General features: G+C 36.7%; 4 protein-coding genes and 1 non-coding gene across 7 annotated transcripts; 2 read left to right on the forward strand and 3 right to left on the reverse strand.

Moving 5' to 3' along the window:
- Nucleotides 1-16810: 16810 nt before the first annotated feature.
- Nucleotides 16811-16881, forward strand: TRNAG-CCC. Its single transcript has one exon. It is a non-coding gene; the product is annotated as a tRNA-Gly (tRNA).
- Nucleotides 16882-17497: 616 nt separating this feature from the next.
- On the forward strand, nucleotides 17498-18425 carry LOC113308314 (transcription factor DYT1-like). The gene is made up of 4 exons (XM_026556793.1): nucleotides 17498-17708; nucleotides 17787-17969; nucleotides 18065-18241; nucleotides 18336-18425. The coding sequence occupies exons 1-4, from the start codon at nucleotides 17547-17549 to the stop codon at nucleotides 18423-18425; spliced, it is 612 nt and encodes a 203-aa protein (XP_026412578.1). The 5' UTR covers nucleotides 17498-17546.
- Nucleotides 18426-18596: 171 nt separating this feature from the next.
- LOC113308312 lies at nucleotides 18597-25749 on the reverse strand. 3 transcript variants are annotated; one of them, XM_026556791.1, is made up of 9 exons: nucleotides 25611-25749; nucleotides 25421-25511; nucleotides 23809-23894; nucleotides 22105-22901; nucleotides 21638-21998; nucleotides 21244-21474; nucleotides 21019-21143; nucleotides 19276-20513; nucleotides 18597-18845 (listed from the first exon to the last, which is right to left on the reverse strand). In XM_026556791.1, exons 2-9 carry the CDS (start codon nucleotides 25460-25462, stop codon nucleotides 18633-18635), a joined length of 3093 nt encoding a protein of 1030 aa, XP_026412576.1. In that variant the 5' UTR covers nucleotides 25463-25511; nucleotides 25611-25749; the 3' UTR covers nucleotides 18597-18632. The 3 variants fall into 3 exon arrangements, with proteins under 3 accessions (XP_026412576.1, XP_026412575.1, XP_026412577.1); XM_026556790.1 differs by having other exon boundaries at nucleotides 18597-18848; XM_026556792.1 differs by lacking the exons at nucleotides 25421-25511; nucleotides 25611-25749 and adding an exon at nucleotides 24096-24361 and having other exon boundaries at nucleotides 18597-18848.
- Nucleotides 25750-36290: 10541 nt separating this feature from the next.
- LOC113312070 (ribonuclease H-like) lies at nucleotides 36291-36866 on the reverse strand. Its single transcript, XM_026560838.1, has one exon. It carries the CDS (start codon nucleotides 36864-36866, stop codon nucleotides 36291-36293), a length of 576 nt encoding a protein of 191 aa, XP_026416623.1.
- Nucleotides 36867-38428: 1562 nt separating this feature from the next.
- Nucleotides 38429-46388, reverse strand: LOC113312071. Its single transcript, XM_026560839.1, has 3 exons — nucleotides 46379-46388; nucleotides 40423-40949; nucleotides 38429-39940 (listed from the first exon to the last, which is right to left on the reverse strand). Exons 1-3 carry the CDS (start codon nucleotides 46386-46388, stop codon nucleotides 38429-38431), a joined length of 2049 nt encoding a protein of 682 aa, XP_026416624.1.
- Nucleotides 46389-72089: the final 25701 nt, after the last annotated feature.

Genomic DNA, 72089 nt, shown 5'->3' on the forward strand with positions numbered 1-72089 from the left:
CCTAGGGTTAAAATCGTAAAACCGCACATCTGACACGACGTCATTATGATCACTAGCATATTTATTGAATCGGTCAGCATGCTTACGTCAGAATTACCAGGGTATCTTTTTTCTTTCTATGTGTCATGTTCCACGGCAGGACCCTTAACCTTGGTTGACGTCACCTGTACAAAACCCTAATTCTCATGCCAGTCGCACCACGGTGCCAATAGAAAACAGTGACAGCCACACCTCCGTGCCAATGACAAACCGTGCCAGCCACACCTCCGTGCCAAGGCATGCCAACCATGCCAGCCACACCACTGTGCCAATGGAAAACCGTGCCATCCACACCTCTGTGCCAAGGCATGCCAACCATGCCAGCCGCACCACCGTGCCAATGGCAGACCGTGCCAGCCACACCTCCGCGCCAAGGCATGTCAACCTTGCCAGCCACACCATTGTGCCAATGGAAAACCGTGCCATCCACACCTCCGCGCCAAGGCATTCCAACCATGCCAGCCGCACCACTGTGCCAATGGAAAACCTTCCAGCCACACCTCCGCGCCAAGGCATGCCAACCATGCCACCCGCATCACTGTGCCAATGGCAAACCGTGCCAGCCACACCTCCGCGCCAAGGCATGTCATCCATGCTAGCCGCACCATGTTCCAAACGACATGCCAATCCCTTGGTCCCGCCGTGCCAAGCCAACAGCACCTAGCCATGCTAGCCACACCATGTGCCAAACGGCATGCCAATCCCTTGGATCCGCCGTTCCAAGCCAACCGCACCTAGCCATGCTAGCTACACCATGTGCAAAACGGCATGCCAAGCCCTTGGCCACGCAGTGCCAAGCCAACCACACCTAGCCATGATAGCCGCACCATGTGCCAAATGGCATGCCAAGCCCTTGGCCCCGCAGTCCCAAGCCAACCGCACCTAGCCATGCTAGCCGCACCATGTGCCAAACGGCATGCCAAACCCTTGGCCCCGCCGTGCCAAGCCAACCGCTCCTAGCCATGCTAGCCGCACCATTTACCAAACGGCATGCCAAGCCCTTGGCCCCGCCATGCCAAGCCAACCGCACCCCACTATGCCAAACGCACCATGCCAATGGCATGCCAAACTAGCTGCGCCACCATGCTGGTCGTCCCTATGCGGCTACTAAAACAAAGGCGTGCGACAATCAATTGTCGCCCTTCAATCCCAGGATCGAATCCTAGCCATCCAAGGTTACTAGAGAACGCATGGTAACCTTTGTCCTGAAACCCTAGTTTGGCCACGCCCAAACCGAGCCAAGGCATGCCATGCCAATGGCATGCCAACCTAGCCGTGCCACCATGCTGGTCGTCCCTATGCAGCCACTAAAACGAAGGCGTGCGACAATCAACGGTCGGCCTTCAATCCCAGGATCAAATCCTAGCCATCCAAGGTTACCAGACAACGCATGGTAACCTTTGGCCCGAAACCCTAGTTTGGCCACGCCCAAACCGCGCCAAGGCATGCCAACCTAGCCGCGCCGCCATGCTGGTCGTCCCTATGCGGCTACTAAAAGGAAGGCGTGCGACAATCAACGGTCGCCCTTTAATCCCAGGATCGAATCCTAGCCATCCAAGGTTACCAGACAACGCATGGTAACCTTTGGCCCGAAACCCTAGTTTGGCCACGCCCAAACCGCGCCAAGCCATGCCATGTCAATGGCATGACAACCTAGCCGCGCCACCATGCTGGCCTTCCCTATTCGGCTACTAAAACGAAGGTGTGCGACAATCAACGGTCGCCCTTCAATCCCAGGATCGAATCCGAGCCATCCAAGGTTACCAAACAATGCATGGTAACCTTTGGCCCGAAAGCCTAGTTTGTCCACGCACAAACTGCGCCAATGGCATGCCAACCTAGCCGCGCCACCATGTTTGACTTCCCTATGCGGCCACCAAAAATGAAAGCATGCGACGATCAACGACTACCTTTCTTCCTGAGATGCAAAATCTCGACCGTTGAAGGTCACCAAGCCAGCAAGTGTCCCAAGCTCGACTTGCCAGGCAACAACAATATGTTACATGTTTTCCACGAAAAAAATTCGAGACATCAACATATATCACAAACTCGGGGATCCTCTTTGGGTATTGGTTTGGCGGTTTACAGCGTGCGGCGTACACTACGCCCGTCATAAGGAAGTGTCATAAGGATGAGGCGGTTAGTAAATACAGGGAGTAATGGTGAAACACTCCTTTTTATGGAACATCAATTCCATACGTTAACGGTTACCACCTCCTCCCATTTACTCACCCATTTACCATTCCTTAATGAGACCAGAGTACGTTTCACTTCGACTTATATAAATAGGTCTTACCTATTTCCACCGAACAACAAGTTCAGTTAGGAGCATACAACACTCAGAAAACATTTGCTAGCTTTCCATCTATTAGCTTCCCACTTTCTGATACAAGTCGTAGAAAACAACTACTCTTACAGAAATCAACTATCCTGGTCTCATCACTTTCCTTGCTTCCCTCCCCAAAACCAACCCATTCCCCTTCACTTTGTGACCGAAGCAAGTCTGGAACGTCCATTTCTTGGTTTAGGCCGGACTTGTACATATTGATATCTCGAATCTAAAGTACTCACGTGCAGTACATTGTGTAGGGTTTAAACTCGTTTCTCACCCACACATCCGAAATTACCGAAATCAGCAGAAACCATTTTCATCCTCAAACACCGGGTTTTTGCACAATTTAAAATGTACCCTTGAACCAGACCAGATTCACCTTTTCCATGTATCTGGATGTTGTTATGTCTTCTTTATTCCTATTGTAGAGATTGATTTTCTTAAAATGTTTTGTAAAGTCTTTTTCATATCATGATTTCTATTTTCAAGTTATTTTTTTATTGTTGGTTTAAATAATATGCTAATGATTTGTGAAAATGAGTAGTGGTATTTTAATGTGAATATGTCACAACTTTGAGCATTTAATATAAGAGTAGATAGCATGTATCAATTAATTATTAGATAAGAAAGCAAAGGTGAAGTGTGGAATTTTGAGTGAGTTATCACTATCAAACAAATTTGAAGGTTCTATAGAGAAGTCAACGTAGAGTGTTTTTACACTTTTTCTCTGCAAATGTGGGACATTTATGGATATACGTAGAGATAGAAATAGAGAAGCCACTATATTTTTTTTGCCGATCAATCAAAATGCCTCAACAATGATTTTTTTTTTGTTTTTCGATAAGATGAACTAGATTTACAAGAGTTAAAACTAAGGTACAAAAGAACTCGTCAATACACAGAAGCGGACGGACCACACTCTTATCAAAAACCGTTAATCCTTACATATAATCTACTATTACAAGCTACGTCTCTTAATTGTCTCCTAATTGTCTCCTACGTTCTATCTTCCAATCAGATGTTGTGGATAAAAAGTGCAAGATCAATGTAAAGGTTTTTAACACAGGAACAACCAATAAGTATATTTTTCTATAGGGCTATTGGACCAAATCTTATCGGATATGCTCTCTCAGTTTCCTCTGACATCTAATTGCTTTTCTTACTCGATAAAAACTTCTACCATGTTTAGTAACATTAGAAATTGTGCCATCATATTTCTAAAAGAATCTCTTCAAGTAGTAGCATTTAGTTGTCTCTTTCTTGATTCATATATTATTATTATTATCTCTAATATATTGCCGATACCTATATAGATTTTGATCGCAGATTAAGAGATCTCCTCCTCGTTCATAAATTTCCCAAGATCATGCATTTTAACTCAACATGTAAATTCCGAGATGAAAGAACTATTTGGATTTATCTTGGCATATCCATTAACGTTGCATGAGCCTTTAGCTCAATGGTTTGCATGAACCTATCCCTTTGTCTACTTTGGCTAAAAAAAATTGTCACCCCAAAGAGTTATCTTAATGTTTATCCTCAAGATACAAGAGAGTATGGGAAATGCTTATAATAGATGATAAACTGATGTAAGGGTCGATGTCATTATAGTTCAGTAGTAAATTAATGGATAATGATATCAATGGCCTAAGCTCGAAGTTTGTCAGTTATAAGGGTGTATTCAATTAATATTTTTTTTATTCATAATAATGTATAAAATCTAAAGTATTGATTAGGATTTATATGGATTAAACAATATCGTAGAGTGGGTAGTGTGTTCTAGTGAGTATCTGAATTGTGAGGTGTTGATGGTGGATTTTCAACAAAGGTCAAAATCGTAAAATCATGATACTGCATGTTCCTGACACGGCTTCAGGCATGTGACGATTCATATTTTACGATCCATGATGAATATGTTTCCCGAAAGGCCTCCACTAGCTGAGCGTTCGGTGCCACGCATTTCATCATGACCTCTATGTAGAATAACATAATTGGGCGGTTCTCCGTAAGATTGAGAGCATTAACTCCTTCAGGACGTCGGTGATACTCGATGTTCCCTGACTACATGAGAGAGACCCACCTCTACATAGAAGAACGATTGGGAGGTTCTCCGTAAGATTGAGAGCAATAAAGCCTTCAGGACGTCGGTGACACTCACTGTTCCCTGACTATGTAGAGAGACTGTGTATAGATACAAGCGGTTCTCCGTAAGATTGAGAGCATTAACGTCTTCAGGACTTCAGCAACACTCGTTGTTTCCTGACTATGCAACTTCAGAACGGGTATGACGCTTTAACTGGATAATATCCCTACTGCAATAGATTAATTCTACCGTGACATTCACCACTGAATTCCTAGAAGATAATCTATTTTATCTCATTACTCCGATTTCATGATCGAATCCACGGCTGATCTCATAGAATGGTAATAGATAATCTCATTACTCCGATTTCATGATCGAATCCACGGCTGATCTCATGGAATGTTAATAGTTAATTACTCCGATTTTATGGTCGAATCCACGATCCCATAGGATGGTAATGCTCGTTTTATTATTCTGAATCCATGGTCGAATCCACGACTAATCCTATGGATTGATAATAAACAACTACTCACTTTTATTACTCAGGTTCATGAATCATTCTCCACTGAATTTCATGAATTAGTAATAAATACTCAACAATCGGGCATCTGGAATATCACTGAGTAAGCCCCATAAAATGGTGCAAGTGTACTCAACAATGATGCACGAAAGAGCAACCAAATGCACGAACGAGCATTCGAAATATGGACAAACGAGGAATCCTACACAAAATAGGAGAGAGGAAATAATATTAAAATAATAAAAGTGGCGCCTAGGGGCCGGGCCCACCGGCCTGCCAGAGAATTGGGAGTTCCTATTGTAATGCATGACTACTTAACGGGTGGATTCACTGCAAATACTAGCTTGGCTCATTATTTCCGAGATAATGGCTTACTTCTTCACATCCACCGCGCAATGCATGCAGTTATTGATAGACAGAAGAATCATGGTATCCACTTCCGTGTACTAGCGAAAGCATTACGTATGTCTGGTGGAGATCATATTCACTCTGGTACCGTAGTAGGTAAACTGGAAGGGGAAAGGGAAATAACCTTGGGATTTGTTGATTTACTACGTGATGATTATATTGAAAAAGACCGAAGTCGTGGTATTTATTTCACTTAAGATTGGGTATCTCTAACGGGTGTTTTGCCTGTGGCTTCAGGTGGTATTCACGTTTGGCATATGCCTGCTCTGACTGAGATCTTTGGAGATGACTCTGTACTACAGTTCGGTGGAGGAACTTTAGGACACCCTTGGGGTAATGCACCGGGTGTTGTAGCAAATCGAGTAGCCCTAGAAGCGTGTATACAAGCGCATAATGAGGGACGTGATCTTTCTCGTCAAGGTAATGACATTATCCGTGAAGCTTGCAAATGGAGCCCTGAGCTAGCAGCTGCTTGTGAAGTATGGAAGGAAATCAAATTCGAATTTGAAGCAATGAATACTTTGTAATCCAGTAATTACCATTCGTTCCTTTAATTGAATTGCAATTAAACTCAGCCCAATCTTTTACTAAAAAAGGATTGAGCTGAATAATGAATAAGGTTCCTATTTCATTTTCCAGGCATATATACATACTGGATTTCGGTATACAAAATATTAAATACAAGACCTAAGACTCAACAATTCAAATCCTTCTGTTGTTGGATCCATAATTAATCCTATGGATCCTTGAGATGGGATTAGTAGAATATTTTCTATACCCCTTAATCCGGACTATGGTCGAATCGAGCCAATGGTCACAACGCTTTATCCCCGTCCCGTATATTGTCCTTTTCCTTCCGCATTGCAATAGAAACTTATTATTCTCCAAAAAAGAATTCTTCCTAGGAGAGAACAAATCTTTTCGATTAGAATTTGTACACGGCACGGGATAACCCTCACTTTCTATTCTAATTGAAGAAAGGGTTCCATCATATAGATTGATAGTGAAGTGATATCCAGATTCCCACGAAAAAAGAATACTTTTTTTCAAGACTCGTCCGTGTTTAGTTAATTATTCTATTGGATCTATATGCTTATTCCGAGAGGATATATTCAAATGATTATTTATCGAATGACTATTCATCTATTGTATTTACATTCTAATAGGGGGGCAGACAAGCTCTATGGAAAAAAGGTGGTTCCATTCGATGTTGTTTAACGAGGAATTAAAACATAGGTCTGGGCTAAGTAAATCAATGGATAGTCTTGGTCCTATTGAAAATACCAGTGGAAGTGAAGATCCCGTTATATATGATAGGGATAAAAATATTGATAGTGGGGATGATAGTGATAATTGCAGTGCTAATAATATGGATACTTTTTTCGATGTCAGGGAAATTCGAAGTTTGATCTCTGTTGACATCTTTTTAGTTAGGGATCGTAATGGTAACAATTATTCGATATATTTTAATATTGAAAATTTGATTTTCGAGATTGACAACGATCGCTCTTTTATGAATGAACTAGAAAGATCCTTTTATAGTTATCTGAATAATGGTTCTCAAAGCGACAATCACTACTACGATCGTTATATGTATGATACTCAATATAGTTGGAATAATCACATTTTTAATTGCATTGATAGTTATCTTCGTTCTGAAATCAGTATTGATAATTACATTTCAGGCGATAGTTACAATTATAGCGACAGTTACATGTATAGTTACATTTGTAATGAAAGTGTAAATAGTAGTGACAACGAGAGTTTCAGTATACGAATTAGCACAAATAGAAGTGATTTCAATATGAGAAGAAGATATAATGATCTCGATATAAATAAAAAATACAGACATTTATGGGTTCAATGCGAGAGTTGTTATGGGTTAAATTATAAGAAATTTTTTAAGTCAAAACTCAATGTTTGTGAACAATGCGGATATCATTTGAAAATGAGCAGTTCAAATAGAATCGAGCTTTCGGTTGATCAGGGAACTTGAGATCCTATGAATGAAGACATGGTTTCTATGGACCCCATTGAATTTCATTCAGAAGAGGAACCTTATAAAGATCGTATCGATTCTTATCAAATAAAAACAGGGTTAACCAAGGCTATTCAACCAGGCATAGGTCAACTAAGTGGTATTCCCATATCTATTGGGGTTATGGATTTTCAGTTCATGGGGGGCAGTATGGGATCCGTAGTTGGCGAGAAAATTACCCGTTTGATCGAGCATGCGACCCGTAAAACTCTGCCTCTTATTATATTTTGTGCTTCGGGAGGAGCGCGCATGCAAGAAGGAAGTTTGAGCTTGATGCAAATTGATAAAATATCTTCCGCTTCATATAATAATCAATCAAATAAAAAGTTATTCTATGTATCAATCCTTACATCTCCTACAACCGGTGGGGTGACTGCAAGTTTTGGTATGTTGGGAGATATCATTATTACCGAGCCTAATGCCTACATTGCATTTGCGGGTAAAAGAATAATTGAACAAACATTGAATAAGACAGTACCTGATGGTTCCCAGGCAGCTGAGTATTTATTCCACAAGGGCTTATTGGACTCAATCGTACCACGTAATCCTTTAAAAAGTGTTCTGGGTGAGTTATTTCAGCTTCACGGTTTCTTTCCCTTAAATCAAAATTCAATCAAGTAGAGCATTCAATTCAGTTATTTTATTTACGGCAAAGAAGTTTTTTAGTTATTGGTAAAGAAAAAAAGAAGAGTTCGTTTTCATTACGGGCATAACATCTATTTATATTGTAAAAAGAATCAGAAGTTTCGGATACTTACTTTTTCCATTTTGCCTCCAGATATGTATTTTATACCTATAATTGGTGCTATATTACTGATTAGTAATCAGGAAGTTTCGATCAACAGGATAAAATAATACATTCTTCTTTTGTTTTAGAAAAATTTTATGAAGAAAAAGAATTTCATCTTATCCTCTTACATATTATAGATATAGAAAAATTCAAATATATAAAATAATAGAATAGAAATCGTGCATATTTCAATATTTCCCGTGAGAACTCATATTTAGTTCTACATTCCTTGCACTTATTATTCTATACTTAATAAATAGATATACTTATCATAAGATATCTTTATAACATGTACAAATTTTAAATCGAGGTATCCATTCTATGGCAACTTTTGATTTACCCTCTATTTTTGTTCCTTTAGTGGGCCTAGTTTTCCCGGAAATTGCAATGGCTTCTTTATTTCTTCATGTTCAAAAAAATAAGATTGTCTAGACTCCTATGAAGCAGACGCTTTTATATTTAACCAATTTGATGAATTATTTCTAATGGTTCACATCATAATAGTGCTAGTTGATGAGAGTTACTTCGGGGGAAAAAAAAGTAAAGTAAAATTCATTTGGGTTATTCTCTCAATTCCAATATAATGCAACTGGATCTAGTATGAACTGGCGCTCAGAACGTATATGGATAGAACTTATAACGGGGTCTCGAAAAACAAGTAATTTCTGCTGGGCCTGTATCCTTCTTTTAGGTTCACTAGGGTTCTTATTGGTTGGAACTTCAAGTTATCTTGGTAGGAATCTGATATCCTTATTCCCGTCTCAGGAAATCCTCTTTTTTCCACAAGGCATCGTTATGTCTTTCTGTGGAATCGTGGGTCTGTTCATTAGCTCCTATTTATGGTGCACAATTTCGTGGAATGTAGGTAGTGGTTATGACCGATTTGATCGAAAAGAAGGAATAGTGTGTATTTTTCGTTGGGGATTTCCTGGAATAAATCGTCGTATCTTCCTTTGATTCCTTATGAGAGATGTCCAGTCGATTAGAATCGAAATTAAAGAGGGTTTTTTTCCTCTTCGTGTCCTTTATATGGAAATCAGAGGCCAGGGAGCCATTCCCTTGACTCGTACTGATGAGAATCTGACTCCACGAGAAATTGAACAAAAAGCGGTGGCATTGGCCTATTTCTTGCGCGTACCAATTGAAGTATTTTGAAATGAACGGTCATGCCGCCGTGCACCCCACCCCACCCCCCACACCCACGCCCTTTTCCTTTATTTTAATTATTTTATTTCTTTCATGAATTCATGAAAACTCCTTTATTCTAGCAATTTTCCTTGGTTGAGCAAAACTCGTGGTTTTTCCATATTTTCAAGGATTCATGAAAAATAATAAGAAATAAGGAAAGGTGTTGCGGGATCAGGCTACCTAGCCGGTCGTCCATGCCCTAGCCATGGCCGGTCCCACACCTTACAATCCCTAGTCCTTCATAATTATTATTTCCCTCATCTCATGAAACTCCTCCATTTGAGCAAAAATCATGGTTTCTTCATATTTTCTCAAATATTGCTCAAACCATGAAAAAGCCAAAAACTCAAATGGTCACATGACCGACTGGGCTACCCACACCAAATATTAAAATATCATTATTTTAATAGTTTCCAAATTTTGATCAAACGAGCAAAGTTCTACTTGCTCATTCGAACAAAATCGAGAATTTCATTCAAAGATCAAACTCTTCTGAATATTCAAGATATTGCTCAAACGCACATCATAAAATACCGAAGCTCTCAGGACTGAGACACGGGCATTATGGTGACACGAGCATGCTTCTTTGACTAACCAAGGATGGCTCTAAGGCTTACACTAATCCGGTCCCACACATATTCACAATTTTGACCTAATTTGCTCAATTGCTCATATTGGGTCCAAACTCTTTCCAACCAACTTGGAATTTTCTCAATCGTCCATCAGCCGATCCCACACCCATAAGGGTCGGTTTCATGCCTTCTAAGATGGTCCCTCACTTCTCCATAAATTAGGTTTTGTTACCTAATGCTCAATCGAGCAACTATTTTAATAAATGATGAAACCGACACATAATCATCATTCTGTCACCAACCGGTTAACTGAGGACCCTGGTACACGCTCACTCGAGCATTCGAGCACCACATGGTCATCCGTCATCCCATGTGATCGGTCCCTCCTTCACTCATGACCAATTTTCAGCAATTCACCAATTGACGAACAATTGATCAAAAATTAGGGTTTCGAACAAAACGCTCCACAAATCATCATTCTGAGCAAGTTCAAACACTAATAAATTTATGTTGATCCATCAATCAACATATGGATTGATTATATAATATTCGATAGTCTATCAATATTTTAATTAATATTTTATTGGGTCACGTCACCAATAAATAATTCGTCGAACTGAGCAATACTTGCTCAGTTGCTCGAATATTGATCCAACTATCAATATTCAGTAATTCATCAGTAGTTCGTGGAAATCGCTCAGTTGCTCGAATATTGACCCAACTGTCAATATTCAGTAATTTATTAGTAATTCATCGAATTGAACAATACTTGCTCAATTGCTCGAATATTGATCCAACTATCAATATTCAGTAACTCGCCGAATTGGGCAACTCGAGTACTATCGCAGCTCCATATTCAACAACTCATCGAATTTACAATATTTGCTCGGACGAGCAATATTAACATTCATGAATCACTGAGCGTTCGTAAATCATGCTCAATTCAACAAAACCTAGACTCATTGTCTAATCAGTCAACAACTGACTAACTAAATACACGTCTGCCTTGCAGACTCCACGATTCGTGAGACATCAATCACGTCACATGAGGGGATATCACTTAGGGTTTTGTTCTGGCGGCCTACGACACGTGTCTTCATCCACGACGAGAAATGTGAGTAAGTCGTGCAAACGGTTGAAGGAGTTAGCAAAGTTGTGGGTGCACGATCAGTCAAGTCTCCACACGATACGGAACTGACTTTACCACGATCTCCCACTTTCCCACTCTTTCACTCAAGAAACTGTCACACTTACAGGGATCAATGTGTTCACTACTCTGACAATACAAATAAGTCCTCGAATTCATGATTGAGACAACGAGAATAACACACAAAAAATCCACGGGATATTGAACAGACAATCCATCGTATAACCAAGAATCATAGTGTGAGCAACACTATCTCAATCATTCGAAACTTATTTACACACATTTGGCGAAACCTTCAACACATCCACAATCCTTGATAAATCATTGATCCCACAATTCTCAGCTTCCCTCCTACAGATCAACCCATCTCCCTCTTTGCGACCGAATTGACTCTGGAACGGCCATTGACTTGGTTTAGGCCGGAGTCCTACAGATTGATCTCTCGAATCCAAGCACTCCCTTTGCAGTGCATCTGTGTGAGGTTGAGCAGTTTTCTCGGTTGAGGAGTCTCGACAACACGTCCGTCTCTTCACTTCCCTAAAAAACCAGCAAATCGTTTTTTCCCATCTACATGAGGGTGCAAGTCATGTACATTGTATGAGTGTAAGAGAGAATACAATGTCGAGAGAAGAGAGTTCTAAATATACTCAAGTTTGTCCGATAATCACATTATGTTTTCTAATATCAATCAATTGATTAGATCGTCAGTGATGCAGATATCTAATATCTATCATGGTATCAAACCTGGGATTTTTTTCTCAAGGGTAATCGATCCTTTAATATCTAATTGTTTGTCTGACTTAGTAAAATGTTGAGTGACATTAGAAACTCTGCCATCATAATTCTAAAAGTAGTTCTTCAAGTATCTTGTCTCTTTCGTCATTCATATATTATTATTAGGGTCTCTAATATTTTTCCGAAACCTATATAGATTTTGACGGTAGATTAATGGATGTCATTCGCATTCATAAATTTCCCAAAATCATGCATTCTGATTTAACATGTAAACATCGAGAAGAAAATTTATTTGGTTTTGTCTTAGCTTATCCATTAGTGTTGCATGAGCCATCAGCTCAATGGTTTGTATGAATCTATCCCTTTGTCTATTTTGGGTGACTTTTTGTGACCCCCAAAAATTATTGTAAAGCGTAAAAAATGCGGATTATAATAGAAAAAAAACACGTATAGCATGGTCGATGTTACTGTAGTTCAGTGGTTAAATTATTATGCAGTGATACTAATGATCACCATAGATCAAAAATCGTCAAAATAATTTTCATTTATCAATTATCTTAAAGAAAAACTCGTCGGCGCTGTTTTTTTTTTTAATTATAATTTTTTATTACCAATTAAAAACTTGTATTAAATTCTTTATCAAATTAAAAAGACTCGGTTCCAGAGCCAGATGGATTCTGTTAGAGCATCACTCGGTCGAGCTTGCAAGTTTTGTTATCTCAAGCTTGATGTCAATGTTAGATGTACAAAACTATATCTTGATTTTTACTCTACTAAAGTCAAGTCTCGGACTAGGATTAGAGCATGGTAGTTGAGTATTATAGATCACTGAATGACCCTTGAAAATTGAAGACTGGAGAACAAATAAAGATATTTGCGAGAACTTCATCAACAATGAGGTATCTGAAGACTGACATATCCTATTTACTGATGGCATATACCATTCTATCTTATGAGACTATGTCATATAATTTTTGTAGATTTAATATTACAAATAAGAAATTTAAAGTTCAAGATTGTCTTGGTTAAAATCTCGAGATATGATTCAAGCAATGGATGTTCATAAATCTTAAGCATTCTTAGTTGGAACAATTTACTTTTAACAAACTATTTTTGTTTCAATTTGATCATTTGGAAATTTCCCAGGCCACAATGCATACTGTCTATGGATATTAGGAATGTTTCAAATTGAATTACGAGCAATTTAGAACTTCTTGGCACAAGGCACACATACTTGTATGATTACCTAGTCAGTTTAATTACGCGAATTGTATATATTTGCAAACCCCTTACATCTGAAGTTCGGGAATGGGTGTTGATGGTGGATTTTCGACAAAGGTCAAAATCGTAAAATCATGATATTGCATGTTTCTGGCACGGCTTCCGGCATGTGACAATTCATATTTTACGAGACATGATGAATATGTTTCTCGAAAGGCCTCCACTAGCTGAGCGTTCTATACCTCGCATTTCATCATGACCTCTATGTATAATAACGTAATTGGGCGGTTTTCCGTAAAATTGAGAGCAACAACGCCTTCAGGACGTCGGTGACTCGCTGTTCCCTGACTCAATAGAGAGACCCACCTTTACATGGAAGAACGATTGGGCGGTTCTCCGTAAGATTGAGAGCAACAACGCCTTCAGGACGTCGGTGACACTCACTGTTCCCTGACTATGCAGAGAGACCGTGTATAGATCCAGACGGTTCTCCGCAAGATTGAGAGAAATAACGCCTTCAGGACTTCGGCAACGCTCGCTGTTTCCTCACTATGCACCTTTCAGAACGGATATGACGCTTTAACTGGCTAATATCTCTTCTGTAATAGATTAATTCTACTGTGACATTCACCACTGAATTCCTAGAAAATAATCTATTTTATCTCATTACTCTGATTCTATGGTCGAATCCACGGCTAATCTCATGGAATGGTAATAGATAATCTTGTTACTCTGATTCTATGGTCGAATCCACGATCCCATGGGATGGTAATGCTCAATTTATTATTCTGAATTCATGGACGAATCCACTGCTGATCCTATGGATTGGAAATCATTATTTGCTCAAAGAAATTATTAATTTTCTTTGTACATGAATTTAGTCTTTGCATTAATCCTAAAATAGCCAAAATCCTAAAATATCCTAAAATATTAATCCTAAAGAAATTAATATATTGTTAGTGAACATTTCAACTTTGAAATCTTAGATAAAATGGAACAAAAACAATTTAAATCCTCTCCAACAATTTATCTTTCTTCACGAGAGGATTTTCTTTAGCAACCATCTAACTCCCCAATTTTTTGTAGTCATGTGTACAACCATGTGTCTCTGGGAGCCGGTGCGTCGAACAATAGAAATTTCCGCAACGACACTTAAACCCCAAATGTCGAACCCTCTTTTTACAATTCCAGCACCGATATGTGTCTGCAGAACAATCCGCTGGTGACACATCCATTATGATCTTCTTCTTAACATGATCATCATCAGTAGCAGTTGAAACTCGTCCGAACTTATAAATACAAAAATCCGGATCTTTCTTCGTGGGAACAGATTGATCTGGAAGACACTCTTCAGCAGTCAAACTAGGTCTAAAATTACTAGTATAACACTTCGAACATAAGTTCCTAGTAGATTCACTCCCATAAAATCCACAACCCTTCTCACATAATCGAGGAGTTGATAATGCCGAACAGCCATCGTCGTTCTTTGCAAAATACATAATTCTCTAGTGAAATAACTCAGGATAATTTTTACGCTGCCTCTAAGATTTGGTTTTGTAGTAATAGAAAAACAACAACCAAAGTTTTGTATTTATGCAAGGCTGGTCGGCTATTCTAGGAGTCGGAAATACAATGAGTAGCTTGAGTATAATACATAATCACGAGTACATGGGATTCTTGAACTTCTATGAAAACTGAAATCATTCATGGAATTTGTTGACGCTGAAGCTAGAGAAGTCATCACAATAGATAGGTCGCGTTATTCAATTCTAGGGAAAGCGGTACAATGAAAGGTGTTGGGCAATACCTTATTGACTAACCCCATGGATACACTGCTAAGAAGGTAATAACAAATTAGTATTGATGTTAAATGGTGATTTTTTTTTGGGTGTCTGCTAATTGATGCAGCCTCGCCTTTATTATTGTCCGTCTGGATCTTAATTTATTAGACTTGTACACATCGTCCAAAATGTAAGCATTTATGTTTTTTTTATGAATGATAAATATATATATATATATATATGGAGAAACCACGAAAAGAAAAATTGGTTGGATATATGGCCTGGCCTTGTGTCTCTTATTTCTCAAATCAAGATCATTTCTTTTTTATGTGTCTCTTATTTCTTAAATCAAATCTTCTTCCGCAACTTTATTAATTTTGAAGCTAAAAGATTTGCTGAATATATCCAGGATCACTGTATTTTTTTATCAATAATTTTGTTTCATTAAACAGTGAAGACTCCACCAAATACAAAGTTTATCATGTAACCAGGATTATTTGGCTTTTCATTATAGATAGTTACATTATTTCTATCCAGTTGCACACCTTTCTTTGCAAGCTTATCTGCAGAGTAAACCGTCTCGCTAAGGTGGTGATTAGAATCTGTACAACGCATGCTAATCAGTTCTAAGACACCTAAACATACAACATCCCATTCTCCCAGTATCATTCCACAAACTTTCAAAACAAATAACCTCTACTTTGCAGTGTTTCGTGACGCCAGTTTCCTCAAGCATCTCAATATAACAAATTTGTCGATCATTGTTCGAAATTTTGAAACTTTTTTTCTTGAATAAAGAAGACAATCAAGTAGCCTCAAGTTGGTACAAAAAGATTGATGTTTGGCACATACATATGCATGTTTACCTTATGCCCATGGCAATTCCTCTATATCCCATCTCTCAAAACATCTGTTTTGTATGTGGTTATCCACGGTTTCTTTGTTCTTATGACACAATTAATTTGCGAGGTTACCTTTAACATATCGTGGCTAACTCTCACTTTGAAATAATTATATGTGGTTATCCACGGTTTCCAAACTCGCCTAATTTTGGCTTCCAATTGCAATGGTAAAATCTGAAATTCTTCCCGGGTTTTTGCACACTTTGAAATATACCCTTGCACCAGACTAGATTCACCTTTTTTAATGTATTTGAATGTTGTTATGTATTCTCTATTTCTATATTGATTTTCTTAAAAAATGTTTTGTAAAGTCTTTTTCAAGTTATTTTTTTATACCATGATTTCTATTTTCAAGTTATTTTTTATTTGGTCTCATCTGCATGGTTTAAATACCATACCAATTAGTTTATATTTTTTTATTTGGTCTCATCCGCATGGTTAAGAAGAAGGATCGGTACTGGATTGGTCCTTCTGTTATCCAATGAGTAAGGAATTTACTACTATGCTTTCTTTTTTGTGAAATTTGATTGATTATCAATTATGGACCTGATTTGATTTGTGATTTTTAGGCGAGGAGACGATTTTTTTTTTTTAACAGGTAAACATATTAGAAATCATTTCTTGGATTTTCTTAATTTTAATAGATTACGATGTCTTAACCAAACTTGTTTATTCGCGGATTATTTTTTTCTCTTTAAGCATGTTCTTTTACGAAGAAGGAAGTTTTTTACCAAATTAATTTTGAGTGTTAGTAAATACTTGAATTATGAAATACTGATGCTATTTCCTCTGCAATTTTCAATTCTTGAAAGATAAATATGTGAAATTTTCTCGTACTCCTAAAATTATTCCCCCCACCCAAAAAAAGATAAAGATTCCTACCAAAACTTTAGCTCATGCCATAATATTAATCCATAAAATCTTTGAGTTCAGGTTTGACAAAAAAAATTTGAGAAACCGAACGGACACCGGCTTCTCGCCCGGGAATCAAAAGTCCAATGGTGTATAATTCACAATCTAGGTCAAAGTCTTTGCATGAAATTGAACGCCAAGAGCGCATCTGGTGTAGTGGTATCATAGTACCCTCCCACGGTACTGACCAGGGTTCGATTCCCTGGATGCGCACTTTTTTCCATTTTGCCCAACACAAGAAAAATGAGTGCTGACCCTGACCAGGGTGCACTGACTCTTTGTGCCAGAGCTGTGTGGTTTGGGAAATTTCCACAAGTTTACTAATTTTTCCCTCAAATATCACTCAGTTCAACTGGAACCTTGGTCTTGGTTCAGAATTCACATGATCTCAGCAACTCATGGTGAAAAACAAACTGTTACTTTCCCTGATCAAAATATCTCTGCACCGACTTGGTTTCTTAGGGTGGAGAGTGAAGTGTCTGAAGACCACGGCATGTCAAGGACAATAATGTTTTTGATTAGGTTACCTACCTTCTGAAATGAGGGTACTTTACTTGACAATTGTGACACGCAATAATAACTAGCAACTGCATGAGGTAGTTGTCAGAGTTACTTTCAATTTTCACAATCAAAAGTACATTTTCAGTTAGGATATTTATAACCGTAACTAATTCATCTCCATGGAATGGTCTCCCTACACCAACAAAATTATTGTACGGTCCTAACAAACGTACCCCACCAACCATCCTAAACAAACATATTTCCCCTCTTCCTTCACTTTCTCTCATGACTAGCAGCAGTTAGCTAGAATGCTCTTGCTCTCTCAAATATATATAATTTCCTTCTTTCTCAACCTCTAAGCCTTCCACAGTTTAGAAATGAAGTTCGCAGGTTGCGGCAGCGGACGAGGTAGAGGAAAACTTGATGAACATGGGATCATGGAATTCAAGTCTAAAAACTTGGATGCTGAGAGAAGAAGAAGAGGAAAACTTAACCAAAGAATCAAGGATTTACGTGCGGCAGTTCCTATTATCAGTAATGTAATCATTTTCTAACTATGTTCAGGAAACATAAAATAATCCAATATCGTTAGCTAATTTATGTTTTTTTGAATTCAGATGACTAAAGCGGCCACTCTTGACGATGCAATAACATACATTAACGCGTTAAAACAACAAGTAGACGGTCTCAGTGATTGTCTTGAACAAATGGATACTACAGTACTTCCTCGAGCAGTAGAAGAAGAGGAGACTCAGGTCCAAGTTGAACTGGATCAAGATGTTGAGAAATGCAGTATAGATGTAATGCAACTGTTCTTTTTCGCTAATTAAACAGTTAGGACTACTTTCAGCTGCTCTTTGTTTGAGTTTGACACTAATAATCTGAGTTATTGCAGGAGGAAGTTAAGGTAAGCTATTTAGAAGAAAATAAATTGTGCATCAAGATAATATGCTATTCAAGAAGAGGTATTTTCACCACATTACTGGAGCTAATGACGACTCTGGGGTTTGAAATTATGGACAACAATTTTAGCTCCTTCAAAGGTGTTTGTCTGACTACCTTATCTGTCAAGGTAAAATTTGCAAATTTCTTTAACTTCTGCTGATTAAAATTAAAAAAGGAAGACTAAATTGCATTCGTTCTTATTTCTTTGGTGAGATCTACAGGGGAGCAAGGTGGAAGTGACTGAACTGGAGAAACTTGAAGAATATCTGCTACAAGCTGTTACAAGTTTGAACAACAACTTCAAACTCTAACTGATCCAGTATCTCAAAAACATTTGGATCAGAGCTAGTACAAAATAACTGTCTGCATTATTCTGAAAAGTTTCTTCAATCACTTTCCCCTTGCATATTGACAAAATTTCTCTAAACACTACATCTAAAAGGATTTACATGGCAGTATGAATATTGGTATTTCTTTCTATCTGTACCTGGCTCTCTGTGTTTTACTTATTTTACTTATCAATGTGCTTGCCATCCCCCTACTTCATCATCGAACCGGAGAGTCAGCATCAAACTATCAGAACAGTCATCTTCTTTTTTGGGGACTTTGTTCAAGATTCCGTTGATCCTACTAGGTGACCCATCTATCTTGCATTCAGAACTCTTCTCCTTTTCTGCAGCTGGCTTATGATCTATGCTGGCCGATTGCGTTTCAAGGCAATGATCGATGACCTGCTGAAGGCATTTTATATTATCAAATTCAGTTCTACCTGATAATTTGTACTAATGGTAATAAATATTTATCATCAAATGTTTTGATAATCTAAGACTAGTTCGGATAGAGCAGAGATCAACTTGTGTAGGTCCAAAACTGCAGATAGCCACAAAGTTGCTTTTTAATCTTCTGCTTTTGCTGAATGGGCATGATAATGGTAGAAGTAACCCATTTTAGACCATTTAGCAAAAAAAAATGAAAAGAAATTTGTCCTGCCATTTGGACTGACATAGTTATGCCCACAAAGAGTGCGTCAAACTAGTGACGGACAGAAACAGGTGGATATATGTGTAGGCATTTGTTAAGGACTATTTGGAATTTGTCTAAAACAAAATGAGTCTTCAGCCGCACAAAAGAACACTTCATTTGAAGGGTTTAGTACCATACCTGATGATTTTGTGAGTAAAACTCTTGAGAATCTGAAACTTGTATGTGTTTCTGACGCTGAACAGGGGAGACTTGAAAGTAGTCGCTTGTCGAAGCGTCCAAACTAATCCGCTTTCTTTTCAAGGAGCTTAAATCATTGGCAGGCTTGGTGAAACCAAAAGGAGGTTCCAACAAAGCTGCCTGTATAGCTTGTCTCGAGAATGCAGGAGGAGTTTCCGACATAGCAGCATCAGCGGTAGTTGGTCTCGAGAACCCAGGAGGAGGTTCCAAGACAGCAGCATCAGCAGTAGTTGGTCTCGAGAACCCAGGAGGAGGTTCCAAGATAGCAGCATCAGCAGTAGCTGGTCTCGAGAACCCAGGAGGAGGTTCCAAGATAGCAGCGTCAGCAGTAGCTGGTCTCGAGAATCCAGGAGGAGGTTTTAGGATAGCAGCATCAGCAGTAGTTGGTCTTGAGAATCCAGGAGGTTCCAGGATAGCAGCATCAGCAGTAGCTGAACTCGCGAATCCAGGAGGAGCATCACATTGAGGTTGCTCTTTTTTGATTGTTGATATAGGCTGTTTTGCTGAATTGTCAGACCTCTTGGATGCATTTATTACATTCGAACACACTTTTTTCGTACTTTCTACATCAAACTGCACCCTTTTCTCCACACAATTTGATTTCAGGACGACTTCGTCTGTTTTCCCGACATCTTTTCCTCCCACCATGTCGATGTCCATATCGGTTCCCATTGAGTCTCTTCTGATGATACTCAGTATGTCAACATCAGTATCGTGGTTCTTGTCTTTCAACCGACTCTTTTCTGATGGTTTGGTGGAAGGATGGTGCTTCTCTCGGTCAGCATCAAAGTCGTTGTTGTTGCACGGGGAGTAGTCTTTGTCTCTGTGCTGACACTTCTCTGAAGGTTTTGTGGAAGGATGGTGTTTCACTCTGTCAGCATTAGAGTCATAGTTGTTGCACGGGGAATAGTCTTTGTCTTCCTGCTGACGTTTCTCTGAAGCTTTTGAAGAAGGATGGTGCTTCACTCGGTCAGCATCAGAGTCATAGTTGTTGCATTGGGAATAGTTTTTCCCTTTGTGCTGACGCATCTCTGAAGGCTTGCTAGAAGGACGGTGCTTCGGTTGGTCAACATCAGAATCATAGTTGTTTGGGAGACTCTTTGCTGAAGGTTCTGGAGAAGGACGGTGCTTCTTCACAGATCGAAAAACTCCACATAGATAGAACTTCGAATTAATTTCTGTTCAGGGTAGAAAACATCAATATCTTTTCTTCAGGCAAAAACTCTTTACAAGAGACATACACCCTAAACAAAAAGAAACTAAAACACAATTAAAAAAACTTCATACATAAGCGCCATCGATCCACGGTGAGTCACCATTTGTAGGCTTTCAATATCTTTGAATAGCATACCCCTAAGGCCTTAACTCATGCGGAGTATTATAAATATGACATCCTCTCGAAAAGAAAGACAAAAAGCTTACTGATCCAAACTCTACAGATTTGTCACGTCCTCACCAACTAAATTATAATCTCATTTTCAAAAGGTAAGGAATATTGTAATAGAGAGGAGGGCAGTGAAAGTAAATGAAATGTACTCCTTTTAAATACTTTACACTATTTTCGTGTGGTTAGCTGTTATTCGTTATTAGACTTTCCCTCTTAAAGCAATAATGTTTTTTACCGTCCTCGTATATTGATTAATTTAATAAAATCTATAGTACCAATGAAACTGAATAACTCACTCTGACAATCCGCAGGCAACTTTTTTGAGGTAAATATCAGCAACTCGACATCATTCAAGCAGCTCCGCATGGTCAAATCCCTCGATACGATAAAATCAGAAAGGATATGATAGTTCTTTGTGGATCTGCAGCACAAATAGAACAGCACAATACAACAGATTATTCTTTTACCCTCACCAAGAACAAAATTACAGATGGAAACTGACAAAAAGATAAATATCAAACCTCTCATCATCTCCAGGGAGAAAATAAAGGGCAATATCATCCTTAGTAGGACATAATCTATTAAAATTCTCAACACAAACATCGCTACGAGGATGCAGCTTAAATTGCAGCAGTCTAGGTATTTCCTTAAAAACCTTGGCTGCTTTTACATGAACCTTTCGAGGGGGATGGGCCTGTAATCCTTCGTATGACCCATCCATAAGAGTTGTGCCCATGATCTCAAAGCTTCCCCTGGAGAAGAACAATTTAAACTTAAGTAAAGCATGGACAAACAATTGTTTATATGCACAGAAATTTTGAGAAGGATGTACATCCCATGGAACGGGCACATTGTACAGAAGCAGTAACTTCTTCAGTATTATTTAAATAGAGAGAAAAGGCAGAAGTTACTCACTTCCATGTGGCACTTATAGAAAGATGGTCCGGAAGCCCCTTCTCAAACATCTCATATTCCTTAGATGAAGATCCATCCTTTGAACATTCAACTTCTTTGGCAGGTGGAGAAGAAACGTGAACTGATTCCTGTTCAGGTAGATCAAACTCTCCAACTGGTGACTCAACATGCTTTGAGCTTCCAACTGGTTTAGCAGGTGGGAGAGATACGTGAAATGGTTCCTCTTCCCGTAGAACAAACTCTTGAGATGGTGAATTTACATGCTTTGAGCTTCCAACTGGTTTAGCAGGTGGGGGAGATGCGTGAAATTCCTCTTCCCATAGAACATGCTTTTTAACTGGTGGCTTAACAACCTCAGTGCCTGAAAAAAAAAGCTTCACAATTAACAACTGGTATATAACTCGATGTAACCGAAATTCCAAATAACAGGTAATAAGGAAGCTCATGCAGGCTCAAAAAAAGTTTACCTGGCTTGTTTTTTCTTAACAATTCTGTCACTTTATGCTTATCTTTTGCAACACTTTCGATAGGTCGGGACCAATTTGATGGAAAATGCTGTGTTTCGGCATCAGAATCTCTAATTTTAGGTTTCCCCGCATGTGAGTGTAGAGAAGTCTTGATAACTTGTGGCTGTGTAATGCGAGGTTGTCCCCTAGTAGGTACTGAAAAACTAAAATACCCAGGAGGTGATGTATGTTGTGAGGGTAACGTACTTGTGGAAAACCTCTTCAACGTTTCAGACTCGGCATCAGAATCTCTTATTTTCGGTTTCCCCGCATGTGAGTGTAGAGAAGACTTAATAACTTGTGGGTGTTTAGTGCTAGGTTGTCCCCTAGTAGGTACTGAAAAACTAAAATATCCAGGAGGTGATGCATGTTGTGAGGGTAACGGACTTGTGGAAAACCTCTTTGACGCTTCAGACACAGAAGCAGGATATTTTCTTGAGGTTATATGATTCAGGTTTCTAGAAGAACCAGTCTGTGAGCCCATCCTGGCCGTAGCAGCTGCCTCTCCGCTTGATAGCTTAACGGCATCTGCAACATCAAGGTATTTTACCTTTCCTGTCTGAACCTCCTTTATATAATCTCTTGATGAACGCGATGAACGTGCAGCAGAAATGAGACGTGAACCTAACTTCGTTTGAAGATTTTCAGATGTTTTACGCGGAAGTTGCACACTGGTCATGATTTCACTCTTAGAACATGCTGCACAAGACCATTTTTCTGGACGTTCAGGCATCTTCCTTCCAAAGCCCATGCAATAGCTGAAAATAGGAAGACAAAAGACATTCAACTATCTCCAGTATTATTTCAATGATCGAAAGAATTATATGGAAAAACGCCTGGCCCAGTTTAACATGGTTTATGCATTCCAGATGTGATTATATCACTGTTCAACATTTTACTAATCTCCTTCTTCCACTGCGACCCTCATTACCACAGTTACATCTCTACATTCTTACAGTAAAGGAACCCCGCTATTTGCATCCAATTTACTACATGTCTAAGATGTAAAACCTAACAAGAGTGCAGATTCTGACGAGCAAAATTAGAATACCTTTGGGAGCTTGATCTCGACTGCTACCAATCTTGTGGAATGACACAATAGTGTGTGCACGTATGTACTGTGTACTTAAAAACTCTGGTGTGGTACACTGGTACTATTTAAATCACCTCAAAGACAATCATTTTGCACTCAAACCATAGTTAAAAAAAGAAAATGTCTGGAAGAGACAGAGATCATGCATCAAATTCGAAAAGAAAATCTTAAATGTGACTGAATCAGTTTTCAACTCCAATTACTGCTTAACAGTGAACATCCCATGCTATAATAATTGATGCTCAATACATAGTCATTGACTCTTATAGGTCTTATAACACACGTTTTGGCAGTTTCTTAATTAATCACACAGTAGAAAAATGCAGAAATGCAATATAATCATATAGCATTGAGCGTCTAACTAGGATACACTCGTCATGTTAAGTATGCAACCTTGCTATGGAAGAGATATGGAACTACTGATAAGCAAAATCTAATCAATTTACACCCGTAAGAGGACCTACTCCATTACCCAACAAAATGAAAAAAACACAAAAGATGGCAAAAGATATCTTGGAGTACTCAGCAAAATGAAACACATGCACTAGCAGAAGAGATAAAGGAGTACATACATATGCTCTTTAGAAACCTTGCAAATGAAACAAGTTTCTAGAAGGCTTGCATTGCGAGCATCCCCACAAGTATCACATGGTCGATTCTGCACAATGAAAAGAATATATCGAAGTATGAGATTGACGGCGCGCAAGATCCAAATTTTAGGAATTACTCCAGCGGACAAAAGCTTATGATATACTCCTATAACATCAACACAAAAGTGTTTATAATTAGACAAAAACTGAGAATAATAACATAATTAACTGATGATATAGGTAGTGTTCTGGCACAATCAAACTAATACCTCTCTTGGAATCTTGCCATGATGTTTAAGATCACAATTTGAAAAACTAGTATCAGTATCACCACAACTTCTAATAGAACCCCTTTTCTGCTTTCCTCTTTTCTAATTTTTATACATAAAATTCTAATTAATCACTCAACTTTCACTTGCTAAACAACTACTGTCACTCTTTAAAGTTCTTAACAATCAAACTTTACACATTGAAGAGTGATCACTCAACCTACAGTGACATGCACTAGATCACAAGAGATAAGAGTTGCAGGAGAAAAAATACTAGCAAAATCAAAGACGAAATTAACAATAAAAGAAATTGGGTTTTGTCTCTCTATATACCTTTAAACTTGGGAAACCAAACATTTTTTATTAATTTTTCTTGCATGCAGTAATTACTAGACACTTGGAAATGAAAGAGTACCTATTGCCTTTGACTTGTCTAATCAGTTTTTGTGAAAAATCAATTTCCAATACAATATAACAAAAATAATCAATTTTGAATGTCGTAAAAATTAAAATTTATTCAAAATTACATTAATAATTTTGTTTTGGAAATTATAAAACCATTGAACCTCGCAGAGTTCGTGATACATCTCAAATAAGTGCATAGGACGCTTAGTAATATCAAAAGTCTGATAATAAATGCCATACTTAAAAAGTAAAACCTGCTGCATTGATATTGACATGCCAAGATGTATCTTTACAATTAATAACATGATTTAGACAAGTAAACAAGAATACAAGCTATATATAGGCTATCATCATTATATGCTTTTCCTCAGAATATGTACTAAAATGTGTCAAAGTGGACTGTGTTTGAAAAATGTTAAAGTTAACTGGGCCCTTCATACTGAAGGAATGAATTTGGGCTCATGGATCCATACCCAAAGCATGAATCTTCCTAAAAGACCCTAAAAGTTTGATTTTGGTCTCCCCATTTCTCTCTGCTCTCAGACCTAGAATGAAAACACCATTCCTTCATGATCAAGTAATCAATAGTGACTTTGTAGGTCAACAACTCACTAACTGAGCCATTAGAGTAAAAGGGTTTCTCCCAAAATGGGTTTTCATGGAAGATGAAGTTGAAAAAACCAGTAAAATCAGTAAATCCCCCATCACAGAAACAGAGAAACTGAACTCTAGTAACAAAACTGTAATGGAAAATCCAAAAAAAGAAAAAAAAAATCAAGGTAAAATCAACTTGAACAAAACCCCCTTTTGCTTAGAATCAAGATAAAAATCAAGAAAAAAAATTCTAAGAATAATCAAAAAAATCCAAACCCCATTCCATGTATGAAACAGAGAGAGAGGAAGCAGCAACATAAACCTACCGGGTTTGGTCCTTGGATATTCCTGTGACCCTCTTCTTCCATTTTTCAGTTTTTCTTGAAACTTCTCTCCCTCTCTGATAATAACAAATTTCTGCAAAATAAAGAAAAATATACTAAAAATAAGGAAAAAATCAAAACAAACCAAAAAAAAATAAAAACACAAATATTCTGCTTCCTTGAAACCACCTACATTATCTAATTTCTCAACCAAACCTCCAGTTTCTCAGTTCAAATAAAACCTATCTCCTATCCATTCAAACCCTTCTCTTACTTTTCTTCTGTATTCACAACTCTGCTGCAGACCTTCATGTGCTCTCTGTGGTTAAAGCTATTTTTATAAATATGAATACAGACAACAATAGCAAAAGCAGAACAGGGGAGGTGAAGGCAATTCTGTTTTTTGAAAAGACTGGGAGGTTGATGTTTTGATGCGACGATAATGACATTTCACTCACTGTAGACCGTCTGATGGTTTTTTTTTATAGTGTTCTGATTTCATAGTGCCATTTTGGTGAAAGAATTGGGTTTTGTTCAACAGAGGAGAGAAATTCTGCTTTTGAGGGTGTTTTGGTAATTGTGTATGTGTGTGGGTAGGAAAGTACTGGTGAACGTGGTTAGTGTACACCTGACCTGACTGAGTACTGGTTAGACTAGTGTGCACCTGATGGAATATGCGTCTACCTCCTCCGTAGTAGTCCGTACTATTTGATTTAGACAGACAGACAGCTGCCGGGAAGATTATTTGATTTTGATTTCAAAGATATACGAGTATTATTTTCTGCATAAAGTCAAATATTTTAGAGATATCTATTTCTTTTTAGTTTTATTTTTGTCACTAAAAAATTGCTTTTATGATGGACCGCCTATTCATTTTTCCTAGTTGTATAGCATTCAGCTAGACCAATATCCTGTTCTATCACGACTCTTTAAGCAAAATTTGCACGGAATTACTTATTGACAATTGAAGCATGTGAATCCAAGCTTTTAAGTTTTTTTAACGACAATAAGAATGGAACGAAGATTTGCAAAATTATTACGAGGGAGTACCAAACTCTTGGGTGTGTATCAAATTTCAAAAATAAAAAAAAAATCTTGAACCTTTAGGGTAATTCATGTGATATGGAGGTAAAAACATCCATAACTTAAGGCTAATTCCTATGGGCTAGATATCTAGCAGTTAGATTGGTCATTCACGTCAGCTAGGGCAACCTCTAAGTCCTATGGGCTAGATATCTAACAGCTAGATTGGTCATCCACGTCATCTGGGACCACTATAGAACGTTGTTTGGTTCAGCGTTTTAAATCTCAGTTGTTAGATCATAAAATTTATCTCCCAGCGCTGAACCGTTCAGCGTTAAAAACACTTTTTGAGCGCTGAATCATTCAGCTTTTCAATCTCGCTGCTAGTTGAACTGCGAGCACTTGATAGGAGAGAGAACTATCCAATGCTAGTGTTAACTTTTTTTCCACACTTTTTTCATGATTTGCAACACTTTTTGGCCAATTTAGCAGTTATATCTAGCCCATAGGGTTAGCCTAATGAGTATCCACATATATATGGACCCTCGGCAACTAGCGGAGTTAAAACCCACCGTGGGAAAAAAAGTTGGTCCATCTGGTAGTTCGTAGTCGGGATTTTAAAAAAAATGAAAAACAAAAGCGAATTTTAGGCGCAGGCCCAAAAAAAATTATTTTCTTACCGTCAGGCCCATAATTAACTTTGGATATGCTCGCACCCAAGGTTTTTTTTATAAATATGTTTTTACTCTATTACCCTCGGCAGTTTCGAACTAAAGCGGTTTTTCTTTTCTCCTGAGAAGTTATTACCCTAAGCGGTTTAAAAACTTTCAGCAGTTTCTTTTCTCCTCCACCAAAAACTCTGTAACTGATTTGAGGAGTTAATTTCTTCTCCATTTAAACCCTAAAAAATCAATTTCATACTCTATAAAACCAACCTAGAAACTAGTTAAGTTGAAATTACAAACCCTAGAAAGAACATTTCGACAAAAATGAACGAAACAGAAGCACAATCAGGTTAACAACATCATTTTATTTTAATTTCTTCTCCATTTATCACTTTCTTTTTCTTTGATTTTAACATCATTTTTACTTGTTGATGTTGAATTTGAAAATGGAGAAACAGATAGTGAAAGACCACTGATTGAGTTTACAATGAAGGCAAAGGAAGATTATGTTAAAGAGAAAAATGAATTTTCTGGTATGCATCTATAATAAGTCATTTGTTTTACTTTTAAATAACATATGTTACGCAGGAAACATAATGTGCATAACTTGTTATGCAGTAAAAATAACTATGCATAACTGCGTAGCTTATTATGCATAACTGGTTATGCAGTAAAAGCAACTATGCATAACTGCATAGCTTATTATGCATAACTTGTTATGCAGTAAAATCAAACATGCTGAACTGCGTAGCTTATTATGCATAACTGCTTATGCAGTAAAATCAAACATGCTGAACTGCATAGCTTATTTGCATAACTTGTTATGCAGAAAAACCAACTATGCATAACTGCGTAACTTATTATGCATAACTTGTTATGTAGTAAAAACAACTATGCTGAACCGCATAACTTGTTCTGCAGTAAAAACAACTATGCTGAACTGCATAACTTGTTATGCAGTAAAAGCAAACATGCTGAACTGCGTAGCTTAGTATGCATAACTGGTTATGCAGTAAAAACAACTATGTGCATAACTAGTTATGCAGGTACATAACTTGCATGATGCATAAGGCATGATGATTTAACCCCTTTCTTACTTTTAAGTACTTATTATATTGTATCTTTTGTGTTGAATTTGTCTGTTTCAGCCAAGCAAGTTGTTGATAATAGGAAGAAAAGAAAAAGACGTGAACCCCAACAAACAGAAAAACTTAAAAAGAAGAAGAACCAAGGTGAAAATGAAGAAGAAGAAGAAGAACCTGCCCCCTTATGCATCAATTATTATACAGAAGGTGCGTTAACCTGGCAATCATTAATAACATGTTATCCCCATATAATTTCTTATGTTCAAAAAATAAATGCATAACAGGTTATATACTATGCATAATAGGTTATGCACACAACTGTCTGTTTAACAAATCTGCATAACAATTTATGCATAAGCCTGGATAAAAGTATTTCTAGTAAAATACTTTTTTATTTTGTTATTTTGTTTGTGCAGTTAAAGCTAAGACCAAGCCTGCAACTCAAGGAGGTACTTATAGAGCAGGTTTTCTAAGGATACTTGCATTGTTCAATAGGATATGGGAAAGAGGTGGTTTTAGTCCGTTGCTGGCTAATATGATCAATGTGTCTCCATTTGGGAAATTCTATAACTGGTTAAATGCTGCGAACATTTCATACTTGGATGGTAAGAGCATCCAGCTGATGGATGAGGTCCTTCTATCATATGACCATGATGATTTGAGTCAGCATTCGTTCAAGGTGTCAGAAAACAAGTCTATACAGTCAACGGCTAGTGAACTTGCTGTTATTTTTCAGATGCCAAGAGTTAAAGGAAACAGAGAAAGAGATATTATGACCTCAAAAGAAGAGATAGGGATGACTCGGTCACTTGCCCTCGTCAAGCAATTCCCATGCAAAACAAGAGCAGGTGCTGTGAATAAAACTCCCAAATCACAAGTAACAAAGGTGTGGATAGATGATATTGAAAGGTTGCTAATGGAAAAACTTGATCAGAAAGGTCATGAAGAGGAAGTTGTTTCCCTTGCATGCCTTTACGTGCTAGTGGTTCTGTTTTTTTGTCGATCAATGAGAGACTCATTGGACGTCTCGTATGTTGGTTTGGTGAAGGATTTGGAAACCATGGATTCTGTATCTTTTCCTGATCTAATTCACCAACACCTGATGGATGGCATCAAGACTGTCAAAAGAGACAATCTTCTTATCAGGAATTGCGGTGGTTGCACTGTATATTCTCTTGTGAGTTTTTTTTTCTTTTTTAAACTTTCTTAAAAAATATCTGCATAAAAAGTCTGCATAACTAGATATGCAGTACCATAAAAATCTGCATAACTAGTTATGCAGTATAATTTTTATACTGCATAACTAGCTATGCAGTACAAATAAAATGTGCAGAACATGTTATGCAGTACAAAAACAAGTTATGCAGTACAAAATGTGCATAGCAAAATATGCATTACAAATAAAATAAATGTACATAATATCTTTTTTTTTTCATCTTTAGTTGGCTGAGAACTCTAACATAGCTGAGATATCATCATCAGACATTGTCAAGGTCAATCCCAATGGTACACCAAGAGCTGCAAGGTGGGACTTTGCAGCAATGAAGAAAGCAATGCTCAAGAAGCATATTTCAAGCTTAGAGGTACTTGTTTATGAACCTTAAGAATGAATGTATATTTCAAGCATATGAAAGCAAACATGCAGAACTGCATAACTTATTATGCATAACTTGTTTAACTGCATAAAATACGAACATTGTTTAACTGCATAACATCTTATTCAGATCCAAAAATAACTGCATGACATGTTATGCATTGTTTAGAGTATCTGCATAACTTGTTATGCATATAAGAAGTGTTATTGTTTTTGTTAAGCATTCCCTGCATCACTTATTGTTTTAATGCATAACATCTTATGCAGATCCAACATTGACAGCATTACAAGTTATGCATTGTTTAGGTTATCTGCATAAGTAGTTATGCATATAAAAGGGTTTTTACGCCTTCCCTGCGTCACTTATTGTTTTAATGCATAACATCTTATGCAGATCCAACATTGACAGCATGACAAGTTATGCATTGTTTAGGTTATCTGCATAAGTAGTTATGCATATAATTTTTTTTTTACGCCTTCCCTGCGTCACTTATTGTTTAACTGCATAACATCTTATGCAGATCCAACATTGACAGTATGACCTGTTATGCATTGTTTAGGTTATCTGCATAAGTAGTTATGCATATAAAAGGTTTTTTACTCCTTCAATGCGTCACTTATTGTTTAACTGCATAACATCTTATGCAGATCCCAAATTAACTGAATGACCTGTTATGCATTGTTTAGGTTATCTGCATAAGTAGTTATGCGTATAAAAATTTATGCATTTGCTGATGATTGTTATTAAATCATGTTGCAGTTTCAAGAGAACTTTAGAGATGAGTACAGTGCAATGGAGTTGGAACTCTGTGAACCAAGAGAACCAAGAAAAAGGTCAGCTATATTGGAACTCGTTGCAATGAATCTTGAAGAGAACAGGGACAAGTATGAAGAAGCATTTCAAGATGCGTTACAAATCATTGAAGAAGAGAAGTGTCCTGATAGTATTGAAGCAAGGTTTAAGATTATTCAAGCAAAGCTGAAAGACATGAAGAAGACTCAGGAGACATATAGACGGACTGGAGGAGACTTCGATTCTTAGATGTATGAATATGTGAAGATTTTGCTCATTGATTCAGGCATAAATGAGGTGCAGGAAGAGTCGTCAGGTGGCCTTCCCTGCTAGGTTCATTCTTAGTATATACAAGAACATACCCAGACTTTAGCTCGTATTTCTTCACTGCAATACGTACCTCTGCTACACCTCCAAAAAAAACTTTACTAACTTCACCAAGTAATTTATCCCAACCCTCAGTCCTAAGAACCTTGCTAACAGGGACAGAACCATCTTCAAGGAAATTCACTATAGCTTGTTCTGGTTCAGGTTCTATTAAATGCATACTTGATTAAGCTCTACTACGACTGCTGGAACAATTCAAAGAATTGGAGACCACTTCAACAAGTAAATCAAAGCTCTTCTGACCTTTATAGTGGCAACGAGATACAAAACACTGAAGCAGAAAATCAGAATCAACTCGCAAAAACTTGCTTCCATCATTAAAAGAAAAACTGACATGATGAGGTAGTAAACGAGTCCACTTCAGGCAAACGGCTGTCTTCAAATTCTCCAGAGTTGAATTGACATCAACATGATGTGCTAAGAATTCACTGAAGTAGTGAATCACAGCTAGTGCACTAACAACAGGCATTTCACCATGCAAAACACAAAAAGAGAAAAAATCAAACATATCTATCCTGCATGTTGCTTCAAAAAAAAATTCTTACTCAAAATTAAAATATCAAATCAACAACAGCAAACATCAAATTTAGAAAATCAAATCATATCTATCCTGCATAACATCTTAGGCAGATCCAAAATTAACTGCATGATTTGTTATGCATTGTTTAGAGTATCTGCATAACTTGTTATGCATAACTGGTTATGCAGTAAAAACAGCTATGCATAACGTTATGCATAACTGATTATGCAGTAAGAGCAGCTATGCATAACTGCATAACTTGTTATGCATAACTGGTTATACAGTAAAAGCAACTATGCATAACTGCGTAGCTTATTATGCATAACTGCTTATGCAGTAAAAGCAACTATGCTGAACTGCGTAGCTTATTATGCATAACTGGTTATGCAGTAAAAGCAAACATGGTGAACTGCATAACTTATTATGCATAACTGCTTATGCAGTTAAAATACAAACATTGTTTAACTGCATAACATCTTATGCAGATCCAAAAATAACTGCATGACCTTTTATACATTATTTAGAGTATCTGCATAACTTGTTATGCATATAAAAGGCCTTATTATATTGGTTAAGCATACCCTGCATCACACATTATTTAACTGCATAACATCTTATGCAGATCCAACACTGACTGCATGACAAGTTATGCATTGTTTAGAGTATCTGCATAACCTGTTATGCATTTAAAGTTATGCCTTCCCTGATGAGTGTTATTAAATCATGTTGCAGTTGTAGGAGAACTTTAGAGATGAGTACAGTGCAATGGAGTTGGAACTCTGTGAAATCGAAACTAAAAGATTGAATCGAAAAGATCTGCATTGATCGTAAATTCAAAAACAAGCTTAAAATATCTAAAAATCCATTCGAAAACCTAAATTAAACTGTGTAACTTAAAATAATAGATCATAATCTTAAAGAAACTAAAACCTAGAATCGAATCAAGATTAAACAAGATCAGAATCAAAGTTAAACAAGATCAGAATCAAAGATAAAACGAACGAACCTGAGCTTGAATTTCAGATTATCTTTGCTGAGTAAATTGAATCTCTCAATCATCTCCTTCGCAACTCTCGATAATTCAATACTTCAGCTCTCGCTCCGGCTCTATCTCAATCTCTCAGAAAAAAATCTCAATACAAAATCTCAAAACATAAAGTGAGGTTAAACTTGGAAATAAAATAAAAAGAAAACTGAATTTTGAAAATTTTGGGTTTCGGCAGAATTTATACGCCGATTTTGGGTGCGCGTGTGAACTTTTACACGCGTGGGTTTGACAGTGGTGGAAGGTGAGAAAATGAGTGTGGCTGTAGTTTTCACAAAACAAAACTCATCCGGTTTAATTAGGTCTCAATTTTTACATTAGCAACGCTTATAAAAGTTGCTAATGAGACAAAAACCGTTTCGGCGCTTTAGGAACAGATATGTGGGTCCCTGCTTACATCATTTAAAATGGTAACTTTCCCAACCGGTTGTTGTGTGGCCGGATAGAAATAACATATTTGTTACATCCTGGGAGAAAAATTTAATAATAAAAAAAATGCATCCGGACACCCAATATCCGAATAAGATATTCGGCCAGCCTATGACCGGATGGATACTCCATAGTGACCCATTCAAATTTCAGGAGTAGCATGTGGACCTCATAAACATATGGATGATAAATTCACCCATAGTAGCATTTTTTGGTCCATAAAATGTGGATCATCACAAAGATGTGGATGATTTTGTCCTCCATAGGAGTTTCCCTTAGAATGGTACACTCCTAAGCAAATTAATACCTCTACTAGAATTTGTTGTCAACAAGAAGTTTATTTGTGGACTTCAAAGCACAATTTTGTGTGCATGTAAGGGTAGCAATGACACAACTTATGATATTTATGGAGCTTCATGTGTTTGATTAGAAAATGATATCGTTATCTTTGTATCAAATTCTTACCTGCGATCCATTTTAGGATGTTGTTGGTGTGAATTTTATGGCTTCAGTGGTCCATGCTTCTTTTTGCTGAGTTACAATGGCGGATCACACGTTTGTTAACTGTGACATAGATGATGAAAAAATAGACAGCGTTAGGTGTAACAATAAATTATTTTTAAAATAGTTAAGCAATGAAACAACTTATCTTAATGCTATGGAGATGGATGAGTTTCTCAATTCTTCAACAAAATTTTGTAAATAATCTAGTATACCTAATACTAGAATTTGTCTAATTTGATAACAAGATACTCAAAAACCGATATAAAAGAGAGTATGAAGAATTACATAAACACCTTGTTTAAGCAGGATTGTTACGAGGGTACACAATTCTGGTAAATCATGTGGTTATTGTAGTTTTACTTTAAAAGGATTGGGTACATCCCCCTTGCAAACTTTTTTTTTAAGTGCGTTACAGATCACAAAACCATCAAATTCTTTATTGAACGTAAACTTATGATTTTTTTTTTGGTATTAATAAATTATAAATCGGATCTATATAAGGTAAGAGTTAATTAGAGGTCTCCATTTCCATTAGAAAATATCAAATGAGTCTTATGGTAATGATAGTTTTAATAACACCCAAAATCATTGTTCAACATAAACTAGATAAGCAATGCCCTAGGGGCCTCTAATTTCTGGGGGCTCAAATCTTATATTTCACCTATAAGTTATTGTCGATGCCCGTTTGAAACTTTGTGTATTTTTAGTTGGATTTTTCATGTCCCCGTTTGTAACTTATTGTTGGAGCATCGCTCGGTCGAACTCGAAAGTTTTCCTATCGCAAGCTTGTTATCAGTGTTAGATGAAAAAAAAACTATATCTTGATTTCTAGACTACTAAAATCAAGTCGCGGACTAAGATTAGAGCATGGTAGTTGAGTATCAGATATCATTGAATAACCCTCGAAGATTGAAGAATGAAAAACAAACAAAGACATTTGCGAGAACTTCATCAACAAAGAGGTGTATGAAAACTGACCTATCTTATTTACTCATTGTATCTACCATTTTATCTTGTGAGACGTTGACGTGTGATTTTAGTAGATTTAATATTGCAAAAAGAAATTCCGAGTTCAAGCTGGTCTTGGTTAAACTCTCGAAATATCAAGCAATGGATGTTCTTAGATCCTTAGCAATCTTAGTTAGACCAATATATTATCGAAGCGGATCGCTAAACAAAGGGTGTTGACAAACGAAAAATACAAACCATCACAGCCGTTGTATTGCATTTATCTAAGGGTCAATATTGTGATGACATGGCATTATTGGCTAAAATCTTTGAGTACGGCTAAAGCTTAGCCAAGCCGAATTTCAATTAAGGAAAAGTCATAAAGACAAAATTCTAACCATATCTCCGTAATCTGGTTTTCTCAATTAACATTGAAAGTTTGCCTTTCTTCTTCGAGATACAAAATGTTAAAATGGTGTTTAAATTTCCCAGCCCACATCGTGTTCTGAATTCGTTGCCAACGATACAATTCAAAAAATATGCATAGAATTTTTTACCACTAGAGGGGATGTTGCGACTTCCGACCGTTGGACTTGAAGAATTTAGGATCTCCCAAAGCGTTCTATTAGGATTATTCCCAACACTGTTCCAATAGAACTCATGCCAGCGATAATAAGGGAGAGAGAGAGGAGTAAAGCCGACTTGTTCCATTTAGTATTGAGAAGTTGAGAAACCCCCAGCATTTGCAGTACTCAAATCATTGCGGAAAAAAATTTTAACCAAAGTTATTCTTTCGGGAAAAAAAAACAAGTCAAAATTACACCAGCTAGAGTATGTTTTCAATGGCATCTGTAATACTAACACATGAAAAGAAAAGAAATAAGCAGACGATCCCCGCTTCTAAAAAAATTGAAGTTCCATTTCCCTTGCAAAGTGTGTTAATTTTCTGTAGTCCTTGTTCTTGCGTATATGTTCTTTGTCTTTTACACCTTCTCCATGGCTGCAACTCAAGTGCATGGTGGTTGTAACTCCTTGTTATTGCACTTAAAAAACTACTTAATTATGGTGAGAACTAGACATGTATATGCAGACTCCTTTAGTAACGTACTTGATCGGAGATTTCGAGCCTGGACAAAAATTAAACCTGCACATTTAGTATCATAAAAAAATTCTATAGACTTGTCAGAAGGCACAATATAAGTAAAATATTTAATACCGTTGGTGTGCGATAGATCGATTGCAGTAGCATACTAGAAAACGAAGAATTGGCTCAGAAGGAGATGAACTATGTTTTATTTTCAAGGATTTCCTATGAAAATTGTTAAGAAAATCCTCTCCTATACGGGTTAGGGTTTTTTAAAGCTTTCCTTAATTGAAACACGGCTTGGCTAAGCTTTAGCCGTATTCGAAGATTTTAGCAATAAAAAGTGTCATGTCATCACAATATTGACCCTTAAATAAATGCAATACAACGGCTGTGATGGTTTGTATTTTTCGTTTGTCAAAACCCTTTGTTTAGCGATCCGCTTCGATATATTATTCACAAACTATTTTTTGTCCAAGTTGATTATTAGGAAATTGCCCAAGCAACAATGGATATTTTCGATGGTTATTGCGAATGTTTCTAATTTAATTATGAGAGATATATAATTGTTCTGTGCAAGGTACACATACTTGTATGCAAGATTGTGATATTGCGAATCGTAGCGCGATTTATTTTCTCGTTTTAAGGATCGAATTGTATGTCGAATCGTGAATTGAAGAATTTTTTTTTTTTTTTAAAAAAAGAAAGCTTATATTAAAGAAATAAAGAGTTAAGATTACAAACCAAAATAAAAGCTAAAGAAAAGCAAGAAAAATCTAAGGAGGAAAAAGCAAAGCTAAACAAATCTGTAATATGGTTGCCCTGGGGATTCAAGCCTTAGCAAGTTGCTGGGCCTTTCATTGAAACTCAAGGTTTGCCCCTTCAGTAGATGTGTTCCCTTTTTAGCAAAATGATCAGCTGAAAAGTTGATCTCTCTGTAGGCATGTTTGAAGGTAATAGAGTGAATACTAGCCATAATTCTCTGCCATCTAGCTAGTAAAAACCAAGGGATCTTCTGTTGGTGTAAAGCCTTTGCACACATACTAGAATCAGTTTGCAGAATTAGCTGGAAAAAGTGACGATCAACTGCCCATTCTAAAGCCTTGATACAAGAAATGAATTCTGCTACATAGTTAGTAGTAATCCCTAATCCACCAGCTTCTGCAAAGATAAATGCTCCAACATGATCTGTTACTACAAAGCCATAGCCTGCATTGCCTGGATTTCCTCTAGCATCCCCATCACAACATAACAAAAATCCATTCTCATTTGCCAGATAAAAAAAGATTTCAATAATTCTTGTTCTTCTCATTTTCCTGACTTGGATGTTAAAGAATTGTAAGATTGATTTCTCACCATTAGTTCCCCACATAATACCTTTCAATCTAACTTCACATTCATGGAGTCTTTAGCAATTCTTAACTGAGTTGTGATTAAAACAGGCTTAACAGCATCATAGTAAATCTCATTTCTTAAAAACCACAATTCAACCATAGCAGTGTAAGCACTTATGATCCATAATTCTTTCATTATAGGGCTGGAGTGTTTATGCATTTTCAAAATATCTTCAAAAGAATTTGGTTTAGGAGATAATAAAATACCTGAAATCCAATTCCACAGACTGGTGCTGAAATCACAATTCCACAGGATATGTTCAATACTATCTTCTCCATTATGACAAATGTAACACCTTGAAGCAAAATGAAATCCTTTTTTCCTCAATTTGTCTTCAGTTGGACAAATATTTCTTACAATCTTCCACACATTTGCAGATGTTGAGGGAATCACTGCAGGGTTCCAGATTTTTTTATACCAATGCAATTTAGGTTGGTGCATTCTAATTTTATTGATAGCATCAGAAACAGTGAACACCATAGAATGATTGTTACTCCAGATAAGTAAGTCTTCTCCTTCTTTCAGAATAGGCAATTGATCAATAGTAAATAATTGAAGAAAGTCTTCATGGAAACACCAATGATTATCAATAATTAGATCTTGAACTTTCAGGTGGTGATGCAAGGAAATATAGGGATGATTAGGGAATAGCTTGCATATTGGTTCCTCAAATATCCATCTGTCATTCCACAAAGAAACTTTAGCACCATTACCTACTATCCATCTTGTATTTTCAATGAAATCTGGAAGGACCCATCTAATACCATTCCATATAGAAGATTTCATGTAGAAGGTAATCCAGTTTCCATTTTTATCCATATACTTAGCAAGAAAAAAAAAATCCCATTCATCCTGACAGTTGATAATTTTCCACAATAGTTTCATTAACAGAGCCTTATTCACATCTTCTAGCTTTCTGATACCCAGACCACCTTCTTCTTTAAAAGTACATGCATTGTCCCACTTTTTAAAGTAATACATTTCCTTTCTTCAGTATTGCGAGACCATAAGTAGTTCCTAATAATTTTTTCACAAGCTTCTAGAACTTTTCTAGGCCATTTATAGATAGATAGATTATAAATAGGAATACTACTCAGGACATGATTTATCAAAGTGAGTCTAGCTTGAAAATTTAAAATCTTGCCACTCCATGAAGCTAGTCTAAGATGCATATAGTCAACTAAATACCAAATATGAATAGATTTCATTTTACCTTGAGCAAGGAACACTCCCAGCTATTTGTCAGGAAAAGAAGAAATATCCATTGAAAATATGCAGCAATCTGTCTCTTTCTTGTATCATAAGTACCATCTACAAATCATTTTCTTTTAGTAGCATTAAATATTTGACCAGAAGCAGCTTAGTATTCCATTAAGAGTGTTTTCGGATTTTCTATACTCCTCTTTCCTCCATTGCAAAACAAGAAGATGTCATCAGCAAACATTAAATGAGTGGGATGAATACCATTTCTTATCACCATAGGCTAAATTTTTCCTTCCATGACTAGTTGATGTATTTTCCTACTAAGAATATCTTGAGCTAAAATAAACAGGATTGGAGAAAGTGGGTCTCCCTGTTTAAGGCTCTACCAACACCAAAAAAGCCAATCGGTCCTCCATTAAGCATGATAGACAATTTAGCAGATTGGAGAAGAACCATGATCCAATTACAGAATTTTGCTGAAAAACCAATTTTTTTTAAGGCTCTGTATAAAAATTCCCAGCTCATAATGTCATAAGCTTGTGATATGTCTAGTTTAAGACCAACATTACCCCTTCTTCTAATAGTTGACATCTCATTCACTAGTTCAGAATCTAGCAAAATTTGCTCATGAATATTTCTATTTTTGACAAAAGCATATTGCTGCTGAGAAATAAGATTTGGCAGATATCTAGTAAGTCTCTCAGTAATCATCTTAGTGATAATTTTAAAACAGAAATTACTAAGACCTATAGGTCTAAAGCTTTTTGCAGTTTTAGCTCCTTTAATTTTAGGAATCAAGACAAGAAAGTTGGAGTTCATACCACTTGGTATTATGTTGTATCTCCAACAGAATTGAATAACATCCACTAGGTTGTCCTTTACGATTTCCCAAGCTGCTCTATAAAAAATTCCAGTGAACCCATCAGGATCAGGTGCACTATCAACATTCAAATTAAAAACAACATGCTTAATCTCCTCTTCATTTGGACATTCTTCTAGGACACAGTTGTCAGCTTCAGAAATAAGATGAGACGCAACATCAAAAATAGATTCATTTATTTGAACTGACTGGTATTCAAATTTCTTCTTGAAGTAGTCAATTAAAATCTTTGAAATGCCCTGAGTAGTAATAATGTTTCCTGAATCATTCTCCAATTCAGGAATAGTATTTTGAGCTTGTCTCATTTTAATGCTAGTATGAAAAAACTTGGAATTCACATCACCATCCTTAATCCAGTTTAGTCTGGCTTTATCCCTCAAAAAAGTATTATAATTATTTGCAGCTATTTCATAATTACCTCTAGCAGTAACCATTTTATTCAATAAAAAAATATTGGCAGGATCAACACCTGATTTTATAGTTTCTTCCATAACTTTGTCTTCATCTTTTTTAAGGTTTTCTTGAACATTTCCAAAAACTTCCCAGTTCCAAATCTTTAGAATTTTCTTCGGTCTTTTTAATTTGTTCATAAAAATAAAAATAAGATTACCAGTAATATCTTCATTCCAAGAATCAATGACCATTTGTAAGAAGGAAGGATGAGTAAGCCACATTTGTTGAAACCTGAAAGGAGTATTTAAAGCCCTTCCAATAAGAGTGTCAGAACCAATAAGAGGACCATGATCAGAAATCCCTCTTGCAGCTACATGATAATGCCAACCACTAAAGGTATCAATCCATTTCAAATTAAAAAGTGCTCTATCCAAATTACATAGAATTCTTTTGTTCCCAACTCTGCCATTACACCAGGAGAACTCAAGGCCACTTTTAGGAGCTTGAATTAATCCACAAGCATCAACAAAATCATTAAAGTCACTCATTGCAGATTTAAGAGGACTTCTACCACCCTTTTTTCATTTGCATTTAACACAGTGTTAAAATCACCTATTAAGAGTCAAGGTTTGTTCAGCAAACTTATATCATATAGATCCTTCCACAATTCTATTCTATTCACTGTATAAGAGTTAGCATGAATTCCAGTCACCAATCACCACCAACTTCCACAGTAATACATTGACTAGAAGATTGAATCACATTAGGAGCTTGAATAGATCAATTCCAGAACAACCAGATATTTCCTTTAGTATTACCAATAGAATTGTGAATAATTTTATGATGCATACTAGGCAGTTTTATCCTAGACTTTTGAACTTTAATTTTAGATTCTACAACCCATACCAGAGATAGATTGTTTGTTTTGACTAAAGAATATAATTTATCCCTGGCCTTTTGTCTTTTAAGGCCTCTAAGATTCCAAAAAACAACTTTCATTTGAAAGGAGGTTGAGGAGGAGGAGTTGAACTCCCTTTATCAACCATAAGCTTCATACTCTCTTACTAGCCTTCCTTGTAACTACAACTGGTTTTAATGGAGGTTTTTTCTTTCCAGATACTTTGGAATTTTCAATTTTTTCAGGAATATACTGAGTTATCACCTTTTCTTTTTGCAAAATAGTAACTGGTTGAGATATTGAACCAAATTCTAATAAACTTGAAGTACTTACTTCCTTAATTTTACCATCTTCAGATTCAGAATATTCATTATCATTATCTTGTAAAACTTCATATTGGTTATTATTGATTTGAATAGTAGGAGTAGAGATAGGATTTAAACCTGGATTAGAAACTCCTCTTATAACCTCAGTGAAAGGAATTTCACCATTTGTATTAGCTTCTGCTGGAGGTACTGAATTCTTACCCTTTGAAATATTAGAAGTACTTGGACTTGTAAACTGGGGTATCTCTACTGGTTTAGAAAGTAAACTTGGAACAAGTGCAGGCTGACTAACCACCTGTGGAGTAGAAGTATCATTTTGAGTTTTCTTTGCTGGTGTGGAATTAGAAGATTTTTGCCCATCTGTTGCAGAAGATTGTTTGTTAATTCTGCATTCAGATAATTGGTGTCCAACAATTTTGCACTTGTTGCAGAATTTTGGTAAATTTGTTAGTGTCACCCCTTGAGAAAAAGCTCCATATCTGGTAACAATCCATAGCTTATTTGGAATACTTTTAGCTAAATCAATTTCAATTAAAACTTTGGCATACTATCCACTCTGATAATTCAATATAGATGCATCAACTTTTATTGGGTATCCAATTGCTCTACTAATCTTGAACAAGGTTTTTTCATCCCAGTATTCTAGACTTAGACCTGGAAATTGCACCCAAACCATAGATTTAGAGGTGCGTTGATTCTCTGATCTGAAATTTGGAATCCATTTTCTAACTTTCAGTATCTGATCCAAAACTTCCCAAGTACCATCTTTAATGTAATTCTTATCTTCTTAATTGAAGATTCACTGTCATTTTTATTTTGTCTGATATTAATATGATTTAGGAACTCAAGTTGTAAGTTCTATATATAATAGAAGTTTAGAATTATCAAATAACTTCGATGTCGTAGTCATAGTGGTTCAGTCATTAACATACTAAGCAGCAGGACGTGGGTTCGAACCCCCTTAACCTTACTTCTTTTTGTATTACATAACATTTATTCTTATTTGGCAAGGAAATTCGAAATTAACTGGTCAAATCGAGGTCTAGAATCGCATTTTGATTGGCGTCTTCCCGATTCTTAAATATTAAGTAATATTTATTATTATTTGGCAATGCAATGAAAGTTAAAATTGACTGGTTAAATGGAGGTCAGAATCGCATTTTAATTGGCGTTTTTCCGATTCTTAACAAGATACATTTCCTAAATATGATTTGACTCGAATAACTAAATATTGACTCGAATCGTACGAGTCAACTCGTAACTCGTACGATTCTAAAAACTATGTTTGTATGTATTACCTATTCAATTTGTTTCGTTGTAGAGGTTTGCATACCTGGTTTGTGTTTCCTTTACATGTGAGTTCAGGAATAAGGGATGATTTGTAAACCCTTCTAACCTGATTGTGCGCAATGGCCTGGCTTCACGAACTGCCGGAGGTTTGCAAGCCTGTCTTATTCCTGTTTAGAAGAAGGTCACGAACCATTCGATATGACTATGTTTGATTTTACTACAATTCTCATAGACTTGTAAGACAACTTTATTCACAAAATCACTTTGGCTTGTGAAATATTGTTTAGTCTTGAGTGTTATTGAACAACGTTAAGTGCTTGTAAGTTCAAAGGCATACTTTCCGCTATGAACTATCATTGTGCACGGTTCCAAAACTGGACCATAGTGCATATTCTTTTATGTAATTGAAAGGCGGAATTTTCACATACTTACATGAATTCCTAATAAGAATTTCATCTAAACTAAGAAAGTGTTTATTTGGATCTCAAGCTAATCTTAGATTGAATTCGAAGCTACCAGTATCCTTGAAAATTTATAATTAGAGAGATTCTTGCAACATGATTTCTCAATCCTTGGCATTCCCGTGTCCTAATTGCAAAGCTAAATTCGTCTTTCATAACCTAGGTTCTTCATATAACTGTATTCAAGGTTATAACTTTGAAAAGTGTTCTTAGGGATTCGTGAAGCCCGGTCAGACTAAATTTGGTTAAATTATGATTGCAAGGCACATCCAGGGGTATATTTATGCCCAATACCACGACTTGGATGGAGTTACATAAACTACCCCGAGCTTTCAAATATACTCGAGCCGGATATTATCTAATTATCAAATTCCTAATGTATCCTAAAAATTGACCCACGGATATCGCAGTTGGATGGGCCATATAAATAAGAAAAGTACACTCCTTTTACCATACAATGTCTCTCTCTTAAGATATGCAGCGAGTATCTCCCTTCATCACTGTTGGAGCATAGCTTGGTTGAACCCACCAACCGTTGGTATGTCAAGTTTGGTTGTCATATTTTAGTGAACCAAAACTCAAGAGTCGCTTGATTATGTACTGGAGTCAACTTCGTATAGGTTAGCTTGAAAGTATTAGGATATGAGACATTACAAGTATTCCGAAGACTTGAAGAAGTGAAGAAGTAAGGAGCTACAACGACAACATTATCCTTCCACTTGAGGTTAGTAATATTTCACTTGAACTGTTTCATTCCCTAACATATCTTTCAAGTCGTGCATATTGAAAACATAACTGCGAAGCATGAATGATTACACTCTAGTTAGACAGTATTAAGGAATACAATACGAATTATAACGCTTATCTTTCGAACTTCGTATATAAGACATCGACATAATCGTTTCAATATTATTGTGATTATGTATGGGTATGAGTGAAGATTCATCCTAGGAAACAATGTTTTACATTAGTTTAAAGGAAGTAAATTCATGAACTTGTTTCGTGAATCGAAAGGGAAATCGCCAGGCTTATTGGTATTGTTATTCGTTGCATATCTTTTGAACTACCAATATGTGTGATTAGTATAACCGCTCATGACTTGTTTATGTTCTTGGTAAAACTATTCACAAGGCATGACTTTTTTATTGGTATGACTTTTATTAGTGAAAAAAGGGGGTCTAACAATACCACCCAATATTTCGATTAGCAATCTGTATGGACTAACTCCGAAATACTTTGCTAGAGAATCAACTAGACATTCAGACTCAATCTAGATAAAAGTATCTTAAGGATTTAATATCTCTCTCTTGATTTGATTTCTACTCAAGCAAAAATCAATAGCGAGTCTTTACCAAATACAAGGAATAACTTGGACGGTACCAAAGACCAATGTCCAAGGATCAATCAATATCAATTAACAACCAAAAGTTGGATTTCAAATTGATGATCACGAACGCACAACCTGTTTAATTTCTATTATATAAAATATAACGCGGAAAAGAAATAACACAGACACCAGAAGTTTTGTTAACGAGGAAACCGCAAATGCAGAAAAATACCGGGACCTAGTCCAGATTGAATACACATTGTATTAAGCCGCTACAGACACTAGCCTACTGCAAACTAACTTCGGACTGATCTATAGTTGAACCCCTACCAATCTCCCACCGATACAAGGTACAATTGTACTCCTACGCCTCTGATCCCAGCAGGACACTGCGTACTTGATTCCATTAACTGACCTCACCCACAACTAAGAGTTGCTGCAACCCAAAATCACAGACTTGATAATCAATGAATTTGTCTCACACAGAAAAGTCTATCAAAAGGATAAATCTGTGTCCCACAGATAAAACCTAGGTTTTGTTCCATCTTTAGATATAAAATCAAGGTAACAGGAACCAATTGATAATCCAGACTTATATTCCCGAAGAACAACCTAGATTAATCAATCACCTCTCTACAATCCTTCCTGACTACACAGGCGGTTTGTCGAGGAATCACAAACAGTGAGACGAAGATGTTTGTGACTTCTTTATCTTGCCTATCGGAGAACTCTCACGATCTCAATCCAATCACAGATTGTGCTCGTACGATAGAAGATGCAAGATCAGATCACACAACTACGATAAAATTAGTATCGGTCTGGCTTCACAATCCCAATGAAGTCTTTAAGTCGTTAACCCGATTTTAGAGAAGAAAATCAAGGATTAATGGAGATCGACTCTAGCGAGCGCACTAGTATCACACAGACGTGTGGGGATTAAGTTTTACTCTAGCTAGATGTCTCCTATATATAACCTTTCAAATCAGGATTTTGCCTTAGGTACAAAGAAAACTCTATCCACCGTTAGATGAAAACCTGATTTAGATTCAAGCCAATATCTCTCAACCGTTAGATCGAAAGACATAGATTATCACACACACTTGGGTACACGTTTACTGGGTTTGAGAAAACCATCCCCAAACGAGTACACGTATGTTGGTTCAACATGATAACTCAAAAGGTCAACTATATGAGCATCTCATATTAATCATGTTCTTCTTCACCATAACTAGTTCAATTGACTCAAATGAACTAGTTAAGAGTTGTTCAATTGTTATGAGATCTTATGTAACTACACAAGGCACAATTGAAACAAAGATGATTTGATTTGATTAGAATCGGCTCATAAACATTATAGCCACGGTTTTCATAAAGCATTCCTTAATAATTAATGTTTCATGTTCAGAGCACATCTTTAGATCATAACCTCTTAAGCTCACAAACAAGTTCGCGGACTTAAGTTAATCGGTTGAGTTTTCCAAACTCAGCAGAAATTCTCGGGTCGAGAACTTCCGCCAGTTCGCGGACTTAGCACACAAACGAGTTTTGGAAATCCCAGCAGAAATTCTCGGTCGAGAACTTCCGTCAGTTCGCGGACTGAGTATGCGGACTGGGTTCGCGGACTTGGCAAGCCAATTCCACAATCTTACCGATTTCTCTTGATCAAAAAAGTTCGAAAACTTCGGTTCAAGGAATACATGGTTATAATCTAAACTCTCATTCCAATCATTGAAACATTCTCAGAGGGAGATATTCAGTCGTGAAGAACAACAAACCTTTCTCGTCAGAGCAATTTCCAAAGTGATTGAAACTTTCATGACTTTCGTCACTAGGTGAAGATAAACCTGATCAAAGCGAAACGTTTTACCAACACATGATTTCGAGTAAAAGATAAGCAATGAATACTCAGCTCGAAAATCAAGTGTATATGATCTAGTCTATATAGCATACGACTTTTGTTTCATAATAAGTGGGAGAAGAATAGATAGACTTTCGAGTGATAGATAAGTTCAAGTCTTCACATACCTTTTTGTTGATGAAGTTCCACAGTTCCTTGGTGTAGATCTTCGTTGTTGTCGTTGAATCACCATGAAGTCCTTGAGCTCAACTACACTTTTCCTATCCTAGCCCGAGACTTAGCTAATAGGCTAGAAATCAAGACTTTATAGTTTTGATCACTAACATTGACAAACATGCTTGATATAGCAACGCATGCGAGGTTGACCGAGCTATGCTCTAAAAACCTCCCCCTTTGTCAATTTTAGTGACAAAACTATTAATACAAATGGAATACAAAGAAGATAAACTTTAGTGGTTCCTATTTCATAGTCCAATCTTCAACGTTCCTTGAAATCATCGTCCTTCCAAGTACTCCAATGATCCCAAAGGTTGTAAGTTTAGTATCGCCGTTGTTGAAGATCCGTAGCTATAACAATGAGAGAAATCGAGATTCTCGATCATTATTATACAGTGTCATAGTATTATTATGAACATCAAAGTCCAATTGCATCACGACTTTAACAATATTACTATGGTGACATCAAAATCTAGGTTTTTCTCCTTTTTCTCTCTCCTTGACATTAGCCGTCTAGTTTTGACCATGGCATTTTTTTCATTTCGTCTCTTCTTTTCTTTGATCTGATCTCCACCTTGGAGATCAATCTTCGTCTCTTCTCCCTTGTTTCAACTATCTTTTCTTCTTTCTCACTTACCAAAAGCCATGGTTCAGTTTGTTTCACAGACATTGTTTTTAAAATCAAAATCTTTTGAGTTCTCAAACAATAAAGATGAACTTAAGATTTTGGAGAGGTTTAAGGGTATCTCAAACTGGGTTTTCTTATCAGAGAATTCTATTCAGTGGGTTTCGTCAAGTATTTTGGAAGTTGTTCAAGTTTTTCCAACATCGGATAAAATCTGGTCTAGAAGGTTTAATCAGGCGGTGGTTTTGATTGAAGTCTTATCAAATTCGAATGGAATGTTCATGAAGATATCAAATTTCGAACCTTCCAAGGAATACAAGTCCAGATTCATTTGTGTTCCTTGTGGAACTAATGGTTCAATTTGGAATAGGTTCTGGAAATGCTTGAATCCAAACAAGCAGGAGTCTCATTCCAAACCAATGGGTTTTCAAAAGTTTATCGATAAGGAATTTCCGCTGTTGCCTTCTTCGGGTGTTTCTTCATCAAGTATTTCTTCGGGTGTTTCTTTCAATCTTTATTCTAAAGGTATAACGGTGGAGATTATCAATTTTCACAGAGGATGGTCTGGAATTTCGAAAGCTATTCTAAATCATTTTAATTGGTCGGGTAATCTGGATTTTCGACCGATCAGTGGGAAGAAAGCTTTTTTTATATCTAAGTCAGCAGAGGTGCATCGTGTTCTTGCGCAACCTGTTATTCTTAGTGTGGGCAAATCCAAAGTTTTGCTAAAGCAATGGGAAGCTTCAGATTCTTGTTTTTCTGAGGAGTCGGCTAGTAGCGATCACTGGATTGGTGTTCGAGGACTCCCATTTCACCTATGGGAGGAGTCATTGTTTCGTGAGATTTGATCATCATGGTTTTTTTTAAAGAAGTCCATTCAGAAACTTCGAGTTTTTCGAAGTTAAATTGCTGCAAAATTAAGGTTTCCTGTGATCTTTTAAATATCCCGGCAGTAATAAAGTTTTCCAATCTTTGGATTTCTTTTAAATGGATTTCAATTTACACTCTAGAAAGAAGGTGCATTTTGATCATAATCGAAGTAATGTGGCTTACAGACAAAAATCTGATCATCATGATAACATCATGGATCTGGATGTTAGTAAAAGTTTTCTCAAGCCAAGACTAAGATCGGCGTTGGTCATTCCCAAAGATTATTATGCCGTAAATGATGCACCTACTGTAACTGCTGAGTTGACTGGAACGAAGAATTTGGAAAAGTTTCAGGTGAACAGGTCTTCATCACCGGATTCTCAGCGTATTAATAATACTCAAAATACGCAGTTGTCAAATTCAAATTTGAATTCTTCAAATGCTGGCGCGAGCACGGGTTGGATGACAAACCCACTGTTCAACTTGGACTCAGCCACGAAATCTCACGTTCCATTAGCAGAATTTAATGACTCGGGTATGGGTCAACACTTTAAGGTTAAAAGTAAAATAATTGTGGGTGCAGTTTTTGACCCGGATTTGGTCTCTCAACCTATAGTTGTCTCATACGACTCAGCTAAGGAGGATCGTTATGTGGGCGGGATAGTGTTTGGAGGCCAGTCGGGTATTAACCCGTGTAAGAGAGCTCCATTCTGGCCTTCCCATGATCCGAATGAAACTGGTACGTTGGATAAATCTTCGAGTAATACAAAGATTAATGATCACTATATGGGCGAGAAGGTGTTTGAAGGCTCATCGGGCAAAGTTCTGTGTAAGAGAGCTTCATCCATGCCTTCCCAGGATCCATCTGTTTCTTACTCGTTAGATGCATCCTCGAGTTCATCAAGACAGCTTGGTAGATCCAAATCTTCACCATCAATTTCAAATTCAAATTCTTCAGTCTCTCCAACGGATAGTAGCAAGGATACCTTCTCTTCGCATATACCAGCCGACAAATTGCAGGAAGAAGAAATTAACAATAAGGTCAACTATCATATTTCCTTTAACAGAAGTTTGGGGATTTCATGTGATAATGATTTATCACGAGGGATTTGCAAGAAGATGTTAACTGATTTGAAAGCTTCAGAAGAAGCGGAGACTGAGTTTCATAATGAGTTTGATGGTCTTCAGAATTATGATGAAGATTCTGGTGACGAAAATTGGGAAGCAGAAGAAGCAAGGGGTACGTTAAGTGAGGATTTCAATGCTAATTCTCCAGGTATTATTTCTGCTAGGTCACCGGTTCATGATGTTATTTCTAGGGTTGTAGATGTTTCAAATGGATCATAGGATCTTATCTTGGAACATTAGGGGCTTGGGTAGTGATCTGAAAGTGACAGCTATTCGTAATGCGATTCGTAGAAATAAAGTAACAATTGCTTCCATACAAGAAACCCATAAGGAATCAATTGAGGATTCGCTGGTACGGTCATTGTGGGGAAGTAATGATTGTGAACATATAGTTCTTCCATCTGAAGGCAGGTCAGGTGGCATTATTGTTATGTGGAATCCATCAGTAGTAGTTATGGAAGATAGCTTACTTGGTGCTTTCTCAATTTCTCTGAAGTTCAGAAATTTAGTAGATAATTTTACTTGGGTTTATACTTCAGTGTATGGGGCTACTGATCCAAATGATTATGAGCAGTTCTGGCAAGAAATACAAGATGTGAGATTGCTAATGCAGGGTCCTTGGTGTTTAGGAGGAGATTGGTATGCAATTTTGTTTCAATCAGGAAGAAATAGAGCTGGAGGTTGTAAAAGAAGTAGGAAATTTTTCCAGGAAATTCATTAACTCAAATGGTCTGGTAGATATTCCTATGTCTGGAGGTTGCTTCACATGGACAAATTCTCAAAATCCACCACTTCTGGTGAGATTAGATAGATTTGTTTTCACTACTGATTGGGAGGATATGTGTATTTATGTGGTTCAATACAGGTTAAAAAAGACCTACTTCAGATCATGCAACAATTCTTTTGAATTGCAATTCTGGTAACAATCCTAAACCCTCTTTTAAGTTTGAAAACTACTATCTGGATCATCCTGCTTTCTTGGATAATATGAAAACATGGTGGGATAATTTAATCTATCATGGAAGTCCAAGTTTTGTTCTAGAAAAAAGGTTACAATGTCTTAAGCTTTTCATCAAAAAATGGGGTAGAGAAACATTTGGTTCTTTACATGCTGAGGTTGATAAACATGAGAATCTGATTGATGTTTTTGATAGACTTGAAGAAATGAATAATTCTTTGAGTGCTGAAGATTTTGATGCTAGAGAACAAGAAATAATTGAACATAAAAAAGCTTCTTTGAACCTTTCTAGCAAATGGATTTCTAGAGCTAAAGGTCAATGGTTAGCAGATGGAGAAAGAAACTCAAAGTTTTTTCATAAGAATGCTTCTTATAAGGAGAAAAGTAATTCAATAAATTCTTTATTGATTGATGGTGCAATGTGTCATGATAAGCAAAAGATTAATGAAGAAGCAAAGAAGTTCTATGAGGATCTTTTCAATGAAGATGTGAAGGTCAGGCCTTTTTTTGATGAGCTTATTCTTCCTTCTCTTACTGTGCAACAAAGTATTGGTTTGGAAAAACCAATTGAGGAAGAAGAAGTAAAGCAGGTAATTTGGAGTTTTGGCAAGAACAAATCCCCTGGTCCAGATGGTTATACTATGGAGCTCTTTAAAGCAGTGTGGGGAGTAATCAAGGTGGATTTAATGGCAGTTATGAAGGAGTTTGAACAAACAAGAAAGCTAGACTGGAGATTGAACTGCACAAATATCATATTAATTCCAAAATATGATGGTGCTTCCTCAATGCACTCTTTTAGACCAATTAGTCTAATTGGTGGATTTTACAAGATCATTTCTAAGTTATTAGCTGACAGATTAAAGCTCGTACTTCCCTCAATTATTTCAGAATTTCAAGGGACTTTTATGGATAGAAGGCAAATTACAGATGGTATTTTGATAGCTTCTGAGTTGATTGATTCTAGGGAAAGAGATGGTATTCCTGGTTTAGTGGTAAAAGTGGACTTAGCAAAAGCTTTTGATAATGTAAATTGGTGTTGTTTGGATTATACATTTACTAGATTTGGTTTTGGTAATGTGTGGAAAAATTGGATAAGGTGGTGCTTATCAAACACAAGATTCTCCATGGTTGTAAATGAGACTGCTTCTAACTTATTTAGAAGTATCAAAGGAATCAAGCATGGTGATCCATTGTCACCATTTTTATTTATTTTGGTGGTTGAAATCTTATCACTTTTGATCAAGAGGGCTGCTTCTTTAAACCTGATTTCTGGTTTCAAACCATCTTCTGATTCTTTTGAAATCAATCACTTGCAATTTGCAGATGATTTAATTGTATTTTTAGATGACAGTTGTGAGAAAGTTACAAATCTAAAGAATATACTTCTTGGTTTTGAGTTGGTGTCTGGATTGAAGGTTAATTTCAAGAAGAATGCTCTTGTTCTAGTTGGGAATGCTGTTAATGCTGATCAAAGTGCTATAATTTTTGGGTGTTCATTGACTTCTTTTCCTATGAAATATTTAGGGATATCATTGGGCAACAAATCTAAGTTTGTTGGAGTTTGGAAAGTGATTATTCAAAAATTTCAAAAGAAGCTTTCTTTGTGGCAAAGAAAATATCCGTCTAAAGGGGGAAGATTAATGTTAATTCAAAATGTACTCTCCAGCTTGCCTATTTACTATCTCTCTCTTTTTCAGATTCCTGCATCAGTAGAGAAGCAGATGAAAACTATAATGAGGCAGTTCTTATGGGTACTGTGAACAATAAAGCAAAGAGAGGCTGGGTTGGCTTTAAGAGATTAAAATTGCCAAAAGAAGGAGGTGGAGTGGGTATTAAAAAACTGAGATTAATGAATAAATCTCTTCATGCCAAATGGATTTGGAGGTATGGAAATGAGGAAAATGCACTATGGAGGAAGGTTGTTAATCACAAATTTGGTGGAAATGAAAAATCTTTCCTTCCTAATCAAACTGCTAAACCAATTGGTAGAAGTCTTTGGGCTGGTATTTTGAAGAGCAGAGATCAGGTAGAGATGAATACTACCATTCATGTGAGCAAGGGAGATAGATGTTTGTTCTAGAAGGATAAATGGTTGAATGGCCAGTCCTTGAAGAGTTTATTTCCATCACTGTTTCATTTGAGCAGAATGCAGGAAGCTACTATTCAAGAGATGCTTGTGAATAACCAAGAAAACAGCTGGAATTTTGTGTTTTGCAGGAACCTAAAGGATGAAGAAATAGAAGATGTTGCTCATTTGTTGGATTTGATTTCAATCTTTAGAAGGGGGGATGCTGAGGACTATAGAGTTTGGCAGAATGGTAATAAGCCTTTATCTGTGAAGGAGTGTTACAAGGATCTGGAGATACATGGGTTGATTTATTTTCCTTACAAGTGTGTATGGAACCCAAAAATTCCACAAAAAGTGGTCTTTTTTGTATGTATCTTTGTTTTGTGGCTGCTCCAACTATGGATACTTACAGGAACTCTATCATGGTCAATGGTTGCCAGAAAGCTGCAGAGACAAATCATCATGTTTTTCTGCATTGTCAAAATACCAGAGAGCTTTGGTGTTTCTTCTTGTCAGGTTACAGTTTACAGTGGGTGTTTCAAGAGTCAGTCAGGGACACAATTTGGGAATGGAAAAGAAAGAAAGGTTCACAAGGAAGTTTTAAGCAAAGAATTTGGGACATAATTCCATTTGCTATCTGGTGGGATGTTTGGTTAGAAAGAAATGCTAGAGTATTCAATGGGAAGTACAAAACTTTAGAAGAATTGAAGGATGCTGTCAAAATTCTGATTTTCAACTGGTGCACAGGGACCAATATCTTTGAGGGAATTACACTCAATACTGTTATAAACAACTGGGGGTGGTAATGCATTAGTTTTTTTCTTTATCTTTTTGGCAGCTCTGCTATAATTGAGTTGTCTTGTTCTTTTTGCTTTCTTCAGTTTCTCATCTTCTTGATGAGGGACTGAATTTTAATACAATCTTTCCCTTTTTTGAGTCAAAAAAAAAATATGTATCACTCCCCCTTAGTAAATACTCAATCTCGATCATGGAAACCACTAACCCTTACACAATGATCTGAAAACCATATGTATTTGTAATGTGACCTACAATATTTCTCCCCTTTTTTGTCAATAAAATTGGCAAAGGTACAAGAATGGGTTCATAATGAAATTTCCACAAGTGACATTTCATGACCAAAAGAAAGACAACATATCATCTTAATTTAGATGCAATCTTATGGCCGAAGCTAACAACATTCATCAAGGAGTTTTAAGACGCGAGATAACCCCTTTAAAATTCCACAGTCGACTCCCCGCAAGATATTACCATTAAGCACAAGTTCAAAAGAACTCTCCCCCATTTGATGTCATTCCCAAAGGAACAACAAGAGCGACCTTAATTTCGAAAGAAAATAAGGATTTTTATTTGGACACCAAAAACCATGTGAATGATTTCTTATATCCAAAACTCAACCAAAATACTCACAAGTAAATCCATGAATATTCTAATTGGAATACGCAATTAAATCAAAACCACAAAAGTGATCAATTTAATTTAAAGTGCTCAACATAAGTAAACTCACGGAGCAACAAGTTACGACTAAGTTAATCATATGGAGGTGACTAACCTAACCGTTCAAGTACTCAACATAAGGAAAACCTTACGGAATACGTGACTACATTAGCCAATAGAACATGATAGTGTAGTCGTTCATATACTCAACACAAGAGCTTGTGGAATATATGAAAACACAACTAGATTAATTACAAGAGAGCCTATAATTAATCTAATCGAAAAGAAAACAACCAAACTAATCACCGAAGTAATCAATTTAATTATTTTGGGCTCAACATAAAAGAGATTACGGAACCCCGACTAAGATTATCATGGAACATGACCATCTTAACCGTACATGTACTCAACATAAGAAGGAAAACTTATGGAGTACAAACTAAATAACCAAGGATGATTAATTTAGTTCATAATGCTCAACATATAGTATCTTACGGAACAACCAACAAAGTCAAGTTTAATCGACTTAGTTGTAAGGTGCTCAACATAAAACACACAATGGAGCCTTCACGGTAAAACATAGCAAGATGGATCAATACCGTGGATAACATACAAGGATTTATTCTATCTTTGAATCATTATATGCATAACAACATAATAGACTTTATCCTTGTCACACAAAAGATTTAATCCTATTTTTCATCAAATACATGATTGCATAGGCATAACATTTGTATATGTCAAAAGTCCATTCGTCCTTTCATCAATAAAAATATCGATTCGTGAACGACTTTACTTTTGACCGCAATATGGGACCTTCAAATACATATCCCATAAAAATATTGCAATATCACAAAATCATAAAGATTAATACCGCAACAACATCATCCTCCAAATATTTTTAGAATTTAAACCAATAAATCTAAAAACATGAAGATGAAACCGTTGGACATAGCAATCTGAAATCACAATAAAGGCTATTCTAAACTCTAGTAATCCTTCTCAAAAATAAGAATAAAATCTCATAAGAAGTTTCCTAGGCATCAAGACAAACTCGTAATGCACATATAAGATGATTTGTCCTTAGGGGGTAGAATCAATCTTTTTCGCCCTGAACCAAGAATAGCTACCAAAGGCGTATAAAAAGATTTTATTAACAAAGAAGATCATACAAAGTCATTAACGACCGTGCACCATAGTTCACATGAAATGATTGTGAACATTCAAGAATTCCATAGTAATGCGTACTACTGCCCATTCTTGAACTCCCTTCTTTGTGATTCACCAAAAACATTCTTGTAAAATCTAAAAATTAGTTTAGAAGATTAGTACTCCAAGAATCCAAGTGCCCAATTCCAAGAGAAGTGGAACAAGTGAGGAAATTGAGCAAAGCACTCATAAACAAGAGATAGGACAAATACCAATCTTAACTCATCCAGATTCAAGGTTTCTCATCTCCATTTTGAAGATAATTCTAAGAGAAAGAGAATGCAAAAAGAATGAGGTCAATCCGAGTTAGGACGAAGAAGTTACGGCCAGAAAAAGTTTACTGAATATCGACGTCTACATGCAAGTATGCACACGGGTTTGCAAACGAATTTTCCAGTTTGCAGACTAAGTTTGCGAACTTAAACCCCTGGATTTTGGTTTTAAATGATGTTATGCATACTTGGTATGTGTACCATGAAGTCCAAACATCCCGAACTCATGTTTTCAAACCCAAACATTTAAGAACCTTAAACACAAATCAAGTTAGGTAGAAATAAACGATAATCAAGGTACATGGATCATTATAAGTACTCAAACAAGTAATAAAAACATAAAACTTTCTCAAGTTTATAGACATACCTTTTTAGAAAAGTCTAATTGAGTTCAACAGCCTTACGGAATATAATATGTGCGCATCAGTTGTGTTGCTTCCCTCATCGTATACATAGCAGGGCATTTCTTGGTGAGGATGCACTTTCAACACAAACAAGTTGTGTTGAGGTGAATAATGTCTTGATCACCATGGCACCAAGAAAGAGTTTCTTTACAACAACTCTTAAATCTTGTAGTGTTGAGAAACACCCAAGGAACTGTTTTTATAAGTCTATCAAAGAACTTCAAGAGAACCCAAAAAGATCTGTGTTTCTGATTTCTTGTTTTCCAACTTATAAAAAACAGTTTTTGCAGATAGTTTTTAGTACTGCAAAGAAAAACTCTTTTGATAAAAAGAGACTTCCTAAATTCTTCATAAAAGAAGTCAATATTACTATCTTGATAGGAAGTATCAGGAATTGAGCAAGGAAATAAATTCATGCTTTGAGGTGATACACTCAGATGACTGAGATTTAAACTCCTCTTGTAATTCGTTTAGTTTATCACAACTAATTGGATCACGCAGAGGATGAGCATTGCTCTCACTGATTAGTAAATCAATACCAACCTCAACATGAATATTATTCATCATAACTTGATTTAGCATGTCAAGAGATTCTTGCTCTTTCTGGAGGTATAACTCAACATCAAGAGATAAGCTCTCAAGCTTCTTTTCAAGCCCCGAAAACACTTCAAGGGATTTTAAGCCTGGTGGAGGTTTAGATAGAATTTCTTCTACAGATTTTATTAAATCATTCATGAAAGAGAATTCTGAAATCCCTGGATCTGGTGGTGCATTTTTTGAGATAACACTACTGTCCATAGAGTCAGATCGCTACAAACACAGACTTGTAAGGTCTTAAACGTGTTTGCCTGCTCTGATACCAATTGAAAAAGCGGGGGTCTAACAACACCACCCAATATTTCGATTAGCAATCTGTATGGACTAACTCCGAAATACTTTGCTAAAGAATCAACTAGATAGTCAGACTCAATCTAGATAAAAGTATCTCAAGGAGTTAATGTCTCTCTCTTGATTTGATTTCTACTCAAGCTAAAATCAATAGCGAGTTTTTAGCAAATACAAGGAATAACTTGGACGGTACCAAAGACCAATGTTCAAGGATCAATCAATATCAATCAACAACCAAAGGTTGGATTTCCAATTGATGATCACGAACGCACAACCTGTATTATTTCTATTATATAAAATATAATGCAGAAAAGAAATAACACAGACACCAGAAGTTTTGTTAACGAGGAAACCGCAAATGCAGAAAAACCCCGGGACCTAGTCCAGATTGAATACACACTGTATTAAGCCGCTACAGACACTAGCCTACTGCAAATTAACTTCGGACTGATCTATAGTTTAACCCCTACCAATCTCCCACTGATACAAGGTACAGTTGTACTCCTACGCCTCTGATCCCAGCAGGACACTGTGTACTTGATTCTCTTAGCTGATCTCACCCACAACTAAGAGTTGCTGCAACCCAAAATCACAGACTTAATAATAAATGAATCTATCTCACACAGAAAAGTCTATCAAAAGGATAAATGTGTCTCCCATAGATAAACCATAGGTTTTGTTCCGTCTTTAGATATAAAATCAAGGTAGCAGGAACCAATTGATAATACGGACATATATTTCCGAAGAACGGCCTAGATTAATCAATCACCTCTCTACAATCCTTCCTGACTACACAGGTGGTTTGTCGAGGAATCACAAACAGTGAGACGAATATGTTTGTGACTTCTTTACCTTTCCTATCGGAGAACTCTCACGATCTCAAGCCAATCACAGATTGTGCTCGTACGATAGAAGATGCAAGATCAGATCACACAACTACGCTAAGAGTAGTATCGGTCTGGCTTCACAATCCCAATGAAGTCTTTAAGTCGTTAACCCTATTTTAGAGAAGAAAATCAAGGGGTAATGGATATCAACTCCAGCGAGCGCACTAGTATCACACAGACGTGTGTGGATTAAGTTTTTCTCTATCTAGATGTCTCCTATATATAGCCTTTCAAATCAGGGTTTTGCCTTAGGTACAAAGCAAACTCTATCCACCGTTAGATGAAAACCTGATTTAGATTCAAGCCAATATCTCTCAACCGTTAGATCGAAAGACATAGCTTGTGACACACACTTGGGTACACGTTTACTGGGTTTGAGAAAACCATGCCCAAACGAGTACATGTATGTTGGTTCAACATGATAACCCAAAAGGTCAACCATATGAGCATCTCATATTAATCATGTCCTTCTTCACCATAACTAGTTCAATTGACTCAAATGAACTAGTTACGAGTTGTTCAATTTCTATGATCTTATGTAACTACACAAGACACAATTGAAACAAAGATGATTCGATTAGATTAGAATTGGCTCATGAACATCATATCCACGGTTTTCATAAAGCATTCCTTAATAATTAATGTTTCATGTTCAGAGCACATCTTTAGATCATAACCTCTTAACCTCACAAACAAGTTCACGGACTTAAGTTAATCGGTTGAGTTTTCCAAACTCCTCAGAAATTCTCGGGTCGAGAACTTCCGCCAGTTCGCGGACTGAGTTCGCAGAATTAGCACACAAACGAGTTTTGGAAATCCCAACAAAAATTCTCGGTCGAGAACTTCCGTCAGTTCGCGGACTGAGTCTACGGACTTGGCAAGCAAATTTCACAATCCCACCGATTTCTCTTGATCAACAAAGTTCGAAAACTTCGGTTCAAGGAATACATGGTTATATAATCTAAACTCTCATTCCAATCATTGAAGCATTCTCAGAGGGAAATATTCAGCCGTAAAGAACAACAGACCTTTCTCGTCAGAGCAATTTCTAAATTGACTGAAATTTTCGTGACTTTCGTCACTAGGTGAAGATAAACCTAACCAAAGCGAAACACTTTACCAACACATGATTTCGACTAAAAGATAAGCAATGAATACTCAACTTGAAATATCAAGTGTTTATGATCTAGTCTATATAGCATAAGACTTTTGTCTCATAAGAAGTAGGAGAAGAATAGATAGACTTTCGAGTGATAGATAAGTTCAAGTCTTCAGATACCTTTTTGTTAATGAAGTTCCACGGTTCATTGGTGTAGATCTTCGTCGTTGTCGTTGAATCACCATGAAGTCCTTGAGCTCAACTACACTTTTACTATCCTAGTCCGAGACTTATCTTATAGGCTAGAAATCAAGACTTTATAGTTTTGATCACTAACATTGACAAACATGCTTGATATAGCAACGCATGCGAGGTTGACCGAGTTATGCTCTAACAACTAGTGAAACCGATCTTAAGTAATCACCTGAGATGGTATGATTGATTTAGTGTTATTCGTATGACCAACTCTAGGCAAAAGGGAACCGATCTTATGAAGAGGTGCAACCGATCACAAGAGGGAAATCGATCCTTGTAAGAGGTGCAACAGGTTTTTAGTAGATGGGGGAACCGATACTATGAACATGTGCAACAAGTTTTTAGTGAAAGGGGGACCGATCCTATGGACATGTGCAACAAATACAAGTAGTTACCATAAGTATGTGGGGAACCGATCCAAGTACCTAGTCAATCGAATTTTTGGAAAGCTAGTGTGACTATGCACAATACTCACATGGAGGTAGAACAAAAACTTATTTTGGTAGAACCGTGAAACCCATGATTTGTGATTGAGTATTCTTAATCAATCACATGGTTTTTGAAAGTCAGATGAACCAATTCTACACTCGTTTGGAAGTGTGGCAAATCGTTTTTAAGATTGTAAATATGAAAGAGGACTTACAAAGTAAAGATGTTGACATACTTTGAACATGTGCAGTAACGCTTATCTTTTATTGTTCAAAGATATTCCTTAATAGCTAAAGGAAAATCCCGGATCGAAAAATAAGTTGACAATCTTTTAATTAAGGTTTTTAATTTTATTTTTGGAAAATAAAAATTGGTAATGTGCATTTACTACTTGGAGATTTTCTAAGAGATTTTAGGTCAATATTTGGACAAAGCATTTCCAGGAAATATGGAAACCGAATCTGGAATATATTGCATACCTAGAGAATATTTTCGGTTTTGGAAATTCCTTGGTGTCCAAACTTCCTTGGTCTATAAATACCAAAGTTTGCATTTCTAGCAAACTAATACTCAGAGCCAGAAAAACTACCTAGTTATGTTGTTACTGGTGGAGCCGCCTATTCGGAGAGGAAAGTAACCTAATTAGGCGAAATCTCTTACGGCCGCTCAGTTTAAACATTTCTTTGGGATTGAGAAGCTCTATTAGTACCGTGGGTGGGAAACTAGATAATTGTGGTTTATTATTAGTTTTCGATTGATTTGATTGACTAAAGGTTGTTGAACTTTGATTGCACCTTGTTTGTTTATGCTTGAGAATCTTCTCTTCTGATATAAGATTCACTCAAACTAGATCGAAATTTCGACGGGGATCTTTAGATTGTTTGTAGATCTAATGACGTCTTGTGATATTCCATTGTTAACAGACTATGTTTTGTGCGTGATTGATCACAAGAGATTCAAGTTGATTGTGTGCAGATGTTTATTGAAGATCTAAGAAGATTTGAAGACAAAGAAGACTTTGAAGATTTCTGATTTGGGTTCATAATCTTTGGTGTGCACAGTACTTGTTTCAGTTAAAGAGGATCCAACTATAATCAATTTATCCTTGTGGTAGATTGGATTGATTAGTTAAGTAGATCGACATCAATATGTTTCTTTGTGATTCAAGGTATTGATTGCAAAATCTAGACGATTACTTCGATAATTGTTAGTAAATAGATCTAAGGACCTGACAAAGGAGTTTATTGGGATAAACGGAAGAGCCTTTGTCGAACTCACATCACTTGGTTGAAAAGAGTTGCTATCAAACAGATTTGTTGTTCCTTTACTGTTTGGAATAAGAACCAAAGGAATTGTTCCAAGTACGTGACTTATTTATAAGTTAGAGGCGTGGGAATACAGACGGAACTAGGTGAACTATAGATTTAGTTGCTTGGTCTCAACTATACGAAGTTGGTTTTATTTTGTATAACGGCTTAATCTTGAGAGTATTCAATTCTGGAAAAGGTCCCGGGGTATTTATGTATTTGCGGTTTCCTCATTAACAAAATCTTGTTGTGTCTTTTACTTTTCTATTTCGGAAATTACAATTGTTTTTATTATAATTAGAAGTAAAATACACAAACGTTAATTCTTATTTTCTTGATAGTAATCCTATTGTGTTTGGTTAAGTCTGATCTCTTATCAAGTCAACATACTTTGTTGTTGTATTGTCTCGATCTCGTATCCATAGACGACCACACGACGTGTGAATCGATTAGTTGTATTGTCTCGACTCAGTCCATATACAATCACTTTCGGAGAAAGAACTTATAGGTGGAAATGTTTTAGATTGAGGTTATTTGGGTACCCTCGTCTTTTCAGTCACCTTCAAAACCTAGTTCTTTTGGTGCAAAATATACCCACACTAGTGCTTCCCGTCATCAAATTCATCAAAAGTAAGCTAAATTCGATCCCCATTTCCCCTAAAACCCAGCCGGATATTATAATACCGCAAGGTTTTTCCATGCTTCCCGGACGTAATTCTGGGACTTCATTGAGTTATTGCAATGAGAGTTGATGCATTGGGTTTTTTGAGGAACGACTAGGTTTTTCAAAAACTAACCGTTGGGTCATTATTCCCAACAAAATGACCCTGAAGCATCGAACACTCAGCTGAGAGGCCTTTCGAGAAACATATTCATCAAAGCTCTGAGAGGAATGTTCGCGCAGTCAAAGATCGTGAAATGATTCAAGGATCATAAAATATGAATCGTCACATACATTCCTGAAGTCGGGTCAGAAACATGCAGTATCATGATTTTACGATTTTGACCTTTTGTTAGAGCATAGCTCGGTTGAACCCACCAAGCATCGGTATGTCAAGTTTGGTTGTCATATTTTAGTGAATCAAAACTCATTTAATGAGTCGCTTGATTATGTACTAGAGACAACTTCGTATAGGTTAGGCTAGAAAGACTAGGATTATGAGACATACAAGTATTACTCGAAGACTTGAAGAATGTGAAGAAGTAACAAGCTACAACGACGACATCATCCTTCCTCTTGAGGTTTGTAATATTTTGACTTGAACTGTTTCATTCCTAACGTATCTTTCAAGTCGTGCTATATTGAAAAAATAACTGCGAAGATGTGAATGATTATACTCTAGTAGTAAGACATGATCATATGATCATAGTGTTAAGGAATTAAGATACGAAGTATAACGCTTATCTTTTGAACTTCGTATATAAGACATCGACATAATCGTATGAATGTTATTGTGATTATGTGTATGGGTAAAGATGAAGATTTCATCCTATGAACCAATGTTTACATTTGTTTAAAGGAAGTACATTCATGAACTTGTTTATGAATCAAAAAGGAAATCGCTAGGCTTATTGGTATTGTTATTCATTGCATATCTTTGGATTACCAATATGTGTGAGTTAGTAGAAAGGATCATAATTTGTTATATATCTTGGTAAAACTAGTCACAATGCCTGAATTATGTATTGGTATGACTTTTATTAGTGTAACCGATCCTAAGTAATCACCTAAGATGGTATGATCGATATTTGTAATTGGTGTGACCGATCCTAGTAATTAGTGTGACCGATCACAAAAGAATGTGGAATCGATCCTTGTAATTGGTGTAACCGGTCTTGGTAATTAGTGTAACCGATCCTGGTAATTGGTGTGACCGATCACAAGTAATACCATGAGAATATGGTAACCGGTCCTGGTAATTGATGTAACCAATTTGGTAACTGATGTAACCGGTCCCAGTAACCATATTAAGGTAGAACTGATACTTGTGTTTGGTAGAACTGTAAAACCATGATTAGTGTGTTGATTTGATGAATCACATAGTTCTTGGAAATCAGATGAACCAGTTCTAAACTTTTTTGGAAGTGTGGTATAATTGGTTCCAAGATTGTAAATATGAAAGAGGATTTACAAAGAAATAAGATGTCGACATACTTTGAACATGTTCAATAAATCTTATCTTTTATTGTTCAAAGGTATTCCTTAATAAATCAAGGAGATCCAGGACCGAAATAAGTTGAGAATCTTTTAATTAAGGTTCTTAATTTTATATGCTTTTAATTACCAGCAATTAAAATGCATATCTCTGGAAAATAAAAATTGGTTATATGCATTTACTAATTGGAGATTTTCTAGTAGGTTTTCGGTTAATATTGGACAGATCATTTCTAGGAATTATGAAAACCGAATTTGGAAATATATTGCATGTCTTGAGAATCTTTTCGGTTTTGGAAATTCATTGGTGTCCAAACTTTCTTGGTCTATAAATACCCAAGTTTGCATTTCGAGCAAACTATCCTAAGAGCCAGCAAAACAACCTTGTTGTGTTTTTGCTGGTGTACCCTAATTAGGCGAAATCTCTTACGATCGCTCGTTTGAAGACTTATGTGGGATCAAGAAGCTCTATGACTACCGTTAGTGGGAAACTAGATTATTGCAGTATTATTAGTTTTCGATTTGGTTTGATTGACTAACGGTTGTTGAACTTTGATTGCACCTAGTTTGTTTATTCTTGAGAATCTTCTCTTTTGATATAAGATTCACTCAAAATAGATCGAAGTGTTGACCGGATCTTTAGAACTTTTTGTAGATCTAAATACGTCTGGTGATAATCCATTTTTAACAGACTCCGTTCTGTGCAGGTGTTTATTGAAGATTTAAGAAGATTTGAAGACGAAGAAGATTTCTGATTTGGTTTCATAATCTTTGGTGTGCACAAAACTTGATCGACTGGGATCCAAGTATAATCGGTTTATCTTTGATAGATTTGATTGATTAGTTGCGTAGATCGGAATCAGTATTTAGCATCTTGATAGATCCTATGATTGATTGCATAATCTAAACTCTGTTATTTTGGAAGTTGTTGGATAGATTGATCTAAACCCGACAAAGGAGTTTATTGGATTAAACAGAAGAGCCTTTGTCTAACTCATATCACAGAGATTGAATGAAGTTGTTACCGAACAGATTTGTTGTTCCTTTACTGTTTGGAATACGAACCAAAGGAATTGTTCCAGTGCGTGCACTTATTGAATGTCGGAAACGCAGGGATACTAAAGAAACCAGGTGATCTATAGGTTTGGTTGCTTGGTCTCAAATATACGAAGTTGATTTGATTTTGTATAGCGACTTAATTGTGAGAGTATTCAATTCTGGACTAGGTCCCGAGGTTTTTATGCATTTGCGGTTTCCTCGTTAACAAAATCTTGTTGTGTCATTTACTTTTGTTTTCCGCAATTATAATTGTTGTTATTATAATTTAAAGTATATTACACAAACGTTAACTTTGTATTATTTGATAGTGATACTATAGAGTTTGGTTAAGTCCGAACCTATTTATCAAGTAATCACACTTTGATTGTTGTATTGTCTCGATCTCGTATCCATAGACGATCGCACAAAGTGTGAATACTGATTCGTTGTATTGTCTCGACTCAGTCCATAGACAATCACTTTCGGTAACAGGACTTATAGGTGGAAAAGTTTAAGATTGTGGTATATTTGGGTACCCTCGTATTTTCACACATGAACACCATAACTTGAATCTCTTGTGATCAATCACGCACAAAACGGAGTCTTTTAACAATGGATTATCACAAGACGTCTTTAGATCTAAAAACAGTTCTAAAGATCCCGTCGAAAATTGGATCTAGTTTGAGTGAAACTGATATCAGAAGATAAGATTCTCAAGCATAAACAAACTAGGTGCAATCAAAGTTCAACAACTGTTAGTCAATGAAATCAATCGAAAACTAATAATACTGCAATTATCTAGTTTCCCACCAATGGTACTCGTAGAGATTCTCAATCCCAAAGAAGTCTTTAAAACGAGTGTTCGTAAGAGATTTCGCCTAATTAGGGTACTTTCCTCTCCGGATAGACGTCTCCCCAGTAATAACACAACTTGGTAGTTTTGCTAGCTCTGAGTATTAGTTTGTTCGAAATGAAAACTTAGTATTTATAGACCAAGGATGTTTGGACACCAAGGAATTTTCAAAACCGAATATTCTCAAGATATGCAATAAATGCCAAAATCGGTTTTCATAATTCCTGGAAATTCTTTGTCCAAATATTTACCAAAATCTCACTAGAAAATCTCCAATTAGTAAATGCACATTAGCAATTTTTACTTTCCAGAGATATGCATTCAATTGCTGGTAATTAAAAGCATATAAAACTAAAAACCTTAATTAAAAGATTCTCAATTTATTTCGGTCCGAGATTCTCCTGTAGTTATTAAGGAATATCTTTTGAACAATAAAATATAAGAATTACTGCACATGTTCAAAGTATGTCGACATCTTTATCTTTGTAAATCCTTTTTTATATTTACAATATTGGAACCGATTTACCACACTTCCAAACGAGTTTAAAATTGGTTCATCTGATTTCCAAGAACTGTATGTGATTGATCAAATACTAATTATCAAATCACTAATCATGGGTTTACGGTTCTACCAAACACAAGGATCGGTTCTACCTCCATATAGTTAATGGGACCGGTTACATCAGTTACCAGGATCGGTTACATCAATTACCAGGACCGGTTACCATATACTCATGGTATTACTTGTGATCGGTTAGACCAGTTACCAGGATCGGTTACACCAATTACCAAGACCGGTTACACCAATGACAAGGATCGACTACACACTCTTTTGTGATTGGTAACACCAATTACTAGGATCGGTTACACCAATTACTAGGATCGGTCACACCCATTACAAATATCGATCATACCATCTTAGGTGATTACTTAGGATCGGTTGCACTAATAAAAGTCATACCAATACATAAGTCAGGCACTGTGAATAGTTTTACCAAGATACATAATAAATTATGATCGCTAGTACTAATCATACATATTGGTAATCCAAAGATATGCAATGAATAACAATACCAATAAGCCTAGCGATTTCCCTTCCGATTCACAAAATAAGTTTATGAATGTACTTCCTTTAAACAAATGTAGACATTGTTTCCTATGATGAAATCTTCAACCATACCCATACGCATAATCACAATAGCATTCATACGATTATGTCGGTGTCTTATATACGAAGTTCAAAAGATAAACGTTATACTTCGTATTGTAATTTCTTAATACTACGTCTATCTACTAGAGTACAATCATTCACATCTTCGCAGTTATGTTTTCAATATAGCACGACTTGAAAGATACGTTAGGAATGAAACAGTTCAAGTCAAAATATTACTAACCTCAAAAGGAAGGATGGTGTCGTCGTTGTAGCTCTTTACTTCTTCACATTCTTCAAATCTTCGAGTAATACTTGTATGTCTCATATCCTAATAACTTTCTAGTTTAACCTATACGAAGTTGACTTTAGTACATAATCAAGCGACTCATTAAATGAGTTTGATTCACTAAAATATGACAACCGACCTTGACATACCAACGTTTGGTGGGTTCAACCGAGCAATGCTCTAACACAACCAGTACGCATATGGGTATGCATACTATGGTTCCCGGATTTGGATTACATATATGAAAGTACGCATACTATGCTTTTATCCAATTGTTCTAAACTCCATTTCAATCATTGAAACATTCTCGGAAGACGACAATCAGCTGTCTCACACAAGCTATTAGCTCCAAAGCAATTTTCAAGTGATCGAATGATCAATACGAAATATTCTGAGTCTACATCAAATGATTGTCTCACATAAATCATGTAAGATGCTACAAGGTGTTTTGCACATGATCATCTTTTGACTTTCGTCAAGAATATAAGATGAACTTGGTTAAAGCGAAAGCGTACCAACACATATTTCGATAAATATGTAAGCGAGTTAAACTCAGCTCGAAATATCAAATGTGCATAATTGAAGTCTATATAGCTATACAATTTTTATCTCATATAAGAGATAGAGTAGATAGACTATTAAGTGATAGATGAGTTCAAGTCTCCACATACCTTTTGTTGATGAAGTTCCACAAGCTCCCCTTAGTAGTTCTTTGTCTTCAATCGATGAACGTCGTGAAGTCTAATGCTCAACTACAGTTTCTATCCTAATCCGAGACTTAGCTATAAGTAGACTACAAATCAAGACTTATAGTTTTGGCAACTAAACTTGACAAACAAGCTTGAGATAGCAACGCTTGCGAGTTCGACCGAGCAGTGCTCTAACATTTAGGAACAACCAGAACCTTCTTTCCATTACTCTCTTCTTGATTTCTCGAAAGAGAATTGGATTGACTATTCTTTTTCAAGTTAGTTTTTCTCCAATTGGGAGCATCAAATCTTATCTTCGTCTTTACAAAGTTATCCTTTTGATAATTATTACAATTGTGGAAAAGCTTCGTATGGCGTTTACAGGCAAATCTAGATTTATTACAGCACTGATTCCTTTGCCTAAAGGTTGGATAGTTACAACCTGGAATGTTAAGGGGATTATTCTTAACATATATATGATCTTGGTTTCATAACTTCTTGTGATGCCTTAACAAGAACATCATGAAGTTTCTCATTCCTTATACGAAAACGACATCTCCTTTTCAGGTGACCATTGTCTCCACAATAGTGACAAATATAAGGAATGTTCTTACCCAGATTCGTATGTGCTGACTTTGGAGGTTGATAAACTTTTCTCTTTTGAGCCTTAACTGCCGATGAAGGTATTTCAGTTTTGCCATCAGTGGAAACCTTTTGTTGAGAAGAATCACTATCCTTAACAAATTTTACCTTTTTGCTAATACTTGGAGCATCTATTCCCTTATAGCCCAATCCTCGTGTATCACGATGATTTTTACTTGCTCCTAACATAGTGATTAATTTGTTCGAACTAGTATTGAACTTTTTCAAGTCCTCCTCCAACATCTTGATTTTATCAAGAGCAGCAGCTAAATCAGCCTCAAGGCGTTTTTTTCGAGGGAGAAAAACACTTTCTCTGTCATTGAAACTATTTTTTGAGAGTCACGCCTTGCTTCAGATTTTGCAAGTTTTTCTTTCAACAAAAAGAGATTTCAATGAAGATTTTCACATTCAAAATTTTTGAACGCACATTTTCCTTATGATCTTTCACAAGGGATTATAACAGACTATTTCCATAATCATATCCTTTAAAGAGTTTTCTCAATTTTTTGTTTTCTTGACAGAGAGGAGTCAGAAACTCAGTCAAACATGATGTTGACTTCTTTTTCTTTATGATATGGTAAAAAAGCTTAACGTATTGTGAGACTTCCTCATCGACATTATTTTCAACATCTGAATCACTTCCATCCGAAAGTTCATCCAACTGTTCATCCAAGCGAGACTCACAATTGTACACTGTTTTAGGTAATGAAGAAGATGTGAGAGATTCCTCAGAAAAACCAAAGCTTTGAACCAAATCAGAATGTTTCTGAACTGGTGATGCGCCGTTTGAGATAACACTTCTGTCCAAAGAGTAATATTGCTACAAACACAGACTTATGAGGTCTTGAATGTGTTTTCCTGCTCCGATACCATGAAAAAGCGGGGGTCTAACAAACACATCGAATATTTCGTTCGACAATCTGTATGGACTAACTCCAATATAATTCCAAGAGAATCAACTAGACAGTCAGACTCAATCAAGGAAAAACATCCAAGAGTTATATCTCAATTTCTCAATACAATCTGCAATCAAACAAATAGAAATTTGTGAGACCGATTGATATGAGAAATAACTTGAACGGTATCAAAAACAAATGTTCAAGTGTCAATCAACAACCAAAGGTCGTATTTACCAATTGATTTAACTACGCACAACCTATGATATTTCAATTATATAAAAAGAGTATGCGGAAAAGAAATAACACAAACACCAGAAGTTTTGTTAACGAGGAAACCGAAAATGCAGAAAAACACGGGACCTAGTCCAGATTTGAACACCACACTATATTAAGCCACTACAGAATATAGCCTACTACAAGTTAACTTCGGACTGGAATGTAGTTAAGCCCTAACCTATCTCACACTAATTAAGGTATAGTCGCATTTCTTACGCCTCTGAATCCTAGCAGGAGTCTGCACACTTGATTCCCTTAGATGATCTCACCCACAACTAAGAGTTGCTACGACCGAAATTCGAAGACTTGATAAACAAATCTGTCTCCCACAGAAAAGTCTATTCTGATAGATAAATCTGTCTCCCACAGAAATACCTATGAAGTTTTTGTTCCGTGTTTTGATGAATCAAGGTGAACATGAACCAATTGATAATCCGGTCTTATATTCCCTAAGGCGCAAAAGAAGGATAATGTGCAAGCTTCTCATCAACACATGGAAGATCCAGAAGCACCTGATTTCCCCTTCTCCATTGAAGAAGTTATCGAATTACTGGACGCCTGGATTCAAGACGGTGCAATCAAGTTTCCATATGTCAAGAAGGAACCAACTGAAGAGGCCATGGAAAATCCTCGCCATTGTCGCTTTCATAGATTTTTCAACCATCCAACAAGTGATTGCAAAACTTTGAAGCGTATATTTAAGGAAAAGGTGGAATCGGGAGAACTCAACTTGGGGACTGAAGGAGTACACAGAGATCCCCTTCCTGTCAGAACCTTCACTCTTTCTGAACCTCCCGTCAAAGAGGCAGTTCAATCCTTAATCGAGCACATGTGTGAATTTCTATACTTATCAAAAGATCAAAAGAAAGACATGTTTGCTGCAGTAAACCACATCGTGTCAGGAAAGCGTCTACTGATTCAAGAGACATTCACTGAGCCTCCAGCAACGGACAAAGAAATGTATGACTGAGGACTGATCACCATAGTGCACATCAAAGGAAACGAGTTCAAGAGAGCATTTGTTGATGTCGGAACTGCCGTCAACATCATCCCTCTGAAAACTCTCAGAGCCGCTGACATTAATCGACAAGAAGCTACTCATGCCCCCATGGAAATCATAGATCACGAAGGAGTTTCCAGAGACGCGTACGGCTACATCGTACTCAAAGTCAAAGAAAATTTGGTCTGCACTGAGACCAAGTTTTACATAATCCGAGAAGATCCAGGATATGACATGATTCTTGGACGCACATGGATTCATGATGGGAAGGTGACACTGACACCTTCAATCACACATCTCTCCGTTGAAGGAACCTCTGACTCAGAGGAAGAAAAAGAAGATATCTCACCATTCAAGTATATGGAGGAGGTCAAAGCCTTGACAGACCTTACACAAAGTCCTGAGAAACATCCAAACACTTTCGTCAAGAGATTTCGCACTCAGGAAAGTCTTATTCCTTCTCATGTGCCCATATCGTCAGTTTTCAAATATGCTTATCTGGTTCAAGGGCTTCACTCCACAAACAATTTTGTAATCGCAAGATGCTATGAGTGGATAATCTCGCCTCAACAATATTTCACCCAATGGTTGAGTCCAGAATCTCTCCAAGTTGATCATCCTATCAAAAGATTCATTGCTGAAGATGTGGCTAAGCATGACAGACATTACGAGGGATACTCCTTCCTGCACGAGTGTCCATATGTGCCACAACCACGGAATCCCACCACACGAGGAATTCCGAATCAACAGAAGATATTCAAAGCGCGGACGGTCAAACCTAACAAATTCTGTGAAGGGGACCTGGTTCTCAAAGCAGTTCAGCGCAATCTTTACTCGGCAAGAAACTCCAACTGGGAAGGACCCTTCCAGTAATTCACGAGAATTGTCTTAAGGAGTTTGTCTGAAATTATCAAACATTTGAGGTACTGGGCGTTTGAAGCATTCATGACGTCTGGATTTGGCATTTAGGATTTTCTTTCATTGTATTTCAATTCCTCCAAAACTTTTGCAATACTTGTAATCAGTATTTTAATTCAACAATTTATCAAAATTCAATTCATATTTTTTAAAGGAAAATCTTTATCAAATCCAAAAGAAAATCCTTAACCATCTACCAATCCAAAACCAGCTAATATCAAAACCCAAACAAAACCTCACATCTCTCGGAAGTTCAGAAGTTCAAGGGATCATGAAAAAGGAAATCAAAGAAAATCAGTAAAAAAGGATTTTCGCTCCTCTGCATCCTTGAAGGCCTACAAAGCCGCCTTCTCCTTGTTCAACTCTTCGGTCAGCCTGGCAATCTTGTCTTCTTTCTCCATCACAGCATCATTGGTAAATGGTATGTTGTTCTCACATGAGTCCTTGATAGCGTTCATTTGCTTACGAAGCCACTTCACGTTGAAGCCAAGTCTTTCTGAATTCTCCAAATTAAACGCCCAATCAAAGAGTATATCTAGAGTCACAGTATTTCTGGCCCTAGTGTATATATCACTCACGACACGCAAGATAATACCTACTTGAATTGTTGAGGCATAAGCACGTCCAGGGTTCTTATCAACAATCATGTGACCAAACTTCTTCCATATTTTCTCATACAAAGCTGCATATCCAATGGGAACGCTGAATCCACCAACTAGTTCATGATACGGGAGTGAAGCATAAAATAGAGGATCAAAAGCAACTCCTGCACTTGGATATTCATGCACCACTATACGTTTCTCAGTTACCGGGGCAGCTTCTACAATCAGGGCAACAATATTCTCTATCGGTGTTTCAGTTTCTTCTATCACTGAAGCAGCAACAATCTGGGTTTCCACAAATTCAATAACAACCTTATCATGGCCTTGAAGTGCAGGTATGGTTGTTTCTTCATCAATAACTCCAGGACAGTTCGAGTTATCCTCGTTCGATTCAATATCCTCAACTTCGGTATTTGACACCTAATACGAAGATTACATGAGGTTAGAGTCATTTAAGCATGAAACCAAGTGATATTATAAAAAAAAAAGCAATGAAACATCATCAAATTTCATCATTATGCACCCAAGACACGAGCAAATATCATGAAAGTCATGAAGATACGTTTTACGGTAACTTCGTCTGAAGAAACTGTACTCAGCCATGTACTATAATACAAACTGAGATCAATGTACAAGGAATATGAAGATGTGTGATATACCATTCTCCTCGTATGGATGTCCTCTACAACATGTCAAAATTTCATAACAATCTGGTTAACGATCAAGGAGATGTGTCTAAAACATTGAGCAACATACGATCTGAAAAAATCTGAAAAAATCCTGAAAGTTTACTATTTCGCCTTTTTCAGGCCCTGAACGTGCTCAAAACTTAAACAGCTTCTGTGGTAAAGCTTGGAAATTTTCCGGGCTTGAATATGCATATGCAGATCATGAAAATTCGACTCCAGATAAGGGTTTTACGGCGTTTTTGCTAAAAAACTGAGTTCTGAATTTTCTGACGACGAATTTCGACTATTTTTTTCGTGTATACACATGGATTCTCATTCATTCATTCACAAATCAGCACTTTCATACTTCTATGAATAGGATTCAAGACATGTGCTTACTTGGGGAGTCTCCGAAGTATTCGAGGAATTGGGATTATCCGTGTTAACGACAAGGGGCTCATTACTTCTATTCGGCTCCGATTCTTTGGAAGTGCCTTCGTCTCTATTCTCATAGGATGGTCGAGCATCAACACTCTCCGTCTCCATGACAACATCTTCCTGGACACATCCTCAACAATCAACATTTTATCTAAAAAGCATCATAATTAAATATGCGAAGGGATACTTACGGCTTCTTCTTCATCGCTCAGATCAGGAATTGTTGCAGGAAACCGAAGACCATCGATACTTGATGGAGTAAAATTCTGCAACAGAATAACAACATTGGTTTCATGATCCTAATAGTGTGGGCGAGAAAAAGTCACGACAAGGGGAATATCGAGAACTCACCAAAGAACCGACTGGGGACTTTATGGTATTAGGTAACAGCTTATAACTTTTGTTCCTTCCTTCTCCACCGTAAACAATCGCTTCAGTTTCTGAGAAATCTACACGGATTCGAGGTCTTACATTACGACCGTCCTGTGGTACAATTCAGTAACATACTTAGAATACAGTTCTCATAACTTCATGAAGATTATACGAAGAAACATACCTGAGAAGACCCTGGAAACGAGTTTCATTTATCACCAGAGAGATACTTCAATCTTGGTCGTCCAGAAATCATCTCAGTAGAAGGAGGATCCTTCACTGGAGGCTGACCATCCATCACGTAATCACACAATCGCTGAAGTTGTTGATCCCAAAAGTCTATATAACCTGGAGTTACATATGCAAATCTCTCGGAGAAAGGGAACCGGTAATTACTTCCTTCCACATGAGTATGGTCCAAATGGGTTCTAAGCTGTTCAACTGATGGCTTCCTCCTTCGAAAAGTTGGAATACACTGATCCATACCTATTTGTCGAGATGCTCT

This window comes from Papaver somniferum, chromosome 9, assembly GCF_003573695.1.
Source record: "Papaver somniferum cultivar HN1 chromosome 9, ASM357369v1, whole genome shotgun sequence".
Taxonomy (NCBI): Eukaryota; Viridiplantae; Streptophyta; class Magnoliopsida; order Ranunculales; family Papaveraceae; genus Papaver; species Papaver somniferum.

What these genes read in the sequence shown, in the direction of transcription:
- LOC113308314 (XM_026556793.1), top strand. Translation starts at nt 17,547, where the DNA reads ATGAAGTTCGCAGGTTGCGGCAGCGGACGAGGTAGAGGAAAACTTGAT. An exon ending in TTGAGAAATGCAGTATAGAT is followed by an intron (nt 17,970 to 18,064) that starts GTAATGCAACTG and finishes GAGTTATTGCAG; the next exon opens with GAGGAAGTTAAGGTAAGCTA. An exon ending in TGACTACCTTATCTGTCAAG is followed by an intron (nt 18,242 to 18,335) that starts GTAAAATTTGCA and finishes TGAGATCTACAG; the next exon opens with GGGAGCAAGGTGGAAGTGAC.
- LOC113308312 (XM_026556790.1), bottom strand. Translation starts at nt 25,462, where the DNA reads ATGGAAGAAGAGGGTCACAGGAATATCCAAGGACCAAACCCG. An exon ending in AAGGTTTCTAAAGAGCATAT is followed by an intron (nt 22,902 to 23,808) that starts GTATGTACTCCT and finishes TCCTATTTTCAG; the next exon opens with CTATTGCATGGGCTTTGGAA. An exon ending in TCTATAAGTGCCACATGGAA is followed by an intron (nt 21,475 to 21,637) that starts GTGAGTAACTTC and finishes GTTCTTCTCCAG; the next exon opens with GGGAAGCTTTGAGATCATGG.
- LOC113312070 (XM_026560838.1), bottom strand. Translation starts at nt 36,866, where the DNA reads ATGTGGGGAACTAATGGTGAGAAATCAATCTTACAATTCTTTAACATC.
- LOC113312071 (XM_026560839.1), bottom strand. An exon ending in CAAGGAAGGCTAGTAAGAGA is followed by an intron (nt 39,941 to 40,422) that starts GTATGAAGCTTA and finishes AAATGAAAAAAG; the next exon opens with GGTGGTAGAAGTCCTCTTAA.